This window comes from Haliotis rufescens, unplaced genomic scaffold (genome assembly GCF_023055435.1).
Source record: "Haliotis rufescens isolate VD_foot unplaced genomic scaffold, xgHalRufe1.0.p SCAF_61, whole genome shotgun sequence".
Taxonomy (NCBI): Eukaryota; Metazoa; Mollusca; class Gastropoda; order Lepetellida; family Haliotidae; genus Haliotis; species Haliotis rufescens.
In genome coordinates, this window is record NW_025964346.1 from 4134 (window position 1) to 76222 (window position 72089).

A 72089-nucleotide genomic window follows, 5' to 3' on the forward strand; every position below is an offset into this window, starting at 1 on the left:
CATTGTAAGTACACAGTGTAAGTACACAGTGTAAGTACACAGTGTAAGTACACAGTGTAAGTACACAGTGTAAGTACACAGTGTAAGTACACATTGTAAGTACACAGTGTAAGTACACAGTGTAAGTACACAGTGTAAGTACACAGTGTAAGTAAACATTGTCAATACATGGTGTACGTACTCAGTTTAAGTAAATGTAAGTACACAGTGTAAGTACACAGTGTAAGTACACAGTGTAAGTACACAGTGTAAGTAAACATTGTAAGTACACATTGTAAGTACACAGTGTAAGTACACAGTGTAAGTGCACAGTGTAAGTACACAGTGTAAGTACACAGTGTAAGTACACATTGTAAGTACACATTGTAAGTACACAGTGTAAGTACACAGTGTAAGTACACAGTGTAAGTACACATTGTAAGTACACAGTGTAAGTACACATTGTAAGTACACAGTGTAAGTACACAGTGTAAGTACACAGTGTAAGTACACAGTGTAAGTAAACATTGTCAATACATGGTGTACGTACTCAGTTTAAGTAAATGTAAGTACACAGTGTAAGTAAACGTTATTACACAGTGTAAGTAAACGTAAGTACACAGTGTAAGTACACAGTGTAAGTACACAGTGTAAGTACACAGTGTAAGTAAACATTGTAAGTACACAGTGTAAGTACACAGTGTAAGTACACAGTGTAAGTACACAGTGTAAGTACACAGTGTAAGTAAACATTGTAAGTAAACATTGTAAGTACACATTGTAAGTACACAGTGTAAGTACACAGTGTAAGTACACAGTGTAAGTACACAGTGTAAGTACACAGTGTAAGTAAACATTGTAAGTAAACATTGTAAGTACACATTGTAAGTACACAGTGTAAGTACACAGTGTAAGTAAACATTGTAAGTACACAGTGTAAGTACACAGTGTAAGTACACAGTGTAAGTACATGTTGTAAGTAAACGGTGTGATCACATTGTGTGAATACATGGTACATTTTAAGTGCATAGTGCAAGTACAATGTGTTAGTGAGTGAGTGAGTAAATATTTAACGTCGCATCAGCAATATTTCAGCCATATCGTGACGAGATAAATTTTGACTTTAATCATATACATGTAAACTGTATAAAACCATGTCAGCGAAGGACAGTGAAACAACTAGATTATCACAAATATATGTGTAAAAACTATTCATAACATTACAACAGATAGAATGGGGCTATATATCACCAGCAACTAAAGTGAGGTCAATGTTATGTGAAGTGCACTTGTAACAACTGATAAGACATCGGGTCAACATGACCTCAGTGACAATCATGTTACAGCTGGTATGGTTTGTGTCCGCTAGTGTTTGTTTTGTTTGATTGTTGTTTAACGCCGCACTCAGCAATATTCCAGCTATATGACGGCGGTCTGTAAATAATAGAGTCTGGGCCAGACTATCCAGTGATTGACATCATGAGCATTGATCCAAGCAATTGGGATAAGCTGACCTGCATCAACCAAGTCAGCTAGCCTGACCATCCGATCCCGTTAGTTGCCTCTTACGACAAGCATAGTCGCCTTTTTACGGCACGCATGGGTTGCTGAAGACCTATTCTACCCCGGATCTTCCCGGGTCTCTGTTTAGGTTGAAACCTGATCTATTGATCCCATATATGGCCCTGTCATAGCGACGCAAGTTTTGATTCGGGCTGATTTTGATTCGTTGTGTGGTGCATTTTATATATATTTTCAATGCTTGTTGAATAATGTAGATCACAGCAGCTATAAAACTCACGGGATACGTTCGTGCATGTCGTACTTATTGTTCATCCAAATGAGTCCGACATCATGGGATTATAAAATCACATTAAGTATACTTTTATACAGACAGGCGACTCTAGGTTTGTATTGCTATATATATGGTAACTGCGCAATAAATCGCACAGAACACAGAAGAAAGCGTGGTTTATGTCACGGTTACACATTGTTCTATCATGACGACATTTCTGGATATTTGAACATGCGCTCGCAACGTAATGACGTCGTATATTGGACGAGGTTATTTTGGAGAGGGAAGTCTCTAGTGAGTTGTTCGCCGGAGATGTAGCTGGTCAACGAAGATAAACGCAATGATCGAACCATCGCATCCAAAAGTGGGAGATATATGACAATCGGTGTTAGGAAAACAGGTACAGATAATCGACATTAGGATTGTTGAGTGAAATACCAAACTTAACACACCTGTTCATCAAATAGACTTGTCCGACATTGCCGAGGCAGGATGTTATTCAGGGAGTCATCATTATGAACATTTAGGTAACTATTTTTAAAGTTTGCACATTTTATCAACATCCTCAAAAGACGCTCTACGTAATGTTTATATCTCAAATAAGAAATAAACGACTAGTGGCCGTTGTCTATCGTACCGAAAAAGACTGCAGGGAGAATTAATCACTCGGGACTGCGAACCTCATTGTTTATTCTCCCTGCAGTGTTTTTTTCTTAATGAACATACTCGAATTCTGTGTTAGATGCAGTCACAAAGACGATGTGTTTTCATTTTGCATCACCAATGAAAGGAACATAATTTTTAGCCGGAAATACACTTACTTGTTAATTTCCTTTACGTCACCAATATGTCAGGATCAAGAGCACCGCCAGTGTAATCTGTCGACCCATACAACGTTCTGCGCACTACACTGTAGCACGACGAACCTACTCCACTCAGTAGATAACATGGTCAGTGTAACCTGTCCACCCTCCGACGTTCTGCGCACTACACTGTGGCGCGACCCACCTACTCCACTCAGTAGATAACATGGCCAGTGTAACCTGTCCACCCTCCGACGTTCTGCACACTACACTGTGGCACGACACACCTACTCCACTTAGTAGATAACATGGCCAGTGTAACCTGTCCACCCTCCGACGTTCTGCGCACTACACTGTGGCACGACACACCTACTCCACTCAGTAGATAACATGGTCAGTGTAACCTGTCCACCCTCCGACGTTCTGCGCACTTCACTGTGGCACGACACACCTACTCCACTCAGTAGATAACACTGTCAGTGTAACCTGTCCACCCTCCGACGTTCTGCGCACTTCACTGTGGCACGACACACCTACTCCACTCAGTAGATAACACTGTCAGTGTAACCTGTCCACCCTCCGACGTTCTGCACACTACACTGTGGCACGACACACCTACTCCACTCAGTAGATAACATGGCCAGTGTAACCTGTCCACCCTCCGACGTTCTGCGCACTACACATTTTGGCACGACACACCTACTCGACTCAGTGGATAACAAGGTCAGTGTAACCTGTCCACCCTCCGACGTTCTGCCCACTACACTGTGGCACGACACACCTACTCCACTCAGTAGATAACAAGGTCAGTGTAACCTGTCCACCCTCCGACGTTCTGCACACTACACATTTTGGCACGACACACCTACTCGACTCAGTGGATAACAAGGTCAGTGTAACCTGTCCACCCCACCAACGTACTGCGCACTACACTGTAGCAATGCACACTTCGACCCAGTAGATAACACTGACGTAAGACTTATGTAACCTAGCAATATGCACTGATAACAGTCCCCCTATCTGTACACTGACAAGGGTTCTAGCCAGTAGAGGGCAAAACACCTCATGATGTATGGCCCACTTTTCGAATGTGCTGTATACTTGTTCGTCCCTTTACAGCAACCAGTGGATTCTTCCTAAGTCAAATCGCTTTGCTGTGATATACAAAATACTGTTCTGCAATTATGTACTGAAATTCTGAAACACTCATTCACACACTTCTTAAATCACCTGAACCCACTCGCCCACAATGTATTCACTCACTCGCCCAAACTTACTCACCAAATATCCCTCACTCACCCACAACATGTTACTTACTCACCAAAACTATATTCACTGTCACTAAAACTATTTTCACTCACTCATCCAAACCATATTCACTCTCATTCAAACTATATTCACTTACTCACTCAATTATATTCACACACTCATCTAAACCCTATTCACTCACTCATCTAAACCGTATTCACACACTCATCTAAACCCTATTCACTCACTCATTTAAACCATATTCACTCACTCACTCAAACTATATTCACTAACTCCTTCAAACTATAGTCACTCACTCACTCAACTATACTCTCTCGCTCAACCAATCTATATTCACTCACTCACCCATCTATATTCACTCACTCACTCAACTATACTCACTCGCTCAACCAAACTATATTCACTCGCTCATCAAAACTATATTCACTTACTCATTCAACTCTATTCACTCACTCACCAACTCATATCAAACACACAACGCTCATACACCAGAACTTACCCAGATACATCAATCAACATACCAATATACATTCACATCTACTTGTCATTACTCTACAGGCTATAACATGACATATTTATTGCGAGTTCATCTATACCTAAAAATATATTCACAATACATAATATTTCTAGTCAATCAATCAGAAATGCACTACACTACCAACTTCACACAAACAGTCCTGGTCTCGACACCAAAACCGTAACAGGCACCCATATCCTGGTTTTGACACCAAATCTGTGATAGGCACCTATACCCTGATCTTGACACCAAATCTGTAATAGGCACCCATTTCCTGGTCTTGACTCCAAATATATAATAGGCACCCATATCCTGGTCTTGACACCAAATATGTAATAGGCGTCCATAACCTGGTCTTGACACCAAATATGTAATAGGCGTCCATATCCTGGTCTTGACTCCAAATATATAATAGGCACCCATATCCTGGTCTTGACTCCAAATATGTAATAGGCACCCATATCCTGGCCTTGACACCAAATCTGTAATAGGCACCCATTTCCTGGTCTTGACTCCAAATATATAATAGGCACCCATATCCTGGTCTTGTCACCAAATCTGTAATAGGCACCCATTTCCTGGTCTTGACTCCAAATATATAATAGGCACCCATATCCTGGTCTTGTCACCAAATCTGTAATAGGCACCCATATCCTGGTCTCGTCACCAAATCTGTGATAGGCACCCATATCCTGGTCTTGACACCAAATCTGTAATAGGCACCCATATCCTGGTCTTGACACCAAATCTGTAATAGGCACCCATATCCTGGTCTCTGACCCAATCTGTAATAGGCACCCATATCCTGGTCTCTGCACCAAATCTGTAATAGGCACCCATATACTGGTCTCTGACCCAATCTGTGATAGGCGTCCATATCCTGGTCTTGACACCAAATCTGTAACAGGCAACCATATCCTGGTCTCTGCACCAAATCTGTAATAGGCACCCATATCCTGGTCTCTGACCCAATCTGTGATAGGCGTCCATACTCACCACACACAAACACTAGCTCATATAACATGTCAAAATACTATTAATGGGATATTTGGTGGTGAATATAGGCAGTTTTTATATCTTACCCCAGACCAACCCTATATGAACGCGAGGGTATGCTGACATGGGGATCGAGGGTTGATATGGGGTATGATATGAAAACTGACATATCATAACCTCTTTATCATATACCACATCAAATTGTAAAATGTTTCTATATATCTGCAAGTGAATGCAAAACAATTTCACCTTGTTTGGAAGTCATCATCAAGGGAAAGATTGCTGAGCAGACGAGCAGGCGACACACGAAGGGACGTATCTCGAATTATTTTACCACCCTGGCTGATATCGATCGTCCATTCAAAATGCATTGTTAAGCTATATCAGCCAGGCAGGAGGTTTAATACGGGTCTGGTTAATACACCCCCTGTGATATGACCGTCTCCATGTTGGCTCTATCGCACATGAAAAATGCCTCATATCATTGATATATATCGTAAAGGTATTCATCTATTTTCAGTGGTTTATATATCATACTGGCATGTATAGAACACAATAATAACTTTGAATACTAACCTTTTAATTGCTGGTAGTGTATCCTTTCCAGTGCAGGATGAAGCGGGAGTGAAATACCAGTATGAAGTGGTGAAAACAAAGACATATAAGGAGGACACTAACATTTTAAACCTAACCAATCAGGCAAATACCTAAGCTTAAACTTTGATTGATCAACCAAGATATACCTGCTCACCCTACGTTGCAGTTGACAGACCCCGTGAGGTGAACAAAAGACAAGGGATTTACTGATGACGCCCAACTAACGACACCTAAAGTACCTTACCCAGCCTGAAATGACAAATACAATTGTTTTGAAATCAATGAAAATTTTAAAAGTTTTTCCACAGGCACACATTTTCTGCATTATTTGCTGATCTATTTCTGTGTGCAAACGTATAAGAAAAACGAGGGGATTTGGCCAAGAATTTCAACTTAAGCCTCCGGTATATCTATGATCTGATATCGTTCGATAATGGTCAGATAAGCAATTCCCTTCCACTGCCTTATAATCTAGAAATATTTAAAATCATCGTCATAAAATAACCACTCCCGATTATCCTCCGAAACAGATTCCCAAACGCATAAAAGGCAACGCGAAAGAATAATATATTATGAGAGAAAGAGTGCAAATAGACAGTAGTCTTATAAACAGAGGTGACAAAACCCTTTCCATAATCATATGAAATCTTTGCTAAAAGCAGAATCCATTGTACGATTCCGACAACTTCATAATCACGTCAATGAATCACTTTAAAATAGTTATGTGTGCTCAGGTGTTCGCGAAAAGTTGAGGGTATCCTGCCCTACCAACGGTTCATATCACAAACACATGCAGATGCAAGTCAAGTATTCACCTGATCAAACAAGGAAACATAGCACATCCCATGATTCATTAACACATGCTCATGATATGCTCAGAATCGTACAATCGATTCGGTTTATGCAGAGATTTCTATTAGCAATGTTAAGAGTTTTGTCGCTTTATTTAATTAACTATGTTTAATTCAGTCCTTTTAGTTATCGCAAATAAAGAAAAATGATAACATGCAATCCTGGATTTAAATTGAATAAACAGTCACTCAGTGGGAGACATCAACCGACACAAACCACCACACAACACTATTTGCTTATGAGTTATGAGTTGACGTTGAGTTGAATATATCAACTTCCAAATAACCAAAGTAGAAGTAACAAGGACAGCAACATTTCTCTGAAAGCTTCCTGGTTCCACACGTGATATTCACGCATTACATGTTTTATTTTTACGGCTGTGGTGCAGCCAGGAAACAGAAAGGTGGCAGTCGCGAGCGAAACCTGTGACTCACACTGAGCAGGAACTGCGTCTATCATACAATAACAATGGCTCATACGATGACACTGGGGGTCCACGTGAAGCACAGTTAACGGGATTCTGAACTCAGTCAGAAGGTAGTTTTTATCACGTACCTCTCATTGTAGCTAGCTCTCGCTCCTGATACTAGTGCCAAGGTATGTCATGTGTAAAGGTATGTCATGTCTGTGTTACGTGTGAAGGTATGTCACATTTGTATCATATGTGAAGTATGTCATGTGTGTGTCACGTGTGAAGGTATGTCATGCGTGTGTCATGTGTAAAGGAATCTCATGCGTGTGTCATGTGTAAAGGTATGTCATGTGTGTGTCATGTGTGAAGGTGTGTCATACGTGTATCATGTGTGAAGGTATGTCATGTATGTGTCATGTGTGAAGGTATGTCATGCAGGTAAAATGTGTAAAGGTATCTCATGCGTGTGTCATGTGTAAAGGTATGTCATGTGTGTGTCATGTGTGAAGGTGTGTAATGCGTGTGTCATGTGTGAAGGTATGTCATGTATGTGTCATGTGTGGAGGTGTGTCATGCAGGTAAAATGTGTAAAGGTATCTCATGCGTGTGTCATGTGTAAAGGTATGTCATGTGTGTGTCATGTGTGAAGGTGTGTCATGCGTGTGTCATGTGTAAAGGTATGTCATGTGTGTGTCATGTGTGAAGGTGTGTCATGCGTGTGTCATGTGTGAAGGTATGTCATGTATGTGTCATGTGTAAAGGTATGCCATGTGTGTGTCATGTGTGAAGGTGTGTCATGCGTGTGTCATGTGTAAAGGTATGTCATGTGTGTGTCATGTGTGAAGGTGTGTCATGCGTGTGTCATGTGTGAAGGTATATCATGTATGTGTCATGTGTAAAGGTATGCCATGTATGTGTCACGTGTGAAGGTATGTCATGCAGGTAAAATGTGTAAAGGTATTTCATGCGTGTGTCATGTGTAAAGGTATGTCATGCGTGTGTCATGTGTAAAGGTATGTCATGTGTGTGTCATGTGTGAAGGTCTGTCATGTCTGTGTCATGTGTATGTCATGTATTAATCTGTAAAGGTATGTCGTTGTAAACATATGTCATACGTACGTCATGTGTAAAGGTCTGTCATGCGTGTATAATGTGTAAAAGTAAGAAATGTGTATGTCACGTTTTAAAATGTATGTCATTTGTAAAGGTATGTTATGTGTGTGTTATGTGTAAATGTGTGTCATACATGCGTCATGTACAAAGGTCCCTGTCGTGTGTAAAGGTATGTCATGCTTGTGTCATGTATAAAGATCTGTCATGTGTGTGTTATGTGCAAGGGTAAGTCATGCGTATATCATGTGTAAAGGTCTGTCATACGTGTGCTGTAAAGGTCTGTCATGTGTGTGTCTTGTATAAAGGTATGTCGTATGTGTGTCATGTGCAAAGTTATTTCATGTCTGTGTCATGTGTGAAGGTCTGTCATGTCTGTGTCATGTGTGCCGGTCTGCCATGTGTATCTCATGTGTGATGATCTGTGATGAGTGTGTCATGTGTGAAGGTATGTAATGCTTTTGTCATGTGTAAAGACATTTCATGCATATGTCATGTGAAAAGGTATTTCACGCATATGACATGTGTAAAGGTATATCATGCATATGTCAAGTGTCAAGGTATATCATGGATATGTCATGTGTAAAGGTATGTCATGCATATGTCATTGGTAAAGGTATATCATGCATATGTCATGTGTAAAGGTATATCATGCATATGTCATGTGTCAAGGTATATCATGCATATGTCATGTGTCAAGGTATATCATGCATATGTCATGGGTAAAGGTATATCATGCATATGCCATGAGTAAAGGTATATCATGCATATGCCATGTGTAAAGGTATATCATGCATATGTCATTGGTAAAGGTATATCATGCATATGTCATGTGTAAAGTTATGTCATGCATATATGTTATGGGTAATGTATTGCATGCATATGTCATGTGTAAAGGTATATCATGCATATATAATGGGTAAAGGTATATCATGCATATGTCATGTGTCAAGGTATACCAAGCATATGTCATGTGTAAAAGCATAGCATGCATATGTCTTGCGTAAAGGTATATCATGCATATGACATGTGTAAAGGTATAGTATGGATATGTCATGGGTAAAGGTATATGATGCATATGTCATCTGTAAAGGTATATCATGCATATGTCATTGGTAAGGGTATATCATGCATATGTCATGTGTAAAGTTATGTCATGCATATATGTTATGGGTAATGTATTGCATGCATATGTCATGTGTAAAGGTATATCATGCATATATAATGGGTAAAGGTATATCATGCATATGTCATTTGTAAAGGTATATCATGCATATGTCATGGGTAAAAGTATATCATGCATGTGCATGTGTCAAGGTATACCAAGCATATGTCATGTGTAAAAGCATATCATGCATATGTCTTGTGTAAAGGTATATCATGCATATGTCATGTGTCAAGGTATATCATGGATTTGCCATTGGTAAAGGTATATCATGCATATGTCATGGGTAAAGGTATATCATGCATATGTCATGGGTAAAGGTATATCATGCATATGCCATGTGTGTAAAGGTACATCATGCATATGCCATTGGTAAAGGTATATCATGCATATTTCATGTGTAAAGGTATGTCATGCATTTATGTTATGGGTAATATATTTCATGCATATGTCATGGGTAAAGGTATATCATGCATATGTCATGGGTAAGGGTATATCATGCATATGTCATGTGTAAAGGTATATCATGCATATGTCATGTGTAAAGGTATATCATGCATATGTCATGGGTAAAATTATGTCATGCATATGCATGTTTCAAGGTATACCAAGCATATGTCATGTATAAAGGCGTATCATGCATGTGTCATGTGTCAAGGTATATCATGCATATGTCATGGGTAAAGGTATATCATGCATATGTCATCTGTAAAGTTATATCATGCATTTGTCATGTAGAAAGGTATATCATGCATATGTCATGTGTAAAGGTATAACATGCATATGTCATTGGTAAAGGTATATCATGGATATGTCATGGGTAAAGGTATATCGTGCATATATGTAATGGGTAAAGGTATATCATGGATCTGTCATGTGTAAAGGTATATCATGCATATGTCATGTGTAAAGGTACATGATTCATATGTCATGGGTAAAGGTATATCATGCATATGCCATGTGTTAAGGTTTATCATGCATATGTCATTGGTAAAGGTATATCATGGATATGTCATGTGTAAAGGTATCTCATGCATATATGTTATTGGTAAGGTATTTCATGCATAAGCCATGTGTAAAGGTATATCATGCATATGTCATGTGTAAAGGTATATCGTGCATATGTCATGTGTAAAGGTATATCATGCATAATTCATGGGTAAAGGTATATCATGCATATGTCATGTGTAAAGGCATATCATAGATATGTCATGGGTAAAGGTATATCATGCATCTGTCATGTGTAAAGGTATATCATGCATATTTCATGGGTAAAGGTATATCATGCATATGTCATGTGTAAAGGTATATCATGCATATGCATGTGTAAAGGTATATCATGCATATGTCATGGGTAAAGATATATCATGCATATGTCATTTGTAAAGGTACATGATCCATATGTCATGTGTAAAGGTATATCATGCATATGTCATGTGTAAAGGTATTTCATCGATATGTCATGTGTAATGGTACATGTATGCCATCAAGATTCCAATGAAGTGACAAAGCGATGGTTGATTGATTGTAATAGTCTATAAGGGATTCATTTAGTTATAGAACATCTGTACACACGACCAACAGACGATCCCGTATCGCCAGTATCATGTTGAGTTTGTGTATGTATATACTTCTTTATGTTTCAGACACCAAATGGTTCACTTCCTGTACCTAGCCTTTGCTTGTATGGTTACTGGAACACAAGGTAAATCAGAATTACGTTGCTATACAGTGTATACGTGAATATTCTTACATCCTATGTATTGGTTTTACCTTCACTGTCGTTGTCGAGAAGGTTCAGCCTGGATTATAAACAAAAAATAAGCGAAGAACCCATTTTCATAATCACAAGAAATCACCATAACGCTTTAATGAAACCGGATGTGTTCTTCAACATGAGCGTATCCTGGCCCTCCGGTGTCACTCGTCACAAACACAGGCAAAGACAAGTCAAATGTCCACCTGAAAAACAGATATAGTACATATGTAGTACAAGACAAAGTCCATCCTTGATTGTATGAAGGCATACGGTTAATCTGTGAGCCAGGGATTTGGTGGTACATTTGCTGGATCCATATATATATATATACAATGTACATGTGGATGTTGATGGGGCTTTGGAATCCACTACAAAAGCGGAATGGATGTGTTTTCAGGTGTTAGCGTCAAGCCAATAGTTAATAGTACTGATGCCTTGTCTTGGCAGATTTCTTCCTCACTTAAGATAATGTCCCTGTATGTGGCATTATGTGATATGTCACTTGTACAAGGAGTCTTGGATCAAACAATTAATATAGTGATACACGCAGAGCAGGAATATGCTGTGAGATGTATTGTCAGTGGGAATATCTACACAGGTATCATATAGGGCAGCCAGACTTGGGGTACATCATTCACATGAACCTGTAGTTTAGATGTATTTGAACACCATTGTGTGCTCTGGAATACACTATAAAGGAGAAGTTATTTTCTTTCAGCTGCCAACTGCACTGATATTCAGCATTGTTCAGAGTGTGATGAGAAGACTGGGGATTGTCTCAAGTGTTACCCTGGCTATTGGGACAAACGGTGCAGTATCAAGTGCAGCGACGGTTGTCGACATAATACGTGTGAAATCACAGATGGGGGGATTGAGCGATGTTCTGAAGGCTGTGTTACTGGTTTCCAAGGCACAAACTGCATCATACCATGTGATCCTCCCGTTGATAATTGTACAGAATGTCCTGGTGGGTGTGAGGAAGGATACTGCAAGCTGAATTCCACCTGTGTGTCTGGATGTGTTGACTCCTACTACGGTTCTGGCTGTCGACCTTGCTCCAGCAGATGTAGATCCTGCAACAGGATCACAGGAACATGTGAGGAGTGTCGCCCTCCATACGTTGGTCAGGACTGTGAACATCCCTGCGCAAACTGTTCAGGAAGTTGTGACAGTGAATGCTTGGAGGAGTGTTCATCAATATTTTACGAAATGTTTTGCATTGAACCGTGCAGTGATAATTGTATGTCAATTATTGACACATGTCCACTGAATTGCAGTGATAAGGATACAGTCAACTTTTGTACACCGACTTCTCACAACCAGAGTGGCGAGTGTACACGTGGTTGTGAAGATGGATGGTACGGACCCACGTGTTCATCTCGATGTGACGCTAACTGTTTTAACCACAGGTGCGATGTGACAGGTGCCTGTGTTGAAGGATGTAAGATTGGATATTTCGGGAAAAACTGTACACCGTGTTCTGAGATGTGCCTCAATCACACCTGTCACTCAAACACCGGATCCTGTACAAATGGATGCAGCCAGGGCTGGTATGGGGAAGTGTGTGACCAGACGTGTGCAGTGTGTCGTGATGGGGTGTGTCATCAGAAGACTGGAACATGCATCAAGGGGTGCACTATCAGCGGGTGTGATCCCTCCTGTACAGGCAACTGCTCCATAGAGGAGTGCCGTCAAGCTGCTCCTTGTAACACAGGTAAGCTAATTGTCATGTATCCATCAAAAATGAAAGCAGGTAACATTTTTAAGCGATGTTATGTTGCCATGATGAGGTTCCTTTGTTTTGTTGTGTTAATGTATGCCTTATGTATGATTTGATACGTAACCAGCATGTTGTTTCTGGTTTGACCCGTTTCATGTTGCCCCTTCCGAATGCATGTGGCCAGACAAAAATACTTTTATACACATACACACATTTTGTTACTGTGTATTGATACTGAATTTGATAATCATGCATTCAAGATATGTATATGATATTACTGATGTCCATCGACACACATTTATTACATTTATCCTTTCATGTTATGTTTTCCAAAGCTCTGAAGACAAATGGTATCATTATCAGAATCCTTGGTATCATTATTGGAATCCTTGCAGCAACTGTGTTTTGTATAGCGCTGAGACAGTGTGTGCGTTACCGCAAACGCATTGCCGCACAAGGGTTAGTATTTATATTCTTCAATGTGTACTAAAAGGTGATAGCTATGGGATGAACAGTTGGTACAATTCAACATTGAGGGTATAGCGTCCAACAATAACCATTGAACGTTCACTGAACAGCAAATTATACCAGAAGCTTAACAACAACGCGATCGTACCAACGCAAATGAGATAAACTGAAACTTGCTTCCACTGGGGATATCGCTTGGTAGGATCAAGTGATATCTTATCTACAATGAAATTGCATCACAATGCTCAAATGAGATCATTAATCTCTCTGCCTCTGAAGCTGGTCAGCTGTACCATTTACACTCAATGCACTGGTTATCCAACTTTGTACATGCATACATCTTCTTCTCGTAATACAGCAGAAAACACAAACGAGAATGCACGCTGCCATGTGGCGTGTCACATAACATAAAAAGGTACTATCTATAGTGTATACATGTTTGATATCGCCCAAAGCCTTGTTTGTATTTACAATAATACTGTTTATATAGGCGTCGTCCACTGGAAGCTGTGATGGTCAATGCTACTGGACAGGTGTCACTGCCTACACTGGAGTACCAGGGTCTACACAGATACTATGAACTACACGAGGAAGACATGGACCCGGTGTTTCCCAGGAGAAACCAACTGGAATCTGGGATGGTCACTGATGCTTCACAGGTGCCTACTCATGACTACCAGGTGATACACAGGTACTATGAAATACATGATCATGATGTGGACCCAGAGCTCCCCGGGAGAAACACAAACACCCCAAACAACATGGTGGAGGAGGAGAAGGAGAAGGAGGAAAAGAAAGAGAAGAAGGAGGGGGCGGAGGAGGAGAGCGAACTAGCCACACCCACTCTTGGTGAGTACTTCCCAGTATCCAGTGATTTAGGGGACGAAGAGGAGAGCGAAGTAGCCATACCTGCTCTTGGTGAGTACTTCCCAGTGTCCAGTGATGTAGGGGACGGATCAGAGAGCGAACTAGCCACACCTGCTCTTGTTGAGTACTTCCCTGTTTCAAGTGATGTCAAAGATGAAAAGGATGCTACATCCGGGGCTTCTGCTGAAGACCACTCATCATACATTCGACCAATACGGGATGTGTTTGTTGATGACCCGACAACAGTTGTGACATATCTGTCACCAAGGGAGGATTCACAATAACTTTTCATTCTAAAGTGTTCTACTCAAAGTCAACAGATTTATCAACATTAACGAGTGTACCTCTTTCCGTTTTAGCAAATACCTGTCTTTCTCAGAGTCATGACTATTATCTCACATAGTTTGCGCTACTTCAAACAACTATTGAGAAACGGTTCGTTGTATCGGTGTCGATCTTGTAAAACATACCCTACAAGCAGATGGACTTCCATTGTCCTTCGGCTTGTGGCAATGATCCGAATCTCTGTGGATGTCGAGGAAACGTTGTGCTGATATGGACCTCGATAAACGCCAGATTTTACCTGATTGAAACTATGTCCTCAATGTGTACGGCACAGTAGTTGACAGTCATCAGGGTGTGGTCTAACGTGTCAGGAGACCAATGCAGTCATAGTTTGATGGCACGGGTATGGAGAATCTTGATCCTATGTACAGTACAAACAAGTTACATAGTTACAAGCTTACATATACTTTAATTTTTTTTACTCTTACAATCTTGCAATGGAATCATACATACAGAATAAATGTATCCATGTATATGTTTTCTGTTATTTACTTGTACATTGTGTTTGAAGGAAAGAACATATGGTGTCCGCAGGAAGGCCCTCTAAATTCTTGATAACATGCATGGATAATTATCATTATAAAAACACTATTATTGTTTCCTCCGTATTGAAATCTAAGACAGACATTATTTAGCTGGACATCGTGTGTGTGTCTCCCTGTGTCACATGAGGAGGACACAGCGTCATGTTGACACAAGTTCATGTGTTGAGTCATGTGAGGGCGTGACGATGGCTATGGCCCCTCTCTATCAAAGTCAGAATGGCATTTTGTAGCAGAAACCGTTGCTTTCTTTCTTTACCTGATACGTCTGTACATGTAAAGGGCCCCGAAGTAATACAAAATTAACGTATCGTGTTTATCAGTTTCAACAAAAACAGTAAATGCACTATCCTGTCACTGGATTTTCTTGTTCATCGATCACTTGATTGTCTGGTTTGTTTACATGCTGCCATCACATGCCAGGAGTACTGCTGTGCGGTGTCTGGCATTTATGCAAATAATGTTGGTGAGTGATACCGGTAGGGCAGCACGTGCTTAGTGTTGTCGTGAACACATGGTGTCATCACTGATTGATGCCCTTTACGCCAGTAAGAGTATGTTTCGGTGAATAATGAAGACTGGTTATTCTTTTGCAGTGGCAATTTATATAGAAACATATTGTATTCTGTGAATTATGTTGGTAATAACAGAGTGAGCATGTACATACTGTTCATATATTCACTGGATTGTCTGGTCCAGAATCGATTATTTACAGACCGCCGTCATAGAGCTGGAGTATTGCCAGTAGAGTAGTATTGGAGTAGAAGAAGTTTGGGAACAAGAATGGATTAAAAACCTCCAGCGTCCTGTAGCAAGGGATATGGTCTGTTTCACTGTCATATATCATGTTAGAACAAACTAACCAGATATTGAACCAAATGGACGCCCAGGTGTGCTAAATCTTTGCCACCTTTGTGTTACAATTAAATGTTGAAATCGGTAGACAGTTTACATTAATAGAACATAGGGTCATTATAGATCGCACGTCTTAATGTAGACAGTTGACAATAATATAGCATGTGCTCATTACAGATGAGATGTCTCAATATAAGCAGTTGACAATAATATAGCATGTGCTCATTACAGATAAGATGTCTCAATATAGGCAGTTGACAATAATATAGCATGTGCTCATTACAGATAAGATGTCTCAATATAGGCAGTTGACAATAATATAGCATGTGCTCATTACAGATACAATGTCTCAATATAGGCAGTTGACAATAATATAGCATGTGCTCATTACAGATAAGATGTCTCAATATAGGCAGTTGACAATAATATAGCATGTGCTCATTACAGATAAGATGTCTCAATATAGGCTGCTGACAATAAATAAAATATGATCATTAAAGATTGCATGACTTAATGTGGACAGTTGACAGTTGACAGCAAGTTCGCCACACGAGGTTGTACGACGGGGGCACATGTGTGGGTAGTGTGGGTGTTTGTGTGTGTGTGTGTGTGTGAGGGAGGGGGGGGGGGGGGGGCAGATGGGGTCAGGGCAGGGGGTGTTGTACGACAGGGGGGGCACATGTGTCGGTAGTGGGGAGAGAGAAGGGTTGTTGACAAAGCAGTCAATACAATGTCAGGGAAGGAGAAAGTACAAACTCTGAAATCAGATACACTCGGAATGTCAACTGGCTATTTGTCACAAACAACCGGAAGAACATTGAATGTTTGACTTTGGCTGATAGGTCCTTGACTCCACTGTGCAGGTATAGGGCTAACAGGTCCTTGGCTCCACTGTGTTGGTATAGGGCTGATAGGTCCTTGGCTCCACTGTGTAGGTATAGGGCTAACAGGTCCTTGGCTCCACTGTGTAGGTATAGGGCTAATAGGTCTTTGGCTCCACTGTGTAGGTATACGGCTGATAGGTCCTTCACTCCACTGTGCAGGTATAGGGCTAACAGGTCCTTGGCTCCACTGTGTAGGTATACGGCTGATAGGTCCTTGACTGTACTGTGCAGGTATAGGGCTGATATGTCCTTGGCTCCACTGTGTAGGTATACGGCTGATAGGTCCTTGGCTCCACTGTGTAGGTATAGGGCTAACAGGTCCTTGGCTCCACTGTGCAGGTATAGGGCTGATATGTCCTTGGCTCCACTGTGTAGGTATAGGGCTGATAGGTCCTTGACTCCACTGTGCAGGTATAGGGCTAATAGGTCTTTGGCTCCACTGTGTAGGTATAGGGTTAATAGGTACTTGACTCCACTGTGCAGGTATAGGGCTGATATGTCCTTGGCTCCACTGTGTAGGTATAGGGCTAACAGGTCCTTGGCTCCACTGTGTAGGTATAGGGCTAACAGGTCCTTGGCTCCACTGTGTAGGTATAGGGCTGATAGGTCCTTGACTCCACTGTGCAGGTATAGGGCTGATATGTCATTGGCTCCACTATGTAGGTATAGGGCTAACAGGTCCTTGACTCCACTGTGTAGGTATAGGGCTAACAGGTCCTTGGCTCCACTGTGTAGGTATAGGGCTAACAGGTCCTTGGCTCCACTGTGTAGGTATAGGGCTAACAGGTCCTTGGCTCCACTGTGTAGGTATAGGGCTAATAGGTCCTTGGCTCCACTGTGTAGGTATAGGGCTAATAGGTCCTTGGCTCCACTGTGTGGGTGATACAGAATAATCAAAACAGTAACTGACTTATTTATGCAATAATTTTATGCAGTGAGACTTCTGTAAAACTTCAACTGGTGTGTAAAACCGCTCGTTCGTCCTCCTAGTACGAGTTGGGCATGTTGAGCTCAAGCGTATCCATCTGCACGTGCTCTGTACCGTTACCTACACGTTCACACACGTTCTTATTGTGGTCTTCATCAAACGAGCTGTTATCACTACCGTTATAAAGAGTGTTGTATGAGTCCCTCTCGTGTTCGCGCACGGTGTCAACACCACTATGACATGACGTTTGTGTGATGGATTAGGGTTTGTACTCCAATGGGGTAATGTGACACACAGTGAGCCAGCTCACACATACTGGCCACCCGTGAAGATCCGGGATAGAACAGGTCTTCAGCAACTCATGCTGGCTGTAAAAGGTAACTATGCCTGTAGTAAGAGGCGACAAAACGGATCGGGTGGTCAGGCTGGCTGACTAGGTTGATGCATGTCATCGTAGCCCAGTTGCGTAGATCACTGCTAATGACGGCAATTACGGGATGATCTGGTCCAGACTCGATTATTTAAAGGCCACCGTCATATAATTGTAATATTGCTGAGTGCGGCGTTTAACAACAAACATAACAAGAACAATCTGCATCACATATTTCTGCATGTATGGCCGTAAAATGTTGCATATCCTTGATAACATGTCACGGGTTACTGTTTGTTTGCTTAGCGATTTTGGTCCTACGTTGTTTGTGGTAATCTAAGGGCGTCCGTTCGTACCTATAGTAACCTGAACACTATTCCCTCCTAACCCAACTGTTTTCAAACGAAAAGGACAGCGACCTAATCATGGATGTATTGGATTGCCATTAATCATTTACTAACATATCTCTTTGCCTATTTGTATCTGTTGAGAGACGTTCCCATGCCACTACTGATACACAGCCAAGGCAACTGTGTACCTCCGAGGAACATTTGGGCACAGACATCAGAGGAAGACTGACGCACTTGGGTAGCGTGTAGTTGCAGTTAAAATGTAAGCCAATTATGTAAATTGTTTTAGTTTGATAACCACGTGTTTTACATTGCTGTACCAGTCAAATGAAATATTGCCTTAGTTGTGGACTTGAGTCAAACTGCAGTGGCAGATAAAGGAAAAGGGGTTGGAGCGGGGTGGTCCAGGTTTTCATTTATGGGAATGTGTGTAAATACTGACGGCGTTGCGTGTCTTGCCGTGACGCCCTATCCCTATCAGGGCGCATGATATAACGTTGTACGCCTTGCCGTGTCACTCTGTCCCTATCAGGGCACATGATATAACGTTGTACTCCTTGCCCTGTAGCCCTGTTCCTATCAGGGCACACGATGTAACGTTGTACTTCTTGCCCTGTAGCCCTGTTCCTATCAGGGCACACGATATAACATTGTACTTCTTGCCCTGTAGCCCTGTTCCTATCAGGGCACACGATATAACGTTGTACTCCTTGCCCTGTAGCCCTGTTCCTATCAGGGCACACGATATAACGTTGTACTCCTTGGCGTGTCGCCCTGTTCCTATCAGGGCACACGATATAACGTTGTACTCCTTGCCCTGTAGCCGTGTTCCTATCAGGGCACACGATATAACGTTGTACTCCTTGCCGTGTCGTCCTGTCCCTATCAGGGCACACGATATAACGTTGTTCTCCTTGCCGTGTCGTCCTGTCCCTATCAGGGCACACGATATAACGTTGTGAGCCTTGCCGTGTCGCCCTGTACCTATCAGGCCACATGATATAACGTTGTACGCCTTGCCATGTCGCCCTGTCCCTATCAGGCTACATGATATAACGTTGTACGCCTTGCCGTGTCACTCTGTCCCTATCAGGCCACATGATATAACGTTGTACGCCTTGCCGTGTCGCCCTGTCCCTATCAGGGCACATGATATAACGTTGTACGCCTGCCGTGTCGCCCTGTCCCTATCAGGGCACATGATATAACGTTGTACTCCTTGCCGTGTAGCCCTGTCCCCTGTGTCCCTGGTGTAACTTTGTCGCCAGGTCAAACACGTAACATCCCGTCAAGCGTTACCTGGAAAATGTACACCTGTGTTGCTGTTTTGTCATCAATATTGTAGCTTCATGTATAACATTGTTCCAGACATTTGTGAACGAGGGAGAGAACACATTATGTTGGTATTCCTGGCCACTCTCCTTGTGTTCCCACTCTACGTCGCCGCCCAGATGGAGCAGAGCTTGTTTGACAGACTCCCCGCCATGGACGGCAAGATATTGACGTCCAACGTCGTCATGCCACAGACTAAGCTGGACCTGGGGGCTTGCAGCTTTCATTGTCTGGGGAACCCCAAGTGTAAAGCTTTCTTCCACCACAAGGAAACATCTCTCTGCCAACTCCAGGCTGCCAAGGGTTCTGGGGGCAAGGCGGAGAAAGGGTGGCTGCACTATTACAAGAAGTGAGAGGTGCCCACGTTCAGATCTCCTCGAGGTAATCTGTGCACCATGTATTTGTTTAAAATGAAACCATGCACTTTACAAAAAGAAGGTAAGAGGTAAAGGTGTTTGAAGGAACGGCGAGCGGTGCCGGTGCGGGATTAAAGGCGATTATATGAGTGGAGAGTGGTCCAGGTGCAAGATGAAAGGCGATTTTATGAGTGGAGAGAGGTGCAGGTGCGAGATGAGGGGTGTATACATGAGTGGATAGTACAGAGATACAGAATTATTTTGAGTGGACAAAGTGAAACAATACTCAATTATCTTCTGCTTACGAAAACATATTATGTCTTTTCTTGAAATGTTATGCACATTTAATGAACTATGTTAAGGAGATTGAGTGTCATGTACACATTATTAACAAGTAACCCATGTAATGATGAGCGAATATCAGAATCTCTGCCCAAGTAATGTCCACTAGGCCTGCACACACTACCACCCGATTATTTATTTATTTTTTTAAATGGGCGTTTTAATGAGTGGAGGGTGGTATAGATTTTATACTGAGGGAGTGTGTCATAAGTCTTCTGTGTAATAATGAGCATCTGTAGGAAATTACATGTTTTATTTTTCAGGTTGGGCAACACCAGGTAAAGGAGAGATCCTGGCTTGATTCAGTGACTGGTTTAAATATGCAATATGTTCTGTTCTACCATCCTTGATATATCGATAGTGTTGCCTATAAGTATACATTTCGAATCTTGTTACCGTGATAAGTGTTCTTTCAGATTTAATATGCAGTAAATCATGTAAATTTCATGAAATAAAGCAAAAGACATGCAACGTTTTTCCTGCTTGGTTATACTTGTATTACAGTGCATATATTTCATCATACCTTTTTATATTTTTCACAAATTAAACTTAACCTGGGAAATTCTAAAATTCCAAAGTCGCTAGACCAGTATTTCTCGTTTATATCGCCATTAATCTGCCATGACGGCGACCCGTAAAGATCCGGGGTAGAATAGCTCTTCAGCAACCCATGCTGGCCGTAAAAGGCGACTATGCTTGTCGTAAGAGGCGACTAACGGGATCGGGTGGTCAGGTTCGCTGATTCGGTTGATGCATGCCATCGATCCCAATTTCGTGAAACGGAGCTCATGATATCAATCACTGGATTGTCTGGTCCAGACTCGATTATTTACATAGCTGCAATATTGCTGAGTGCGGCGTAAAACAACAAAACAACCAACCAACCAACCAACGGTTTATTACGTAATCATAGATACAATCAGCGCGGACGTCCGCCCCGGCCCTTGTTCTCTTGATTAATGTTTTGTTACCAGCCGGCGCAGGTTTTGACCATCATCTAAAACTGTAATTAAAATCAACATTTGTTACACAATACTGATACTGTTCTATTACCACCGGACGGAAATTACAACATTAAAGTAATTGTTTATATGATACGAGTAGAGCTGTGGGGGCATGTAATTCCTTGGGTGTTAGTCCTCGGCACACTTGCTTAAATAAACCCTAATGACCTCACAGCTCTTCAAGGGAAGAAACATTTAAATATTCCGATTTTAAGACTAAACGTCTTATGTCATTGTTATCATTATCTTGAAAATGAACCAGTATTGCCATATTGTAACGCTCAATCTACTATTTACAAGTTCTAAATGACTGCTCGTCACAGGAACAACAAAGTTCTGGGCTGATGTTTTATTGGTGATCCTGAATCCTGTAATTATAACACAATGACATGCTATATGGCTTGGTGGTCCGGCATGGTGTGTCTGGGGTTCCTAACACATGCTGACTATGTACTTGTTTTAACTACTATATTCACGCAACCCATTCAACATACCTGTAATTATAACACAATGACATGCTATACGGCTTGGTGGTCCGGCATGGTGTGTCTGGGGTTCCTAACACATGCTGACCATGTACTTGTTTTAACTACTATATTCACGCAACCCATTCAACATACCTGTAATTATAACACAATGACATGCTATATGGCTTGGTGGTCCGGCATGGTGTGTCTGGGGTTCCTAACACATGCTGACCATGTACTTGTTTTAACTACTATATTCACGCAACCCATTCAACATACCTGTAATTATAACACAATGACATGCTATATGGCTTGGTGGTCCGGCATGGTGTGTCTGGGGTTCCTAACACATGCTGACCATGTACTTGTTTTAACTACTATATTCACGCAACCCATTCAACAGACCTGTAATTATAACACAATGACATGCTATACGGCTTGGTGGTCCGGCATGGTGTGTCTGGGGTTCCTAACACATGCTGACCATGTACTTGTTTTAACTACTATATTCACGCAACCCATTCAACATACCTGTAATTATAACACAATGACATGCTATATGGCTAGGTGGTCCGGCATGGTGTGTCTGGGGTTCCTAACACATGCTGACCATGAACTTGTTTTAATTACTATATTCACGCAACCCATTCAACATACCTGTAATTATAACACAATGACATGCTATATGGCTTGGTGGTCCGGCATGGTGTGTCTGGGGTTCCTAACACATTCTGACCATGTACTTGTTTTAACTACTATATTCACGCAACCCATTCAACATACCTGTAATTATAACACAATGACATGCTATATGGCTTGGTGGTCCGGCATGGTGTGTCTTGGGTTCCTAACACATGCTGACCATGTACTTGTTTTAACTACTATATTCACGCAACCCATTCAACATACCTGTAATTATAACACAATGACATGCTATATGACTTGGTGGTCCGGCATGGTGTGTCTGGGGTTCCTAACACATGCTGACCATGTACTTGTTTTAACTACTATATTCACGCAACCCATTCAACATACCTGTAATTATAACACAATGACATGCCATATGGCTTGGTTGTCCGGCATGGTGTGTCTGGGGTTCCTAACACATGCTGACTATGTACTTGTTTTAACTACTATATTCACGCAACCCATTCAACATACCTGTAATTATAACACAATGACATGCTATATGGCTTGGTGGTCCGGCATGGTGTGTCTGGGGTTCCTAACACATGCTGACCATGTACTTGTTTTAACTACTATATTCACGCAACCCATTCAACATACCTGTAATTATAACACAATGACATGCTATATGGCTTGGTGGTCCGGCATGATGTGTCTGGGGTTCCTAACACATGCTGACCATGTACTTGTTTTAACTACTATATTCACGCAACCCATTCAACATACCTGTAATTATAACACAATGACATGCTATACGGCTTGGTGGTCCGGCATGGTGTGTCTGGGGTTCCTAACACATGCTGACCATGAACTTGTTTAAACTATTATATTCACGCAACCCATTCAACATACCTGTAATTATAACACAATGACATGCTATATGGCTTGGTGGTCCGGCATGGTGTGTCTGGGGTTCCTAACACATGCTGACCATGTACTTGTTTTAACTACTATATTCACGCAACCCATTCAACATACCTGTAATTATAACACAATGACATGCTATATGGCTTGGTGGTCCGGCATGGTGTGTCTGGGGTTCCTAACACATGCTGACCATGTACTTGTTTTAACTACTATATTCACGCAACCCATTCAACATACCTGTAATTATAACACAATGACATGCTATACGGCTTGGTGGTCCGGCATGGTGTGTCTGGGGTTCCTAACACATGCTGACCATGTACTTGTTTTAACTACTATATTCACGCAACCCATTCAACATACCTGTAATTATAACACAATGACATGCTATACGGCTTGGTGGTCCGGCATGGTGTGTCTGGGGTTCCTAACACATGCTGACCATGTACTTGTTTTAACTACTATATTCACGCAACCCATTCAACATACCTGTAATTATAACACAATGACATGCTATACGGCTTGGTGGTCCGGCATGGTGTGTCTGGGGTTCCTAACACATGCTGACCATGTACTTGTTTTAACTACTATATTCACGCAACCCATTCAACATACCTGTAATTATAACACAATGACATGCTATATGGCTTGGTGGTCCGGCATGGTGTGTCTGGGGTTCCTAACACATGCTGACCATGTACTTGTTTTAACTACTATATTCACGCAACCCATTCAACATACCTGTAATTATAACACAATGACATGCTATACGGCTTGGTGGTCCGGCATGGTGTGTCTGGGGTTCCTAACACATGCTGACCATGTACTTGTTTTAACTACTATATTCACGCAACCCATTCAACATACCTGTAATTATAACACAATGACATGCTATACGGCTTGGTGGTCCGGCATGGTGTGTCTGGGGTTCCTAACACATGCTGACCATGTACTTGTTTTAACTACTATATTCACGCAACCCATTCAACATACCTGTAATTATAACACAATGACATGCTATATGGCTTGGTGGTCCGGCATGGTGTGTCTGGGGTTCCTAACACATGCTGACCATGTACTTGTTTTAACTACTATATTCACGCAACCCATTCAACATACCTGTAATTATAACACAATGACATGCTATATGGCTTGGTGGTCCGGCATGGTGTGTCTGGGGTTCCTAACACATGCTGACCATGTACTTGTTTTAACTACTATATTCACGCAACCCATTCAACATACCTGTAATTATAACACAATGACATGCTATATGGCTTGGTGGTCCGGCAAGGTGCGTCTGGGGTTCCTAACACATGCTGACCATGTACTTGTTTTAACTAGGGGGCACGGGTGGCCCAGTCGTCTAAGGCGCCGCGATTCGCTGTGCAGAGTTGCGTCCCTTGGCCACGCCAGAAGCCTATGATTGTGGGTTCGAATCCCGGTTCGCCCCGATTATGTTTCTAGGTTTGTCAGCACCATACCCGTGCTCGTGGGTTTCACCGAAGTGGTAAACGTCTGAGACCTGCATCACTTCGGGCTTTCCTCCCACATTAAGCTGACACGCCGCGATATAACTGGAATACTGTTAAAAGCGGCGTTAAACCCAACTCACTCACTCACTCACTAACTTGTTTTAACTACTATATTATTGATATTCATTTCAATAATTAAACAGTTATCTACTATATTATTGATATTCATTTCAATAATTAAACAGTTATCTAATATATTTATGATATTCATTTCAATAATTAAACAGTTATCTACTATATTATTAATATTCATTTCAATAATTAAACAGTTATCTACTATATTATTGATATTCATTTCAATAATTAAACAGTTATCTACTATATTATTGATATTCATTTCAATAATTAAACAGTTATCTACTATATTATTGATATTCATTTCAATAATTAAACAGGACTAATAAAATTCACACAAGAATGAACCTATTTCAATTTAGATAAAAAAAAAGATTAAAAGAGCATTCACACAACCCATTCAACATACCTGTAATTATAACAAAATAACATGCAAAACGGCTTGGTGGTCCGGCATGGTGTGTGCTGGGTTCCTAACACATGCAGTCTATATAGAGGACAGTCATGTGACCTGCCTCTACATCATTTGCAGGGACTGCATGTGCCAGGGCCCAGGATGTACCTCACAGACCACAGTTAAGGTGGCCTTTTCAAGCCAATATTAGATATGGAAACAAGTTGGTGACATAATTAACACATTAGTAAAACTTAACCTGCGACATTTACCGTTTAATATTCAGGCACTGTCCAGTGATATTTTAAGAATAATGCGTCAAAACCAATATTTCTCTCCTATGTTTCGACATCCATGATTATATTCCCCTTCTATGTCTAACATCAACTGTTCAAAATGCCAGATGCATATACAGTCTATATTTTCGTGCAGTAGCGTAGCGTATATTAGCTTAGTCACAAACCGTTCCTAGAGTGAACACAACTGTTTGAAGCAAGATTTATTCTATACGTAGGTCGCTTATTCCATACTTTCCAACAGTCCACCGTTCAAAGGTTACCTTTACCAGCTTTACCTTCCGTGCGAGCTTACAGAATAGGCTATTATAACGCATTCCTATTGTTTAGATTTTATCATCATGAAGTAAGTATTTGAATATATTGTAAATAGCTCCGTCCCTCATACAGCTGTATACGGTACAACACAGCCAATACGCCAATGTCATTACCTAGTCATTTAAATACAGTTATAGTCATCCTCGGTTTATTAGAACAATTTACATTCAAATGCGCACCGTTTGAGAAGACAATTACCGTATTCACTACATTAGCTGTTAGCGTCTAGCTCCGTATATATTCAGGAACTGCGCGTAGTCAACAGCAACATATCCGCCGTGATTCATTACCGTGATCCCCAAACTATCACTACTAAAACTAATAATTACACCAACTAAAACCGAGCTATATCTTCTACCGCGTACATTCGTATCTTTATTTGGATCAAGTATTTACTTTCCGTATTTACCCAAGTTATTATGCTGGATAATTACTACTGAAACTACAAATATTAATGTTTACGTTCTTAAGTAAATGTCATGTTCCTCATCTAAACAGTTTGAGCAGTCTACCGCATATGATCTACATATTTATTTTCATTTTATGTTAATGGCTATACATAGTTAACCGTAATTACCCAAATAGGCGCGACATACCACACATTGAATTGTCATATAGGTTTTACCGTACCGAGGCCTGACAGTTATTTGAATCACCTCAAAGCTGTCTTACTTAGTGTGATCAGTTCATCCGGTACGTTACTTCAAGAACCTTAGTAATAATTAATCACGACATATGCATTACTCCGTACGAGACCATTGTGATAATTGAAACAGTTTCAACTTTTTTTTAAACAATATTTATTTCCACTTGGTTCAGTGAACAGATAAACAGGCAGAGCCTATCTAAATATCTTTCCCCAACAAAATTCAAACAAGCAGCAGTATTGTTATTATACAATAGTATAGACTTCAGTCATATGTGGAAAATCAAAGGTAAAGAGTAGTTAGCGAGATATGTATAAGAGTGCATGTTTAGACAAATATTTTGCTCATAGAGAAACAACGATGTACAGAATCAACGATAGTCAGCAGTATTTCTTTGTCTTGGCTGACGTTACCAAACAGGGCGGTTCGAAGGTCATATCCATTAACATAATAATAGCCTTCAGATCTAATCTCAGTATAATTTGGGCAAGTATATAGGTAATGTAAAAGGCTTTCATTTAAAAACACATGAACATTCAGGATTATCGCTCATAAATCTTTCAAATTTGTGACTGTTTAGATCACTACATCCCATCTTAACTTACAGTGGATTATCTGATTAACTCGTGAACCAATATATTTAAATATGTCAGGGACTTCTGATTTACTACTGTTATACAGATAATGAGATGATGAAGTGGCTTCTCTCAAAGTAGAATCTAGTACCAGGCGGAGAGACTGTGGAAGGTAAATATTATTTTTCAGTTCGGCAATTAGGCTCATAATATTCGTTAGTGTTACGTGATTCATACTGTGGGCGATCCAAGGTTTTTACAGGTACCATATCACATAAATAATTTGGCGCTGTCCCACTTTTCATTTTATTAAAAATGCATAATTTGTGAAAGTGTCATCTTTCAGCCAAGGAGGATAGACCGGTTTCGTTATATTTTTTGTATGACTTGTGCCGCTCACGGCACCACATATTGTCCTTAGTGCATCTAAATGTAACATTTCTAGGGACAATTCTTGACCCTTGGTGTGGGGTGGGGGTGGGGGTGTGGGGTGTGGGGGTGTGTGGGGTGGGGTGGGGGTGGGGGGGTGGGGGGGTGGGTGTGTGTGTGTGTGTGTTTAATCCACATATGATCACAGTCATCAAACAAGGGTAATATGAATGAACAATAGAGCGTATGTAGACTAAACATATTTGCTGTAGGGGAAAAACATTAACGGAAAATCATCAATGACGTCATCTAAGTCTGGAACTGAGGCTTGTTCCACGAAATAATCATTAAGAACATTAGCTTTATCAATATCGTCCTCATGTAGCAATGTTATACCATGTTACCCCCCACCCCCCACCCCCGGCCCCAAAAAAGGAAAAAAAGAATTGGCGACACAAATTCACCCCTAAAGTCAGATTTCAATGAAAATGGACCGTTTTACTCATAATTGTAGGTATACTGCACTTCTGTCCGAGCATTTCACTAGTTTATCAACTGAATGAAAATAACCATGTGAATACTTGTAGAATGATGAAGAAAATAACAGTGACATTACCGTCCTGCCTTCAATTGGCTGAGGCGCTTTCTGAGCACTCTCCGCGGACGTTCGGATGCAATCAACGATGTGTCAACTGCCGCCGGCAGAGGGCGCGGTTTTCAAAATGGCGTTGCAGACTGATTTTAGCAATATTGTTGAACATTGTGTATGTAAAGTATTATTGTTTAGAATAAAGGTACAATTAACTTACCGTTAGTTAGACGGTCACCGATCAGACAACATGTAATCCTACCGACTTATTCAACATTGGAAAATCCAAATATAGACTGTGATTGTGTTGATCCGCCGCTGATTGGGTACAGCCAATTGTCAGTGACACTTGACACGTTCATTAATTCTTCACGGGTCAATTTCTGCAAGTAATATATTCCTTATCGGCTGTATCACTTTAGTATTGGACTCACGCAGCTGGTATTGGCCAGGACTACAGGCACCATGTCCTTATGTTCTGCAGCTTATACCGCCCCAGGTGTTGAGACTGACGGGAATAACAAGGATGTGTACTAGTAGTGGATGTGTATGTTCTGCAGCTTATACCGCCCCAGGTGTTGAGATTGACGGGAGTAACAAGGATGTGCACCAGTAGTGGATGTGTATGTTCTGCAGCTTATACCGCCCCAGGTGTTGAGATTGACGGGAGTAACAAGGATGTGCACCAGTAGTGGATGTGTATGTTCTGCAGCTTATACCGCCCCAGGTGTTGAGATTGACGGGAGTAACAAGGATGTGCACCAGTAGTGGATATGTATGTTCTGCAGCTGTTATACATCAGGTGTTGAGATTGACGGGAGTAACAAGGATGTGCACCAGTAGTGGATGTGTATGTTCTGCAGCTTATACCGCCCCAGGTGTTGAGATTGACGGGAGTAACAAGGATGTGCACCAGTAGTGGATATGTATGTTCTGCAGCTGTTATACATCAGGTGTTGAGACTGACGGGAGTAACAAGGATGTGCACCAGTAGTGGATATGTATGTTCTGCAGCTTATACCGCCCCAGGTGTTGAGACTGACAGGGAGTAACAAGGGTGTGCACCAGTAGTGGATGTGTACGTTCTGCAGCCGTTATACATCAGGTGTTGAGACTGACGTAAGTAACAAGGATGTGCACCAGTAGTGGATGTGTATGTTCTGCAGCTTATACCGCCCCAAGTGTTGAGACTGACGGGAGTAACAAGGATGTGCACCAGTAGTGGATGTGTATGTTCTGCAGCTGTTATACATCAGGTGGTGAGACTGACAGGGAATAACAAGGATGTGCACCAGTAGTGGATGTGTATGTTCTGCAGCTGTTATACATCAGGTGGTGAGACTGACAGGGAATAACAAGGATGTGCACCAGTAGTGGATATGTATGTTCTGCAGCCGTTATACATCAGGTGTTGAGACTGACGGGAGTAACAAGGATGTGCACCAGTAGTGGATGTGTATGTTCTGCAGCTTATACCGCCCCAGGTGTTGAGATTGACGGGAGTAACAAGGATGTGCACCAGTAGTGTATGTGTATGTTCTGCAGCTTATACCGCCCCAGGTGTTGAGATTGACGGGAGTAACAAGGATGTGCACCAGTAGTGGATGTGTATGTTCTGCAGCTTATACCGCCCCAGGTGTTGAGACTGACAGGGAATAACAAGGATGTGCACCAGTAGTGGATGTGTATGTTCTGCAGCTGTTATACATCAGGTGTTGAGACTGACGGGAGTAACAAGGATGTGCATCAGTAGTGGATGTGTATGTTCTGCAGCTGTTATACATCAAGTGTTTAGATTGATGGGAGTAACAAGGATGTGCACCAGTAGTGGATGTGTATGTTCTGCAGCTGTTATACATCAAGTGTTTAGAGTGATGGGAGTAACAAGGATGTGCACCAGTCGTGGATGTGTATGTTCTGCAGCTGTTATACATCAAGTGTTTAGATTGATGAGAAGAACAAGGATGTGCAGCAGTCGTGGATGTGTATGTTCTGCAGGTGTTATACATCAAGTGTTTAGAGTGATGGGAGTAACGAGGATGTGCACCAGTCGTGGATGTGTATGTTCTGCAGGTGTTATACATCAAGTGTTTAGAGTGATGGGAGTAACGAGGATGTGCACCAGTAGTGGATGTGTATATTCTGCAGCTGTTATACATCAAGTGTTTAGATTGATGGGAATGACAAGGATGTGCGCCAGTAGTGGATGTGTATGTTCTGCAGCTGTTATACATCAAGTGTTTAGATTGATGAGAATAACAAGGATGTGCACCAGTAGTGGATGTGTATGTTCTGCAGGTGTTATACATCAAGTGTTTAGAGTGATGGGAGTAACGAGGATGTGCATCAGTAGTGGATGTGTATATTCTGCAGCTGTTATACATCAAGTGTTTAGATTGATGGGAATGACAAGGATGTGCGCCAGTAGTGGATGTGTATGTTCTGCAGCTGTTATACATCAAGTGTTTAGATTGATGAGAATAACAAGGATGTGCACCAGTAGTGGATGTGTATGTTCTGCAGCTGTTATACATCAAGTGTTTAGAGTGATGGGAGTAACGAGGATGTGCACCAGTAGTGGATGTGTATATTCTGCAGCTGTTATACATCAAGTGTTTAGATTGATGGGAATGACAAGGATGTGCGCCAGTAGTGGATGTGTATGTTCTGCAGCTGTTATACATCAAGTGTTTAGATTGATGAGAATAACAAGGATGTGCACCAGTAGTGGATGTGTATGTTCTGCAGCTCTTATACATCAAGTGTTTAGATTGATGGGAATGACAAGGATGTGCGCCAGTAGTGGATGTGTATGTTCTGCAGCTATTATACATCAGGTGTTGAGACTGACGGGAATAACAAGGATGTGCACCAGTGGTGGATGTGTATGTTCTGCAGCTGTTATACATCAGGTGTTGAGATTGACGGGAGTAACAAGGATGTTCACCAGTAGTGGATGTGTATGTTCTGTTATACATCAGGTGTTGAGACTGACGGGAATGACAAGGATGTGCACCAGTAGTGGATGTGTATGTTCTGTTATACACCAGGTGTTGAGACTGACGGGAATAACAAGGATGTGCACCAGTAGTGGATGTGTATGTTCTGCAGCTGTTATACATCAGGTGTTGAGACTGACGGGAATAACAAGGATGTGCACCAGTAGTGGATGTGTATGTTCTGCAGCTGTTATACATCAGGTGGTGAGATTGACGGGAGTAACAAGGATTTGCACCAGTAGTGGATGTGTATGTTCTGCAGGTGTTATACATCAGGTGTTGAGACTGACGGGAGTAACAAGGATGTGCACCAGTAGTGGATGTGTATGTTCTGCAGCTGTTATACGTCAGGTGTTGAGACTGACGGGAATAACAAGGATGTGCACCAGTAGTGGATGTGCATGTTCTGCAGCTATTATACATCAGGTGTTGAGATTGACGGGAGTAACAAGGATGTGCACCAGTAGTTGATGTCCATGTTCTGCAGCTGTTATACACCGGGTGTTGAGATAGCTAGGTACAGACAGGATGTGCAATGCCCAGATGACCACATGTGCAGTGAGTCCGGTAGCTAGGTACAGACAGGATGTGCAATTCCCAGATGTCCACATGTGCAGTGAGGGACGGTAGCTAGGTACAGACAGGATGTGCAATGCCCAGATGACCACATTTGCACTGAGCCCGGCAGCTAGGTACAGACAGGATGTGCAATACCCAGGCGTCCACATGTGCAGTGAATCCGGCAGCTAGGTACAGACAGGATGTGTAATACTCAGATGACCACATGTGCACTGAGCCCGGGCTTGTCGTAAGAGGCGACTAACGTGATTGAGTGGTCAGGCTCGCTGACTTGGTTGATGCATGTCATCGTATCCCAATTGCGTGGATCGATGCTCATGACATCAATCACTGGATTGTCTGTCCCAGACTGGTCTATTAAGAGACCGCCGTCATAAAGCTGGAATATTACTGAGTTCGACCTCAAACAACAAACAAACCACCGAGTGGGGCCGAGGATATAGGAACGGAGTTCGTTCTTCTGCCCGCCGCCCAGAGAAATGAAACTTTTCACACTGATGTTACAGGTCATGATCTCAAATGAGTACGAAAATTGGTGTATTTTATTGTTTTACATACTTCCAGCCAGTGCGTTTCAACTTAGTGCATATTGCGTGCATACTTCGTGCACACTGCGTTCATACTGCGTGCATACTGCGTGAAATTGGGGACACGTTTTCTGAGAAACTACTGAAGTTCCATAGATGTAAGTTTGCACGTCTATCTAAGATATACTTGTGAAGACTGAGTTCGAAAATTGGTTCAACTGATTATTTTTTCCAGAGGAGGGGGCCTTTTGTGGGTATCAATTTCACATTTAATAATTGTTTCTGATGACATAAAGCGACCCTAGTACCCTCTCTTCTTCAGTGAGTGAGTGAGTGATTATGGTTAAACGCCGCTGTTAGCAATATTCCAGCAATATCACGGCGGGGGACACCAGAAATGGGCTTCACACATTGTACCCCTGTCAAGAATCGAACCCGGGTCTTCGTAAGGAATTTTTTGTAAGGAAATATTCGTAAAACACCCCAATAATCACCTTGCTCAAATACAACTTTAGAAAAGAGAGGCGGGCGGCGTCACGTGACTAATTCACAAGAAAATATAAATCAAACAACGCGATGATGCACATTCAGTTCGCGTATCGTTTACTGTCTGTCATTTCTGCCCCAAAATACAATACTCAAACCTACTTGAGCTATATTTCCAAAACTGCATAACAGCATTAGGAATTGTCACTAGTCTGGTAGTCTTTACCAAACTGCCCAATAGTTATGGTATCGTAAGGACTAGTAGAAATTTGACAATTTTAAGGGTTTTGCTATATGCTATCATTATAAGGACTAGTGGAGTAAAACTGTTATTTTCTATTGCTGCATAACCCTGTAAACATCGCGAAATCCACAGTACATACAGTGTTAAGGATCTAGATCGAATTTGGGGAATGTTGTGTTTTGTCAGTTTGCAGACAAGTTAAAATTAGCATTTCTTATTCATTTTGATGAATAAAAAAATTGAGTTCGATGCCCGAGATACTAAATAATGTAATTTGTATAACTGAAACGGTGCGCGTGATCACGTGGCACGTGCTGTTAAGACGATGGCGATAACTGGTAATCGACGTGAAAGTTTAATTTCCACTGTTTTGATTCCCCATCGTACCGTTACAACAGAAATCAAGTGAATCATAATCCTATGATAGAAATAAGTGCATTTGCTAATAGTTTCACCAAATTTTTTTTTATTGGTACAGTAAAATTTGTACAAGGAATAATTCAGCAATCAATGTACCATGGAAATAATGGCGATGACTGATCGGTGAAGGCAGTCAGCGCTAGTTCATGTTATTTTATTTGGTTACACTGTGTGAAGAAATAAGAACGTTGTTACACTTTTGATACAATGCTACGATTTGGAAACTGCGACTGACGGCCAGGCACCATGAGGGATAAACACACGCTCATGATATAGACTGAAGTGTAGAATTGACAGCGATTTCTTATGAACATGGAAAAGGTTTTGGCGCTTTTATTTTTTTAAATTCAAACAGCAATAAAAAGATATGTATATATCTGCCTTTGTCAAGCTATATCTACTACAAAGTCCATGTGTTGTATGCATATGCCGTGAAGCCTGCTTTGTGCCGCCCTGTTTTGGCAGAGAAAACAGCCGGTCACTTTGGTGCACGACCTTGACCGCAATGCCGTGACGTCATCGACAGTGTGACGTCACCGCCATTGTACATTTGGCGCCACGTCAGCTGGGCGAACCTCGGCTCAGTGTGAGGTCACCGAGTGCAGCGAGATGTAAACAAACAGTTTGTTGTCTCTTTCACGATTAATTATAAACTCCTGACACATAATTTACACAGACTAATTGTATTACGAGATGCAGTGTTCACATAATAATCACACATCATCAATATTTACACTCTGTTAAGTGAGGCAACAATTTTCTTACCTGATCATGCGAAGTTCCAAACACAACAAATGACAAAATATCTAAAAATATATTGAACAAGTTTTATTTCTCCTCAAACACAAGAAACATTCTCACTTAATCCTGGAATATATAACTCGACGACGCGCACGGCACACCACGTCACTGTCTGTAACATCATGTCCCCCTCCACCGTCTACACAAACACGACACTGACGTCACTGAGCGCCGCGGGACACGAGCAGTTTCACCACTGGCTCTTCATGCCAGTCTCTCGCCTCGTCCCGTGCTGTCCGCCCCGAGTTGTTCCTGGCGTCGATGTCCACCACGTTCAGAGACAGCACAAACTCCACTGTCTCCACATCTCCGCCCCGACAGGCCCAGTGAAGGATGTTGTTACCGACCACGTCCACCAGTGACACATCAGCCCCTTCACTCACCAGGAGCTCCACCACCTCTCTGCTTCTAAAACGTGCTGCCTCCATCATCGGTGTCCTGCTCCTCTCTCCTCTACTGTTGATGTCCACCACGTTCAGAGACAGCACAAACTTCACTGTCTCCACGTCTCCTCCCCAACAGGCCCAGTGAATGATGTTGTCACCGTCATCGTCCACCAGTGACACATCAGCCCCTTCACTCACCAGGAGCTCCACCACGTCTCTGTGTCCCCTCAGTGCTGCCTCCATCACCGGTGTCCACCTCCTCCTTTCCTTTCTGCTGTTGACGTCGACTCCCGCTGTCAGGAGCCGCTTTACCTCCTCCAGGTCCCCGGTCCCGCTGGCGTAGAAGAGGTCGCGGTCTGCTCGTGATGGAGTCGCTGTAACACCAAGTAAACTCTGTACACATCCAGACATCTTTGTCCTACATCTACTGTGTTCACACCTCGAAGTGTTGACACGTGACAGGAACATCGATACATGATGAACCACTTCCTGTATGGATGGCAACAATATAACGATGAGGGGAGTGGTTTATGTATTGAACTAAGAATAATCTATTCACATGACTTTTGTTTAAGTGCTTTCTTCTACATCCAGTTGTTGTAACACTATTCTGTGTATAGCTGGTGAGTTGTACTGAGCTTTATGAGTTAATAGTCACACACTGTCAGCACCATTACTGTGTCAAATTATTTAGATAATATGATATTTATTTTTACATTGCTTTACATAAGCTTGTTCATTGAATACACTGTATGTATGAAGGGTTAGGAGTGAGCTTTCTGCCTGCTGGGTTCTCCCACCTACCGTGTGAAGCAGTGGAGAGCCGTGGATCCCTCCTGCGCCGGTTCGGGTCACTCGAGGCTGAAACACAGAATATGTTGTTTAGAAAACTATATATAGAGGTCTAGCACATTATTGCCATTCCACAAGTTTTAAGCCCTTCACAACTGGCTTCAAACTCGGATCACTCGAGGCTGAAACAGAATATGGTGGTCAGAAAACTATATACATATAGCATCGGAAAAGCATTATAAATACTGGCCTCAGATAACTTATTGCCATTCGACAAAAAAGTTGCCCCTTAAAATGTTCACTCATGAACATGTTTGTAGCAAAGGTATACATATCAGGTAGACCTAGTTCAGTGATTGGTAAATGGCTATAAATGATTTGTTTGTTTGTTGTTTACTCAGCAATATTTCAGGTATGTGACAGCGGTCAGTAAATAAACGAGGCTGGATCGAGCGACTGACATCATGAGCATCGTTCCAAGCAATTGGAATATGATGACATGCATCAACAAGCGTGTCTGACCCAGAGGAACTCGATGATAGCGTGTAAAACATAATGTATTCGTATAGGAAAAAAATCACACCCCTCTATATACATAGAGACAAGGAGTGACACCCGCCGGTTCTTATTCAATATTTCGCACTCGGTTCGAATCACAGCTCGCTATCGCATGAAATATGAATGTCACTTATTTCAACCTATTGTAACTTGCTGAACAAACCATAGGCTACACAATCGTGATCATCTGTGGTCACCTTACCTCGTATTGATTTTAAAACAACCATCAATTATCAGCTCTATGCTGCGCCGCTGAGGTAAACAAGAAAATGCTGGACAGAAGTTACGGCGTTACACGGGCTTGAACACGGCAAACGTTTCTCATTTCTCTCCTCAGAAATTCAAATTGCAGGCTAAGGTCTGCATTAAGCCTATTGCATCGGTTAACGAAATTTACCTTATCACTGTGCATCTTTATTTTAGTAAATAATAATGTGATTAAATAACGCCTTTCGTAAAACGAATACCTAAACTTTAAATTATATTCGCAAGGGTAATTTGTTATTCATAATAGCAATAGCTATACATTATTGGAACATTTGTGTGAAAAAAATTAAATTCATTTTGTGCAAAGAAATAATAACGTGGACATTAATTGAGGAAGATGAAATAAATCATGGTCTGACTCTAAAGTGAGTGAGTGAGTGAGTGAGGGGGGAGTGAGAGAGAGAGTTCAATCAAAGACCGTATCGATAATTTATAAGCCACATACCAACGAGGACTAATTATACATTGACGTTATGGTGAGTGAGAGAGAGACCGTATCGGAAATATATAAGCCACATGACGGCTAGGACTATGTGGCGATTATACATTGACGTTATGGTTAGTGGGTGAGTGAGTGAGTGAGTGAGTGAGTGAGTGAGAGAATTCAATCTGAGACCGTATCGGAAATATATAAGCCACATAGCGGCGAGGACTAATTATACATTGACGTTATGGTGAGTGAGTGAGTGAGTGAGTGAGTGAGAGAACTCAATCTGAGGCCGTATCGGAAATATATCAGCCACATAACGGCGAGGGAGAATGCTGTTTGGTATTGAGGATACAAATATGTGGTTATGAAGATTTGTTATAGAGGCGAAGTGTTACATCAACGCTGTACTTCATTGTGGTGGTTATGTTAAAGTAAAGTCTGATATGTTGACCTGAAACAATGTTCTTTTTGTGTTACATTGTTTTTGGTGGCGGGAGAGGCGTGGTCAGTACTGGCCAATAACAATAACCCAATAACCCCGGGGCTGTGAACTATGTTAACGTTTCATATAATTCTCTTGATATTTTTTAGAATTTATACGAGTGCTAAAATTGGATTTGTATCTGCACTCGGACGCTGAAAATTAAGTGGATGGGGTGTATACTGTTCTCTGCTCGCACCACCTTTTGTATTCAACGTGATTCATTATGCTAGAGCTACCACATCAACTATTCGGCTGCGACTCTTAATGAATATTAAACTATGTTTCCACCAAACACTTCCATATACATTATTAAACTTTATCTCCAAATGGTTGTTGTCTTTTGGGTTTATTATATTTTATATACCTGCTCCTGATGTTGTCTTATTTTGTATTTCAGAAACGTTTTTAGAGCCAAACCAAAGAAGATTCTGGCAATCAGTACATTCGTAAAGTTTTTAAATATTAAAATATTAGAATTATATCTTGAAGTTTTTTGTTGAAGGGTCACATCACATGACTGGAAGTTGAAGACATAGTGATGATTATTTTGTTTCCTGCAGTACAAGCCTAAAGGGTAACGGTCTCTGCCTACTTGCCATGTGTGTCTTGTTAACAGTTATTTGGTGTTTTAAGTTTTGAACAAAGGCAGCAAAACACCAACTAACTCATGACGTCTTCCGATGCCCTGGTTCGTTTTCAAAACTCTCTTGAAACGTTATAACCAATTGTTTACAGAAAACGTTTTTAAAACATATTATGTACATTTTTTTAAACATACACATTTAAGTGGATAAAACATGTTTTAAAACATTTCCGGAACATTTCGCGAAATCCTTTTTAGGATGTTTTTATAACAATTTAAGACAGCTGGGATTCATCTGACTTTCCACGTCATCATATGACAAACAAACAGAAGCATAATGACTGCACACTTATTCTGATGACTTACATGACAAATTTAAAAGATGCGATCCCTGCGTCAACGAAACTCCTGCTCAGAACCCCCAACACACTGCTATCAGATAACAACCCCAACACACTGCTATCAGTGAACACGCTAAATTGTGAATGGAGATGCCGGGAGTCCGACCTTAACACTATTGTACATATTTAGTATTTTCTTTGATGTGCGAATGAATAAATGCATAACAATTCATTCCAAGCTGTAGTGTACAGTTACAATCGTAGAGTGCAGTTTGAATATCTCTCGGCTATCTTTTCAGCAATTAGATGTGACAGCTACTGCATTGTTAATGTGTACTTACTGTATCCACTTGAGTGTGATCCTGAACCTGTAAAGGGAGATAAAATACATTAGTATTTTCAATTCATTCAAGGTCTGCCGGATCATTTAAGCCAGAAATGTGTATTCGTTGTCATTGTTTCTACTTGTATTATAATAACTGTTACGAAAGAAACATATAATTGCTTACTCAAAGAAATTCAAATCTCTTTACAGCAGGGTGACATATATCGCCTTTGAGGAAAAGGGGTCATTTTTAAAGCTTACTACCCAGCATTTGGAAACAAAGAGTTTTCTGTGAAATATTCCCTTGTTCCCTAAACTGTCAACTCTGAAGTCAATGTACATGTAAAGTCTTTCTACTCACTGTCAACACTGGAGCGAGTAAATGTACATGTCATCTCTATCTACTCACTGTCAACACTGAAGTGAGTCTATGAACATGTGGCCTCTATCTACTCACTGTCAACACTGGAGTGAGTCTATGTACATGTCCCCTCTATCTACTCACTGTCAACACTGGAGTGAGTCTATGTACATGTCACCCCAATCTCCTCACTGTCAACACTGGAGTGAGACAATGAACATGTCATCTCTATCTACTCACTGTCCACACTGGAGTGAGTCAATGTACATGTCACCTCTATCTACTCACTGTCAACACTGGAGTGAGTCAATGTACATGTCACCTCGATCTACTCACTGTCAACACTGAAGTGAGTCTATGAACATGTGGCCTCTATCTCCTCACTGTCAACGCTGGAGTGAGTCTATGTACATGTCGCCTCTATCTACTTACTGTCAACACTGGAGTGAGTCTATGTACATGTCACCTCTATCTACTTACTGTCAACACTGGAGTAATCTATGTACATGTCGCCTCCATCTACTCACTGTCAACAATGGAGTGAGTCAATGTACATGTCACCTCTATCTACTCACTGTCAACACTGGAGTGAGTCTATGTACATGTCACCTCTATCTACTCACTGTCAACACTGGAGTGAGTCAATGTACATGTCACCTCGATCTACTCACTGTCAACACTGGAGTGAGTCAATGTACATGTCAAGTGTATCTACTCACTGTCAACACTGGAGTGAGTCAATGTACATGTCACCTCTATCTACTCACTGTCACCAGTGGAGTGAGTCAATTTACCTGTCACCTCTATCTACTCACTGTCAACACTGGAGTGAGTCAATGTACATGTCACCTCTATCTACTCACTGTCAATACTGGAGTGACTCAATGTACATGCCACCTCTATCTACTAACTGTCAACACTGGAGTGAGTCAATGTACATGTCATCTCTATCTACTCACTGTCAACACTGTAATGAGTCAATGTACATGTCACCTCTATCTACTCACTGTCAACACTGGAGTGAGTCAATGTACATGTCACCTCTATCTACTCACTGTCAACACTGTAATGAGTCAATGTACATGTCATCTCTATCTACTCACTGTCAACACTGTAATGAGTCAATGTACATGTCATCTCTATCTACTCACTGTCAACACTGTAATGAGTCAATGTACATGTCACCTCTATCTACTCACTGTCAACACTGGAGTGTGTCTATGTACATGTCACCTCTATCTACTCACTGTCAACACTGGAGTGTGTCTATGTACATGTCACCTCTATCTACTCACTGTCAACACTGTAGTGAGTCAATGTACATGTCACCTCTATCTACTCACTGTCAACACTGTAATGAGTCAATGTACATGTCATCTCTATCTACTCACTGTCAACACTGTAATGAGTCAATGTACATGTCACCTCTATCTACGCACTGTCAACACTGTAATGAGTCAATGTACATGTCACCTCTATCTACTCACTGTCAACACTGGAGTGTGTCTATGTACATGTCAAGTGTATCTACCTACTTTCACCAGTGGAGTGAGTCTATGTACATGTCACCTCTATCTACTCACTGTCAACACTGTAATGAGTCAATGTACTTGTCACCTCTATCTACTCACTGTCAACACTGGAGTGAGTCAATGTACATGTCACCTCTATCTACTCACTGTCAACACTGGAGTGAGTCAATGTACATGTCACCTCTATCTACTCACTGTCAACACTGTAATGAGTCAATGTACATGTCATCTCTATCTACTCACTGTCAACACTGTAATGAGTCAATGTACATGTCACCTCTATCTACTCACTGTCAACACTGGAGTGTGTCTATGTACATGTCACCTCTATCTACTCACTGTCAACACTGTAGTGAGTCAATGTACATGTCACCTCTATCTACTCACTGTCAACACTGTAATGAGTCAAAGTACATGTCATCTCTATCTACTCACTGTCAACACAGTAATGAGTCAATGTACATGTCATCTCTATCTACTCAATTTCAACACTGTAATGAGTCAATGTACTTGTCACCTCTATCTACTCACTGTCAATACTGGAGTGATTCAATGTACATGCCACCTCTATCTACTAACTGTCAACACTGGAGTGAGTCAATGTACATGCCAGCTCTTTCTACTCACTGTCAACACTAGAGTGAGTCAATGTACATGTCAAGTGTATCTACTAACTGTCAACACTGGAGTAACTCAATGTACATGCCAGCTCTGTCTACTTACTGTCAACACAGGAGTGGGTCACCTCTATCTACACTTTTTACTAATTGTGATCATCACGTATTAAGACATTATTTCCCAAGTGATGCACATTTAGTTTCCATGTTTCAAAAGACAAACGCTGAGTAATTTAGCTTGATAAAATTAACATTACCTAAAACACTCCCGTAAAGTGGAAATGTGACCGTGTCCTCGTACGTTGTCAGATGATGTGAGTGAGATGTGTACTTGGCGTACATATCATGGATATGTGGGTAGTATGTTTCGTCATCGTCCTCCTGTTGGGGATGTAAGCGAGGTGCGCCCTCCTCATCCTTATGTTCAGGATCCGCCATCCCTCCAGGCCGTGTTTCTGTGAACAAATGATGACAAGGGAAACATATGATGAAGATGAGAGGTGTATCACATGTCGGTCACAACACAAGCCACAAAACGGATATGGAGCTCCACCAGGGTCCCAGCCCAGACTGGCATATTTGGAGACGAAGAAGCTAGCAAAGCGGCCAATCAGGTTTCAACTAAAACACATTATTAACCTCCAACCTCGGCCTATAAAACTATAAACATATCAGTGTGCATCACTGCTTATGTCATGCGGGCCATCCTATCCCCAGACCAGAATATATTGAAATAGAGATGATGCGTTAAACTGTTCGCAGTCTTGAAGACATACGAGATGTAAGGAACATAACATGTTGTATATGTTACTGAAACGTGGCTACACGCTAGGAATAAAAACCTTTCCATTTCTTTCTTTTATTCGGATCATTTATTCATTCATTTTATGAATGATTTCATCAATCGATATCCATGCTCATCGAACGCATTTCACCTCCTCTCCTGTGGACGTCATCGTCATCTGTACACGTCATCATAATCTACAAACTCAACCATAAAATAAACCATAACCTCTCTCCTCGCCAGTACCGCCGTTTGCAGTCACGACCCCAGCCATCCCGGCTTTTTCTACAACAAGCCTATTTGTTTTCTGTATTTGTTTTGGTTCAACTTCTTCACCATAGGTAATTATGTCCTTCCTCCTCCTTAGCACATCATTATGTTCTACCCCAAACAAGGTCCTCCTTCTCCATTTTAATACCGTCCCAACCCATTTACTCTCACAAAGCACAATCACCAACAAACTCCCCCAACACACAGCCTAAAACCAACAGAAATAATAAAACAAACCACAAAACATTTAAATCCACCTCACTACCCACCAACATAACCTTCGGCGCTCTAAATTATAAATTCATCCGCCTCAGAAAAAGAGAATCCAATGCTTCACACCCAATAAGGAAGCTTTAGACCATAGTTGACATTTAGAACAAGAGTGAGTGAGTTCGGTTTAACGCCGCTTTTAACAGTACTTCAGTTATATACCGGCGTGTCAGATTATTGTTGCAGGAAAGACCGAAATAAAGCAGGTCTCAGACGTTTCCCACTTCGAATTTAGAACAAGACATCAGAACAGCACATGCACACTTTGGCCATATTTAAGGATGTCAGCAACGCTTTCGACATGGTTTGGAACAAAGGCAACATAGAACAATTGGAAAATAAAGCCATAAATGGGCGTATACTACATTTCATCCACTCTTTTCTAGCGGACTGAAAGAAAACAGTTAAATCACATAAGACCCTATCTAACACCTTACCATTACAAAATGGCGCCCTGCAAGGTAGCATGCTGTCGCCGACCCTTTTTTATTTCATGATTGATATTTTTTCCAAATTCCGTCAACAGCAAAATTTGCAGTTGACATTTATCTCTGGAACTCCTCCACCTCAATAAACAAACACAAACTAAAACCCAATCTGCATTTATTATCATCCAAAACTGGTCTATCAAATGGGGATTTCAAATCAATACCCCCCAAAAATTGGCTTATTATTTTGAAAAAGAAAAAACACTTTTACGACAAATTTTACACCCAAACTAAACTGACATAACGAAGAAACCATTTTCCAAAAAAAGAAGCAAGTTACATTTAGCCTACACCTAACATGGACACCCCATATTCATAACCTGGTCAAGTCATGCCAAAAACATATTTTACATCTTGGCCACCGACTAGGGTGCTGACAAACACACCCTCATAAATATATACAAAACACGTATACAAGGTATTACACTGACTCACATACTCTCATACTTTTAGCCCTATCCAATATCAATATTAATAAACAAAACTATTCAGTATCAAGCCTTCAAAATAGCCCTGGCTACAACGACTGCTACCCCACATTATTACCAATGACAGGCATCACATCAACTCAATACAGAAGATAACAAATCAGCCTAAACTATTGGACTTGGGCCCAACACAACCCCATCTATAATACTCTCACAACCAAATAAAACAATACAAGAAAATCTACAATTCAAAATTCAAAACAAATAAAAACAAAGCTCCTTATCGAACACGCTAACACAACATCCTCCACATCTACAACCTCAAAAACTGACAACATGCCCCTCTACTGAAACAAACCGCCACCTTACATATATACCTCACTACACATCATGCTACAAGCTCAGCCCAACATAGGCAAAACAGACAGAAAACAACACTAATACTTAACCAGATCGAATCAAACTGGCCAACACATACCTACATATATACTGATGGATCTCAAGATATGAACAAGAACACAGACATAGGTATCAATGCAGACCAACCAATTACAATAACCAATTATCACCATTAAAGCCGTAATAATTCCAATACAGCAGCACTTCATCAAGCAAACTATCTAAATCAAACTTTCTTATAATTTCAGACTCTCTTGGCTCTTTAAAACACATTCTTAACAAATGATCAAATACCTGACCTTACTTAATCAATAACATCACCCATCTTACATCAGTATTACGATCACTCAATAAAAATTCTAAATGCATCTATTTAAAATCTCTTTTCACTAAATCTATAAATCAGTGCTACAACTGTAGCCTTTTGCCCCATCATGATGACATTTCCAGGATTAGTTGTGGCCATAGAAAAGTAAATTATGCACTTTTTAAACAAAACATACCAAAAATGGTAAATGCAGCCACTGTAACTCCCCTGAGAATCTGAATCGTGTTGTAACTACTGTCCCTTCTTCTGCAGCTCTCACTCTACTATACCAATATATCCCAATCCACAACGAAAATAACATATCTTATCTCTTCAGTCCAAACAACCCACGGGCAGTCTTCAATTCATTAGATGTTGAACGCCCACTTCTGGAGCTCCAATTTCGTGGACGGGGGCAGGTGAGTTTAATATAAAAAAAAACATGTGTAATAGGGAAAAATAAAAAAAAAGTGTGAGATGGATTGCCCTTGAACTTGATGCAGTTGTCGGAGGACATGAACATGCTGTTATGGGAAATTTTGTAGAAGACGTTGTTGCAGACAGCCTGCGTAAAGAATGTCATTCTCGATCCGAAATTGTAAACGTTCTTTTAGTGTTTAATGAGAAGACTTTATTGGGCATCATGATCGCAATTCAGCGCGCTGATGTCTTTTACGATTAAGTTTTAGCCAAGTTTTTTTTTTATTTCGTAAGCATTTTTATTCACAGATCAGATCAACATATGCACATTATGCTTCACAATCAGCCCACATTTCTTAAGAAGCAAAACACACTGGGTAATAAAGTCTCTCAAGCAAGAGATAACATGCGATTTATGCTATCTTCTCACTGTCAACACTGTAGTGTGTCAATGCACATGTCACCTCTATCTACTCACTGTCAACACTGTAATGAGTCAATGTACATGTCATCTCTATCTACTCACTGTCAACACTGTAATGAGTCAATGTACATGTCACCTCTATCTACTAACTGTCAACACTGGAGTGTGTCTGTGTACATGTCACCTCTATCTACTCACTGTCAACACTGGAGTGAGTCAATGTACATGTCACCTCTATCTACTCACTGTCAACACTGTAATGAGTCAATGTACATGTCACCTCTATCTACTCACTGTCAACACTGAAGTGAGTCAATGTACATGTCACCTCTATCTACTCACTGTCAACACTGGAGTGAGTCTATGTACATGTCACCTCTATCTACTCACTGTCAACACTGGAGTGTGTCAATGTACATGTCACCTCTATCTACTCACTGTCAACACTGGAGTGAGTCAATGTACATGTCACCTCTATCTACTCACTGTCAACACTGGAGTGAGTCAATGTACAGGTCACCTCTATCTACTCACTGTCAACACTGTAATGAGTCAATGTACATGTCACCTCTATCTACTCACTGCCAACACTGTAATGAGTCAATGTACATGTCACCTCTATCTACTCACTGTCAACACTGGAGTGAGTCTATGTACATGTCACCTCTATCTACTCACTGTCAACACTGTAATGAGTCAATGTACATGTCACCTCTATCTACTCACTGTCAACTCTGTAATGAGTCAATGTACATGTCGCCTCTATCTACTCACTGTCAACACTGTAATGAGTCAATGCACATGTCATCTCTATCTACTCACTGTCATCACTGTAATGTGTCAATGTACATGTCACCTCTATCTACTCACTGTCAACACTGGAGTGAGTCAATGTACATGTCACCTCTATCTACTCACTGTAAACACTGGAGTGTGTCTATGTACATGTCACCTCTATCTACTCACTGTCAACACTGTAGTGTGTCAATGTACATGTCACCTCTATCTACTCACTGTCAACACTGTAATGAGTCAATGTACATGTCACCTCTATCTACTCACTGTCAACACTTGAGTGAGTCTATGTACATGTCACCTCTATCTACCCACTGTTAACACTGGAGTGAGTCAATGTACATGTTACCTCTATCTACTCACTGTTAACACTGGAGTGAGTCAATATACATGTCACCTCTATCTTCTCACTGTCAACACTAGAATGAATCTATGCACATGTCATCTCTATCGACTCACTGTCAACACTGGAGTGACTCAAAGCATATGTCACATCCATCTATTCACTGTCAACACTGGAGTGTGTAAATGTACATGTCACCTCTATCTAGTCACTGTCAACACTGTAATGAGTCAATGTACATGTCACCTCTATCTACTCACTATCAACACTGGAGTGAGTCAATGTACATGTCACCTCTATCTACTCACTGTCAACACTGTAATGAGTCAATGTACATGTCACCTCTATCTACTCACTGTCAACACTGGAGTGAGTCTATGTACATGTCACCTCTATCTACTCACTGTCAACACTGTAATGAGTCAATGTACATGTCGCTTCTATCTACTCACTGTCAACACAGTAGTGTGTCAATGTACATGTCACCTCCATCTATTCACTGTCAACACTGGAGTGAGTCAATGTACATGTCACCTCTATCTACTCACTGTCAACACTGGGAGAGTCAATGAACATGTCACCTCTATCTACTCACTGTCATAACTGTAGTGTGTCAATGTACATGCCATCTCTATCTACTCACTGTCAACACTGTAATGAGTCAATGTACATGTCACCTCTATCTACTCACTGTTAACACTGGAGTGAGTCAATGTACATGTCACCTCTGTCTACTCACTGTCAACACTGTAATGAGTCAAAGTACATGTCATCTCTTTCTACTCACTGTCAACACTGTAATGAGTCAAAGTCAGGTCATCTCTTTCTACTCACTGTCAACACTGTAGTGTGTCAATGTACATGTCACCTCTTTCTACTCACTGTCAACACTGTAGTGTGTCAATGTACATGTCACCTCTATCTACTCACTGTCAACACTGTAATGAGTCAAAGTACATGTCATCTCTTTCTACTCACTGTCAACACTGTAATGAGTCAATGTACAGGTCACCTCTATCTACTCACTGTCAACACTGTAATGAGTCAATGTACATGTCACCTATATCTACTCACTGTCAACACTGTAATGAGTCAATGTACATGTCGCCTCTATCTACTCACTGTCAACACTGTAGTGTGTCAATGTACATGTCACCTCTATCTACTCACTGTCATAACTGTAGTGTGTCAATGTACATGCCATCTCTATCTACTCACTGTCAACACTGTAATGAGTCAATGTACATGTCACCTCTATCTACTCACTGTTAACACTGGAGTGAGTCAATGTACATGTCACCTCTATCTACTCACTGTCAACACTGTAATGAGTCAATGTACATGTCACCTCTATCTACTCACTGTCAACACTGTAATGAGTCAATGTACATGTCATCTCTGTCTACTCACTGTCAACACTGTAATGAGTCAATGTACATGTCACCTCTATCTACTCACTGTCAACACTGTAGTGTGTCAATGTACATGTCACCTCTATCTACTCACTGTCAACACTGTAATGAGTCAATGTACATGTCACCTATATCTACTCACTGTCAACACTGTAATGAGTCAATGTACATGTCACCTCTATCTACTCACTGTCAACACTGGAGTGAGTCAATGTACAGGTCACCTCTATCTACTCACTGTCAACACTGTAATGAGTCAATGTACATGTCACCTATATCTACTCACTGTCAACACTGTAATGAGTTAATGTACATGTCGCCTCTATCTACTCACTGTCAACACTGTAGTGTGTCATTGTACATGTCACCTCTATCTACTCACTGTCAACACTGTAGTGTGTCAATGTACATGCCATCTCTATCTACTCACTGTCAACACTGTAATGAGTCAATGTACATGTCACGTCTATCTACTCACTGTCAACACTGGAGTGAGTCTATGTACATGTCACCTCTATCTACTCACTGTCAACACTGTAATGAGTCAATGTACATGTCACCTCTATCTACTCACTGTCAACACTGTAATGAGTCAATGTACATGTCATCTCTATCTACTCACTGTCAACACTGGAGTGTGTCAATGTACATGTCAGCTCTATCTACTCACTGTCAACACTGTAATAAGTCAATGTACATGTCATCTCTATCTACTCACTGTCAACACTGGAGTGTGTCAATGTACATGTCACCTATGTCTACTCACTGTCAACACTGTAATGAATCAATGTACATGTCATCTCTATCTACTCACTGTCAACACTGTAATGAGTCAATGTACATGTCATCTCTATCTACTCACTGTCAACACTGTAATGAGTCAATGTACATGTCACCTCTATCTACTCACTGTCAACACTGGAGTGAGTCAATGTACAGGTCACCTCTATCTACTCACTGTCAACACTGTAATGAGTCAATGTACATGTCTCCTCTATCTACTCACTGTCAACACTGTAATGAGTCAATGTACATGTCTCCTCTATCTACTCACTGTCAACACTGGAGTGAGTCAATGTACATGTCATCTCTATTTACTCACTGTCAACACTGTAGTGTGTCAATGTACATGTCACCTCTATCTACTCATTTTCAACACTGGTGTGAGTCAATGTACATGTCATCTCTATCTACTCACTGTCAACACTGTAATGAGTCAATGTACATGTCATCTCTATCTACTCACTGTCAACACTGTAATGAGTCAATGTACAGGTCACCTCTATCTACTCACTGTCAACACTGTAATGAGTCAATGAACATGTCACCTCTATCTACTCACTGTCAACACTGGAGTGAGTCAATGTACATGTCATCTCTATCTACGCACTGTCAACACTGTAATGAGTCAATGTACATGTCATCTCTATCTACTCACTGTCAACACTGGAGTGTGTCAATGTACATGTCACCTATGTCTACTCACTGTCAACACTCGAGTGAGTCTATGTACATGTCACCTCTATCTACTCACTGTCAACACTAGAGTGAGTGAATGTACAAGTCGCCTGTATCTACTCACTGCCAACACTGGAGTGAGTCAATGTACATGTCACCTCTACTTACTCAATTTCAACACTGTAATGAGTGAATGTACATGTCACCTCTATCTACTCACTGTTGACACTGGAGTGAGTCAATGTACATGTCACCTCTATCTATTCACTGTTGACACTGGAGTGAGTCAATGTACATGTCACCTCTATCTGCTCAATGTCAACACTGGAGTGAGTCAATGTACATGTCATCTCTATCTACTTACTGTTGACACTGGAGTGAGTCTATGTACATGTCACCTCTATCTGCTCACTGTCAACACTGGAGTGAGTCAATGTACATGTCACCTCTATCTATTCACTGTTGACACTGGAGTGAGTCAATGTACATGTCACCTCTATCTGCTCAATGTCAACACTGGAGTGAGTCAATGTACATGTCATCTCTATCTACTTACTGTTGACACTGGAGTGAGTCTATGTACATGTCACCTCTATCTGCTCACTGTCAACACTGGAGTGAGTCAACGTACATGTCATCTCTATCTACTCACTGTTGACACTGGAGTGAGTCAATGTACATGTCACCTCTATCTACTCACTGCCATCACTGGAGTGAGTCAATGTACATGTCACCTCTATCTACTTACTGTCAACACAATAGTCAGTAAATGTATATGTCACCTCTATCTATTTACTGTCAACACTTGAGTAAGTCTATGACTTTGTCACCTCTGTGTACTCACTGTCAACACTGGAGAGAGTCAATGTACATGTCACCTCTATCTACAAACACTAGAGTAAAACATTGTACAGGTCACCTCTATCTACTTACTGTCAAGACTGGAATATCTCAATCAACTTGTCACCTATATCTACTTACTGTCAACACTGGAGTGAGTCAATGTACATGTTACCTCTATCTACTCACTGTCAACACTAGAGTGAGTCAATGTACATGTCATCGCTATCTACTGACTGTCAGCACAACAGTGAGTCAATGTACATGTCACCTCTATCTACTTACTGTCAACACTTGAGTGAATCAATGTACATGTCGTCTCTATCTACTCACTGTCAACACTGGAGTGTGTCAATGTACATGTCAGCTCTATCTACTCACTGTCAACACTGTAATAAGTCAATGTACATGTCATCTCTATCTACTCACTGTCAACACTGGAGTGTGTCAATGTACATGTCACCTATGTGTACTCACTGTCAACACTGTAATGAATCAATGTACATGTCATCTCTATCTACTCACTGTCAACACTGTAATGAGTCAATGTACATGTCATCTCTATCTACTCACTGTCAACACTGTAATGAGTCAATGTACATGTCACCTCTATCTACTCACTGTCAACACTGGAGTGAGTCAATGTACAGGTCACCTCTATCTACTCACTGTCAACACTGTAATGAGTCAATGTACATGTCTCCTCTATCTACTCACTGTCAACACTGTAATGAGTCAATGTACATGTCTCCTCTATCTACTCACTGTCAACACTGGAGTGAGTCAATGTACATGTCATCTCTATTTACTCACTGTCAACACTGTAGTGTGTCAATGTACATGTCACCTCTATCTACTCATTTTCAACACTGGTGTGAGTCAATGTACATGTCATCTCTATCTACTCACTGTCAACACTGTAATGAGTCAATGTACATGTCATCTCTATCTACTCACTGTCAACACTGTAATGAGTCAATGTACAGGTCACCTCTATCTACTCACTGTCAACACTGTAATGAGTCAATGAACATGTCACCTCTATCTACTCACTGTCAACACTGGAGTGAGTCAATGTACATGTCATCTCTATCTACGCACTGTCAACACTGTAATGAGTCAATGTACATGTCATCTCTATCTACTCACTGTCAACACTGGAGTGTGTCAATGTACATGTCACCTATGTCTACTCACTGTCAACACTCGAGTGAGTCTATGTACATGTCACCTCTATCTACTCACTGTCAACACTAGAGTGAGTGAATGTACAAGTCGCCTGTATCTACTCACTGCCAACACTGGAGTGAGTCAATGTACATGTCACCTCTACTTACTCAATTTCAACACTGTAATGAGTGAATGTACATGTCACCTCTATCTACTCACTGTTGACACTGGAGTGAGTCAATGTACATGTCACCTCTATCTATTCACTGTTGACACTGGAGTGAGTCAATGTACATGTCACCTCTATCTGCTCAATGTCAACACTGGAGTGAGTCAATGTACATGTCATCTCTATCTACTTACTGTTGACACTGGAGTGAGTCTATGTACATGTCACCTCTATCTGCTCACTGTCAACACTGGAGTGAGTCAATGTACATGTCACCTCTATCTATTCACTGTTGACACTGGAGTGAGTCAATGTACATGTCACCTCTATCTGCTCAATGTCAACACTGGAGTGAGTCAATGTACATGTCATCTCTATCTACTTACTGTTGACACTGGAGTGAGTCTATGTACATGTCACCTCTATCTGCTCACTGTCAACACTGGAGTGAGTCAACGTACATGTCATCTCTATCTACTCACTGTTGACACTGGAGTGAGTCAATGTACATGTCACCTCTATCTACTTACTGTCAACACAATAGTCAGTAAATGTATATGTCACCTCTATCTATTTACTGTCAACACTTGAGTAAGTCTATGACTTTGTCACCTCTGTGTACTCACTGTCAACACTGGAGAGAGTCAATGTACATGTCACCTCTATCTACAAACACTAGAGTAAAACATTGTACAGGTCACCTCTATCTACTTACTGTCAAGACTGGAATATCTGAATCAACTTGTCACCTATATCTACTTACTGTCAACACTGGAGTGAGTCAATGTACATGTTACCTCTATCTACTCACTGTCAACACTAGAGTGAGTCAATGTACATGTCATCGCTATCTACTGACTGTCAGCACAACAGTGAGTCAATGTACATGTCACCTCTATCTACTTACTGTCAACACTTGAGTGAATCAATGTACATGTCGTCTCTTTCTACTAACTGTAGAGTGAGTAAGTGATCATGTCACCTCTATCTACTCACTGTCAACACTGGAGGGCGTCTATGTACATTTCACCTCTATCTACGTACTGTCAACACAATAGTGACTCCATGTACACCTCACCTCTATCTTCAAACACTAGAGTGAGTCATTGTACATGCCACCTCTATCTACGTATACTCACTGTCAACACTGGAGTAAGTCAATGTAAAAGTCACCAATATCTACTAACTGTCAACACAAAAGTGAGTCAATGTACATGTCACCTCTATCTACTTACTGTCAACTTAATAGTGTGCCAATGTACATGTCACCTCTATCTACTTAATGTCAACACAATAGTGAGTCAAATGTACATGCCACCTCTATCTTCCAACTTTAGAGTGATACAGCTAAGTGAAGACATCAACATCATGAAGCAAAACTAATACCTGAACTGTCCACACTGCGAAGCTCTTGTTGATTCAACTCATTCAGCTGATGGGTAATCTGGATACGTTTTACTCCAGGGTCAATGTCATGGATAAACTCTCGAAGCATGTCTTCAACCACTTTGTAGTTCCTTAACATTTCCATTGCTTCTTCCCTTGTGGGATGCTCAAAGACAAAGATCAAGCTTCCGTCTTTGACTTTCGTCAGTGTTTTTAAGAACTCCTTCATCTTACAAAGTTTTCAGATGAAATCACTTGTAAGTCGAAACAAAGGTTTCACTGGATCAGTAATGCAAGTCCACGCAATTTCAAATCTGCCTTTCACATCATGGAATTCAACACAGATCTCTTTTACTACTGCTTCATTTACTATCATTGAAAAACACATAATTTGGATTTAGTTTCGGATGACCTTGGTGTGGTTAGTTGATATATAAGAAGAATGCATTGTGATTACGAGCACAGTGGTATCTCTCATTTCATCACTCATTTAATCCGCATGAATATTAGTGCCACATTTCTTGCAGATCAAATAGGTTTCTTCTTCTGAAAGGTTGCCCACTAAAACTTCTAAGTACAGTATCCAGTGGCTATGATCTGCAGGAAATCGGTCTTTAGACCTGTTTGACAGGGACATGTTCGAAAGGGGGCTTGCTGTAAGACCCATTGAAATAGTGAACACAAGACAGAAGACATCTATCATTGTATATGATTCATATGGTTCGTGGTATAGAGACTCACCTCTTGTTGTTATTTTGTGCACACCCATGCGACCTTCGAGTGTTACCTCTCCGTTTTGCACGGTAACTACCAGGGAAATAGTGAATTAGCTGACAAATATGATGAAGCAATATTATTTTTACATTGATCTGATGATGATATCATTTTTAAAGATCTGATATGTTATAACATCAAAAAGGTTTGGAAAAATAACGACAATATATATCCAAATCAAATGTGTCAATAAAACATTTCACATAGTGGTGTAACTCTACCACACTATATATGAATACCTGTATACATGCCACACATATATAGACATTTTACAAATACTCACCTTTTCCATGAGAACTTGAGATACACAGGCCAGCATTTCCACCATCAACAATAAATGTGTTCCCTTATAAAATAAGCACCCATTACTAGTATTCATTCCACCAGTTTTATACAAGGTGTATAATTAACTGTCAACAAAGTAATGTAGCAAAATTCTCAAAGATCAGATTGTATTGGTTGAGAATTCAATAATCACAGGTTGTATTATAATCTCTGTACAGTTTATGAATATTAAATGTTATTAGCCCAATGTAAGAAATACATGCGACACTTACTAGAATACAGTTACGTCATAATTTATATACAGTCCAAAGACTGATCAAGACACAAATTATTTCAAATAGTTCGACGGAGAAGACTTAATCTACGGTTTCAAATAATTTAAACTGGCGTTTCATACCTTGTACATGTATTATACAGGCACAAGAGACGCTTCTCTTCAATTACTTATTGAGATATATTGTACATCAAACGACAAAGAGTTATTATATCAGTAGGTTTCACTAAGGTAAGGTTAATATGTTCAATGTAATGTCACATTGTAAACTTCTACCGGCAGGCAAACATTCCTTAATACTTTGGTTCATGGTTCTTGCATGGTCCTACGCAGAAGCAAAGTAAATGGCTTACCAATGTGCTGTTGTTGTATGTGTTGCTCTCCTACAGCAATTGCTGTTCCAACCTTGGCACCAGTTGTTGCCCCAGTCACATGTGTAACAGCTAGATGCAAAATACTCATGAATGAAATGCCGATAATAAACCCTGCAAACACGAAAACGTCGTTTTTTTTCGTATGTGGTTAAACGACTAAAAATTCATTAAAGTTGATTAATAGGTGAGCGTCCAGAAAAGGTCCGGAATAGCGTCGAGTTTTTCAAACGCAGAATGGATGGAACGATGCATTTTTGCTCCGCCTTGTACATTGTACAACTGTTAACGGCAAATCAGATGGCGCTGGTCCCCCGACGCAGTGCAGCGAGAATTGCTGATAGGTCAATTTAAGGATAAATATGTAACCTGTTAATGGAATTCAGACAAGCGGCAAGAAGTCAAACTTAACCATGTTACCAAGTTTATTGGGATAACATATCCCTCCGCTATGAACAGGTACCTCTATTGGGGAATGGGTTGTGTTTTATTTGGTGATAACTGTTAAGAGTTGTTTTAATGGGAAGTTTACAAGATATACAGCTTTTCCATTGGACGAAAGGTCGGTCAAATGACCGCGAAATTGAAGTTCAAGAGCGTATTAACGACACATTTTGACGTGCATACGTTTTTCGTGAGACGTATTCTTGAAATGACGTAAACACTGACGGCGCGGATGACTTCCACATTCCATGGGGTTTCCAAAAGCAAGCTCAGACGTTCATACAGTTTGCCCCTCACTCTAAGAAGGTTCATACTCCAATGAACTCACACAAAGTGGAATTCGCGTTTTGAATACTTATTTAATTGTACAAAAGGGCAACGATGCGACAACACCACAATTTTCACGGTTTCGTTGTCGCATTGTCGCCCCATCATAAATGTGTGAAAAAGGCGTTAAGTTTAGTTAATGTTAGGAAGCCGTGACCAACTTAGTTGCAGTTCTACCTGATACGTCTTGAATGGAAAACACAAGTCCGTCCCCGGGTCCATAGCGTTTATTGTGAGGTCTTCTCTACATGTGCTTAGTGTTCATGCAACTCCAAGTTCTAAACTGTCCCGCTCGCGCTGGTTTACTAGACTACAGTCAAGTCTCGTTAATCCGATGCTTTCTTGACCCGTTCATCCGACAGTCTCGAATTTCCACCGAATTACCGAAATCATCAATCAGTCTCGTTCATCCGACACAGTGATCAGCGTACTCCGTGGCCATCTGCCCGCGAATACACAAGCCCCTTCTAAAAGTCTCATATTCTTGGTAAGAAACCACTTTGTACCTCACCCACAACCCACATGCCCCTGTTGCAGCGGTCATCCGTGAGATCTTACACTTGACCGTATGAGACAACGGACGAGTCCACGCCTGACCTGTGACCTCGTGGCCCACATGAGGTAAGTGTTTGCCCAGGGCCGACCTCGCGACACACTGTATACTGCATGTCATATACAGTATAGTACATGGGATATATACGTAATTGCGGAAAGGGTATTACTTTCAGGATTCAAAATTCAAGTTGCATTTATTTCTTCGCCAATATAATAAAAACCAGACTCTCCAATTCACACCAGTTTACTCAGGTGAGAGACAACAATACCAAAACTGGGATTACAGTAGAAACGAAATGCAAATTACCCGAAAAGAATACAAACGAAATGCGATTCAACTACGATAAAGAAAAAAAAGAAAAAGAAACATAGTGGCGCGACCACTTTCTCCTCTTTCTGTATTGTCAATGTTGATCACTAGAAGTGTATAGTTGTGATTTGATGAATTCTTTATTCTCTAGACATTCGAGAGCGAACCAGACTGCAACATTATTCACAATGAATATACTCAGAATATCTACTCCAATAAAAAAAAGCACCCCACAGTTTATTATGTAACTTATAGCGAGACAACTTGGAGAGTTAATTACATTGTCTACTCACAATGCTAAGCAGGTGCACGAAATAACAGGAAGAGTCATGCGTTATATAACATCATAAACGTGGTGGATGAAATCCACCTTCCAGCAAATTGTAGGAGTAGGGCAGATTCAGCTGTGCAGGCAATTGAATAGTAGCGTTAACCAGTGGCATTTAAGACGTTTTTACATTTAAGAACATATGTAATACTCATGGTCGTTCGGACGGAAGCGCAACAGATATGAACGATATCGATAGGTTTGTGCGAGGAACAAGGATTACCATATATTTGTGACACAAGATCTACATGTATACTGTATTTTTCAGTGAGTATTTGTACGTGGGCCTATGGCCTTTATACTGAAAAATAAAGAATTGAATTGAAATAAAGAATTAAATTGAGTTGACACAAGATCATATTTCTTCGTCAGCAACATCTCACATATCCTGTGGTATCGTGTTTGCTTAGAATATAGAACAATGACTTCAAACACATTACACTATGCAGTCATTTTGTCGTCTTGTTCTAAACATTCCTTCACTGAAATAGGATTGCTACGCAGTATTTAATTAACTTGTTACGTTGATTCGAGACCAGAGAACATGTTATGTATCGATACCGGTTGTTTATTAATGTTCACTAAAGGTGGGAGGGCTACAATTGACAAGGATCTCTAGGCTACAGGTCATACTTATATGTTTCTCATGTCGTTGTGTTTAGTTATACGTGTGCGCCTGCACTAATGAAGTAAGTGAATGTTAAGAAGATGAGATAGCATGTACCTGTATCATCCATCACACAAAACAATGTAGGTATGGTTTGACACTGTTTTAGAACGTTTTGTAAAACGGATAGGACAAAACAAGCCAGTGCTGGCTTCTGCTGCTGCCCTTCCGAAGATCTGAATAAAAAGGTTATCATACTCATTGCCACATATTACGTTCTAAAATAGGAACATTTACAACGCGGGATTGTTTGCTCATTTATTATGTACCACACCATATATTTAAGGAGTGTAGGACATTTCCCCCACACCGACAGTCCCCTTCTCGGACAATATCCCGTACTGACATTTCCTCCCATTGAATAAATTAATAATTTATATTACAGTTTGACAATCTATTATAATATAAACATGAAAAGTCATCATCACATGCCAAGTTCACTACATGTCACCAGCTGGAAGTGACATGGGAAATAGATTTTACTCTTTGTTCAGCTGTCCTTCATTTAAAGACACATTTGACAACAAAAAGCACGAACTGGTTGAGTGACCTCCTTTCATCAGGTTGAAAGGATTACCCACAGAGAAAGAAAGGATTAGAAATCGACATGCCATTACGTATTCACTACCAACGTCCTCTAATATTAAACTGATACCCTTGTTATCCCCTAATGAGATCTTGTATACTTTGTCACACCCGGTAATTGTTAAGATCACAAATCCTATCTACAGCCAGGCAATCTATACATGTTTCCAATACACTGTTATAATTAGTGGTGAATGCTAGAAAACACATCCTGGAAGATATCCTGAGACGCCTCCAAATGTCCACTTCATAATACTTACAAAAAGTGATATTCTACAGTAATAACATTTGAAGGCTAATCCACAAATACCATCGCATTAATTGTTACGGAGTGGTGACCAGCATTCCTCAATGCAAAAATTGCAAAAATCAAATTGCCGAGGATAGAATGCACCTTAAAGCGAGCTGCAATCTTCTTTCTGATATAAGATATTCGTTGAGGAGATATTCATAATTATAAAAATTATTATCGAAATAAATCAACTAAATTATCTTTTTTAAAGTCTTAAATATTCTAGAATATGTCCCTAACTTACGTTAAGCATCCGACAATTATAGTTATAATTCACCCAATATGCTGCTGATAAGACAATAATATTTGAATGCACCCCGGATTTAATCGGAGCATATGCTAACGTTGTATAGAGGTCTGACGTAAATTGACTATCGCCTGTCTGTAAAGTGTGACCATCATGACGCCCTTATTTATTGCCACTGTCTTACTTAAACCATTCGAGTGACTCCGGTTTTCATTTCGTGTGACGGTGAGGCATTAAAACATTCTTACACCCCTCACGTACTTTGATGCGTCTCGATAAACATATCAATACAAAGCTCATGACCTATCAGAACTAACAGACGGGCGCGAAACTTTAGTGACAATACCCTAATTACTTCATGATATGCATGACGATGACTGAGCGGCGACAGTCGGTTCAAATGTGTGCCTTTGTTGTCTAAGCGTACGCTTATAACACCTGGTCGTGTTTAAAGAACAGTTAACATTTTAGATATAATGGAGGGTTTACTACCGAACGTTACGTAACCACACAATCCTTCCGACTCCCAAACAACCAATCAATATTCACGGCAGAACTAATGGGCATGGCCTCAGCCCTCCATAATCAAGAATCCACGGTAATGAAAACGCCGATAAAGCAGCTGAACTATCCCTCAAAATCCCAGAAATAAGCTTAAACTTACCCATCTCAAAATCAGAAATTAAAAGTGTAAACAAGCAAAATATCACACAAAAATGACATAACCTATATCTAAACTCAAAAAGCCAAATCCAAAAAGTGCTCAGCAAACCACTAACCAAACCCAAAATTCTCCATCCATCAAAAAAAATCGGCAGAGTAATCACTAAACTCCAAACAGGACACACCAACCTAAATAACCAATTAAAAAAACCCAAAAAAACACACTACAGGTAACTGCCCACACTGCAAACAACCAGAAACCCCAGAACACGCACTCATCCACTGCACACACTACCTAACACATCGAACCGCATTACAAACCACCCTCAATCTCAACAAGGCTCTCACTCCAGAAGCAATACTAAACCCACAAAATAAACTAGAAAACTTCAAGGCCTTAGGCGTATTCTTAATAAAAACGGAACTAATAAAACGCATCTAAAAACACAATAACCTACCAAATCAAAATCACATTAACAAACAAACATCCACCATACCCAGCTCCCTTAGTTCTCCTCCCTAACCCCATCGGCATCTATTCCAAATCTCAAAATTCCCAAATTCTATATAAGCAACCCCTAAACCCTCTTGGGTTGCACAGACCACTTTCGCCCCTTTCGGAAACGCATTAAATGGCCGGGCCCGTGTGCGAAATACGCATCAGTCGGAAAGCGCACGTTAAATCTCTAAAGTAAGTAAGTAAGTAGGTACCGAACGTAACGGTTGTCACAAGCATGATGATCAAATCAAGGATACATAAGCGATGGTCCTGAAGCGATAATTCAAATACGAATGTACATATGTTGCTCTTTCTAAATAAGTTCATTTACATTTATAAGCAAACATAATTTGACACAGTGTCATGATATTGCTGAATGGTTGCTTGGCCACCCATAGCAGGTGTTGGGTGGTCTGCAGGGCGTTATCAGGCGCCCTATTTTTTCTTCTTAGGTGTCAGGCGACCCCCGGCATTCAGCTGCATGATCAGGGTTTCTGTAGCTTTTTGTTCCGTCTATTAATGCGTGTCTGGTCGGACCCCGCTTACTTTTATTAGAATGCCAGCCTTCGACCTGGTTGGTTGTTTGGGATCTTGTTGAGCTGAAAGCTCTGCTCACCATCTTGAGCTTCGCTCACTTGCCTGTGAGACGCCCCCTATAATCCTCTATTGTTTTACCAATCAACACGCTTCATTGGCTATCGTTTTACAAAAACGCTTTTCGCAATAGAGTGATTTGGTTTTCTTTTGACACTGTTTCTGGTAAATATACCCTGGATAGAGAAGATATTGGCGACATGGGTTCCAAGCATCGTTTGATATTTGTAAACAATTCAATTCATTAAATTGAGCTCGAACATATGTTTAAGAAAGTAAGAGAGGTTCTGATTACTCGCGAGTGTGTTATCGGATATGTCGACAGATGGATTCAAACTTCAAATGGTATATTTCGAAATTCAAGCGTCTATACTGACTGCACTAACACCCGCCAACAATGTTAGTGAAATATTTAATATGCTACAGTTTCATAATAAAAGCGACACAATCCTTTCCATATTCAAAAGAAAATCTCTGCTAAAAGCATTCCGACTGTATCGTGAGCATGTGTTTATAAATCACTATCAAATAGTGATGGTATCGGGCGTTCGTGAAACGTTTATTCCATGTAAGTGGAAAATAATACAACACAATCGTCTTGCCTCCTACCATCCCAGATAATATTTCCACCGGGCCCCTTTCAAGGATGTTCTTTTAAACACATACATGCGTATCTAAAGAAAGAAGTCTGTGTATTGCTTTAATAATAAATATTGCATATATTTAAGGCAAAGCATTAAACTGACACTTTTGCTACGTACACGTGTCACAAAATGAACCCGTTAGACCACTTCAGGAAGCTCATCGGATGTCGTTATTTGAAAATACCCCTGGTGGTTATAGTTTATAATAAGAAAAGTATCCCTGCAGTGAAAGCACTTTCGGATTTTGGATTGCGTGGGTAAACTACTCCCTAGTTGTCATCCATGTTTTCTGGTATAACCCTAAACTTGTGTATTTGTCGTCATTCAATTGATGCTCAGTTAATTTATTACAGGTATAATTACTGGAGGCCCCACTCAGATTACCTGATAAAGGTTCCCACTAGGCATTTCGTATGTCTGGGGTATTTATTCAATTCAAATCCAGGTTTAAACCGAATCCCGGTTTGAAGTGAGATGAAATGTATGTCATATAATATGCACGTTTCAGCCCAGCAAGAGGAGTGATCACCATCATACCGCGCCATCAAAGGATCAGCAGAAATTACGTTGATTGAATAATCACTGTTATTTTGCACAGTGGATTTGTCAAAAGTAAGCGTTTACATGTGTATGTTTACTAAAGCAGACGGAATACCCCAATATCTGGGCGTGAAGTGCCGATGTGAAAACAACATACTTTGTTCAAAGCCGATATAACGTTGATTGATTGCTCATTGTTATCTAACTCAATGGATTTTTTTAAAGAACCGTGGACATTATGAAAACAGTTGTCACGTGGGCTTTCTCAGCTGACCTTTGAGACTTGACACCTATGTGAAACAACTGAAACAAACTAAGTGATCAGTTGAGAAACCAAACACGGGTTATAATATCCCGAAACGATAAATATATTTTGAAATATTTGTTTGTTACAGAGACACGTGACATCCAATAAGTTTCTTTGTACAGCTGCTGTGGAATATTGTTCCTTTATGTGAATATTTACGGTTGCATTCCTCGAACAAGGCAGCTGACTAAAAATATACATATAACTTTGGTAGGTTGTAATTATGATATTTGCATTTTGTTTTCATTCATTTGCTGTAGCATTGAACAGAATCATTCTTGTTCCTCTACGTCTTGGTTGAGAAGTTCTTCGATGCGCGATAGACGTTGTTTTTCACAAGTCTTTTCCTTTGTATGCGTGTATATGTTACAGTCAATGTGTAAAATATGATTCACTCAGGCAATTTATAGATTTATAGATTAATTATGCTGGGATTAGAATCCAAACAATATAGAAATGTACTTTTAATATCCTTACATTTTCAGTCACTTGGTGATGATATTAAACATAAAAATGTTTGGATTTCGTCATCATAATAATACAGATGGGCATATTTTCAGTCAATTTGTGAAATAACTGAATATTTAGGCATTTAATAAATTTCCTAAGTGAAACGTTTGCACATTTTGATTGTAAAAAAATAAACACCATAAAATAAGCAATGGGCAGGTGAAATATTTTATTTGTGTTTGAAGTCAAAATAGTGTAAACGAAAATCACACAATTACCAAGCAAGTGACTTATCAAAACACCGTCACCATTAATGATGCTACCCACAAAGATACCTACATTTCCTTATTATTTCCAAAACTGTATTTCATTTTGTTGATAAATGTGACCATACGCCCTTTTACTGTCAATAAAAGTGACAACTGCGCTTACGAATGGCGCAGCACAGGCCGCGAACTAGTCTAGATCTCTGCTATATCATCCGGGTACTCACGGGGAAAAACAATAACAAAGGCAACAACTCTCGGGGAATTGCTTTAGGTAATTGCCCATTTAACAGTATTCAAGTTATATCACGGCGTGTCAGCTTAATGTGGGAAGAAAGCCCAAAGTGATGCAGGTCTCAGACGTTCACCATTTCGGTGAACCCCACGAGCACGGGTATGGTGCTGACAAACCTAGAAACTTAATTGGGGCGAACCGGGTTTCGAACCCACAATCATAGGTTTCTGGCGTGCCCAAGGGACGCAACTATGCACAGCGAATCGCAACGCCTAAGACGACTGGGCCACCCGTGCCCCCCACTGAAATCAAAATCGGGGCACCATGTTATAAATCCTGAAGACGCTCAAATAGCAGTTCATGGAAGATTTACATTCTCTCATCAATTCTAAGAAATGTACTTGAAGAAAAAAATTTGATTAAAATTTCCCAATCAAATCTAGTTATAATCAGCCTGATAAGTCTATGTAAATACATACATGTATATTCTAGTGTCTTCCTCTAAAACACGAAACCAGCTCTTCCCTAAGTTTATTTCAGAAGCTTCGTATAAAGTTGTGTTATTTCAATGTGGTAACTGTACATGTATGTCTTTGACTTGCAAATACCTGACTTGCATTTGCATGTGTTTGTGGTGGATACGCTCTAACCTGATTCATGAGTATGATTCATTAACACATGCTTATGATATGGTCGGAATGGAATCGAAAAGAAGTAAATTATGGAAATGGTTTTGTTTATTTTGTTTCCAATAAAAAGCGTTTTCTTTTACAATGTTAATAGTCGTCCACACATCAAGAACTGTGTAATACAAATACCTAACGACGTAATATTTGTGAAGGACTTCGTTTACCATAGGAAATCTTTAATAACCAGACTATTTCACATTATATTCAGAATGAAACTTATCACGAAACATTATGGGATACTAGACATGCACAAGACATTAGTTGGTTATTAGGTTTCCTGACGGTCATTTTGGCCGACACATGATAGTGTTTGATTCTGTTCTATCTTATTTGTTGCCGTGAAAATCACCTCAGCTAATGTGTGTACGAGTATTTGTGATTGGAGTCATGACCACAAGATCACCTTACATTTGAAGTCTAAATAAAGTATAGATATCGGTATTGGTAAAAGGAAAAGAAGCTTTACACTATGATCTTAAATAATGCAGAGTAGCATGCCATTGAAAACGTAACTCAAAATCAGTCAAGGAAAAAAGTAATACAATATATTGTACCGTACATTTAGCACAACTGTCACAAGATAGCGTGACTATTCTGTCTCGAAAGTGTCGCGATAGTGGCGTGAAAGTGGCGTGAAAGTGGCGCCATAGTGGCGTGAAAGTGGCGTGGAAGTGCCGCGATCTTGTAAAATGTTATCGCGAAAATGGCGCGAAAGTGTCTCGAAAGTGGCGCAATAGTTTCGCGTTAATGGCTCAAAGGGGGCGCGATAATTCCGCGTTAGTGCCGCAATAGTGGCGAGAAAATTTCGCGAAAATAGGGGAAGTTACTTATGAAATGTAGTGTACGTACATTATTACAGTGAACATGTAAATGATCATGCCCTTAGTAATATCAAATACTAATAAATTATTGTGGGATGAATTTAACTGGATCAATGGTAACATGTGATATTAATATTACATCAATTTCTTTTCTTGTTTGTCTATCCATGTCTACCAAATAAAAAATAAAAAATATTATTATAAAGAAGCACAGAACGATTCTTTATTTTCAGGCTAAACTTTCCCAATCATTGTAGACTTGAGTTGGTCTCAATGTTTACTTTATTCGGTCTCCTCGCATTAGTAAGACAGCCCAGTTGTGAGACACCTTAAAACAACAATGTCATACCTGGTTGCACCAGTTAATCAGGTAATTAACCCCTATCATGAAAATAGACTTGTCTTATTATAGACAACAGAAATACCTCAAGATGCTTGATACCCTCTTTTACTTTATTTCATTCACCATTTGAATTCACCCATCCTTTAATAAATCCATTGTTTTAACATATTCGCCACTTAGAGTTCAGTTAAAGTTGATATCACAGTTCACATCACAGTTCACATCGAGGTTGTCACACTGACACAACCTTAAACTATCTTCAGAAGTTTGCCAACAGCATCCAAGAACTGGAGTGGTGTCTTGACACCCTGGGATAGCTGATCCTTCAGTCTGGAAAGTCGATTGTCAATCTCCTTGTACACACGCTTTCTTGCTGGTGGAGCTGCACCTAGGTCTAACTGAAATAGCTTGGTCTTCTCAGATTTCTCAATCGTCTTGATGATCTCGATGAACCTGTAGAGATTAGGATGACAATGATTCAGTGATGCATTGAGGCAACTGTGGAAACCCTCCAGGTTGTTGTTGGTCCTTGGGCCGAATGTCTGGTGATGGTTCCACAGCGAAAGAGGGAGTGTGGCTTCATTTCATAATCCACCCAGTTTGTGACTATGTACACAATAACAAGGCCAGTTTGCTGAATATTCGAAACAGAGTGAGTTGGTACTACATATGTAAATGGTTCTATTTTTATGACTGCAGCAGTCCATTATGAAAACAAATTGTTTTAACGCCGTTCTCAGCAGTATTCCAGTGATATATGACAGGGTCTGCTGTGTAAGAAATACAACATGCAGTATACAGTGTGTCGCGAGCCGCGTGCTGGGCTGGAGCACACATTTCCTACCCCTCTCCCTTCGGCACACACCTCATTGGGGATGTAATATGACAGGGTCTGCTGTGTAAGAAATACAACATGCAGTATACAGTGTGTCGCGAGCCGCGTGCTGGGCTGGAGCACACATTTCCTACCCCTCTCCCTTCGGCACACACCTCATTGGGGATGTAACGAGGTCACAGGTCAGGCGTGCACTGATCAGTTGTCTGATACGTAAAGAGTAAGATCTTCTGGAAGACCACTGCACTAGAGGTACGTGGATTGTTGTTGAGGTACTGTGCGTTTGGAACTGGGAGTTAAACACTAAGCACTTACAGAGGAGAGCTCGCAACAAAACGTTGTGGGCCAGCGGACGGACTTGTGTTTTCGATTCAAGACCAATATTATTCATACGGCAACAATGCGACAAATAGCCAAAATGCTGCGTTGTCAATTTGTAGCACTTTGGTTAATTATCACATGTTTTGCTTGTTTTTGTAAGGTCTTCAATGCGACATTGCGACAAAACGACAGCGCGACAATATCCCTTCCAAGATTCCACAGTGATCTGTGCAAATAAAACTGAGTTACGAAATAGAAGTCTAACCTGCCAATTAAGATAAAGGGTAAAAATGAGCTATTGCATGTATGACATGCATTACCTGTAGGAACATATAATTTATACCCGTCCATGTTTTTGACGGACAATATAATTTACATACACGGTAATAGTGAGGACGGGCATCATTGTGTGTTTCCGTGCTTTGCTCAGGTGAACAATTGACTTGTCATTGCACATGTTTGTGATGGGTGGCACCTGTGTGGCAGAAAACGATCACCTTTTCGCGAACACCCGTTTGATGGCCTGAACCACTTCGGATTTCTATCCCACATTAGACTGATACGCCATGATATTTATAGAATACTAAACTCGCTTTCGTGTAATGCATGAGAGCGAGTTTAGTGTTTTATTTATTACTTGCCATTTACATAGTTTTTAGAATTATACAGTTGAGTGTGAATAGGCTGACACCTACACGATCCACAGCATAATCCATCTGAGTTTAACAGAATGATACTTCAAACACGTCAAAAGTTGAAACCTATGAATTTAACATCATTCAACGGTCCACCTTTAGAATTCAGGCGTCTGTTCCACAAAGTTATCGTAGCACTAAGGTTATTGCAACTCACATTCTTTAAATAAGACTAACGATTGTCGTTGCGTTACAATACAATCGCCTTTAGGAACGGGCCCGGCTTGCCCTTATCTGGCCTACACCTTATATCGCCTGCACCTTACTTACTTACTTGCTTTGGAGATTTAACGTGCGCTTTCCGACTGATGCGTATTTCGCACACGGGCCCGGCCAGGCCATTTAATGTGTTTCCGAAAGGGGCGAAGGTGGTCTGTGCAACCCAAGAGGGGGGTTTTAGGGGTTGCTTATATAGAATTTGGGAATTTTGAGATTTGGAATAGATGCCGATGGGATTGGGGAGGAGAACTAAGGGAGCTGGGTATGGTGGATGTTTGTTTGGTTATGTGACTTTGATTTGGTACATTGTAGGTTTTTGTGTTTTTAGATGCGTTTTATTAGTTCCGTTTTGATTAAGAATACGCCTAAGGCCTTGACGTTTTCTAGTTTATTTTGTGGGTTTAGTATTGCTTCTAGAGTTAGAAGCCTTGTTTAGAATGAGGGTGGTTTTTAATGCGGTTCGATGTGTTAGGTAGTGTGTGCAGTGGATGAGTGCGTGTTCTGGGGTTTCTAGTTGTTTGCAGTGTGGGCAGTTACCTGTAGTGTGTTTTTAAAATTTTTTTAGGTGGTTATTTAGGTTGGTGTGTCCTGTTTGGAGTTTAGTGATTACTCTGTCGAATTTTTTTGATGGATGGAGAATTTTTGGTTTGGTTAGTGGTTTGCTGAGCACTTTTTTGATTTGGCTATTTGAGTTTAGATATAGGTTATGCCATTTTTTTGTGAGTTTTTGCTTGTTTACACTTTTAATTTCTGATTTTGAGATGGGTAAGTTTAAGCTTATTTCTGGGATTTTGAGGGATAGTTTAGCTGCTTTATCGGCGTTTTCGTTACCGTATATTCCTACGTGGGCGGGTATCCACAAGAAGGTTATTTGTTTGCCTGTCTTAGTTAGGTCGTTGGAGCTTTTAAGTATTTGATTTATTAATTTAGGTCGGTTTTTGGTATTTTTGTTTTGGAGGGCTTGCAGTCCACTTAGGGAGTCGGTAAGTATTAGGATATTTTTGTGTTTTTTGGATTCTTGATTATGGAGGGCTGAGGCCATGCCCATTAGTTCTGCCGTGAATATTGATTGGTTGTTTGGGAGTCGGAAGGATCGTGTGGTTTTAGTTGGTTGTGTGGTATGGACTCCGAAACCTGTGTGTTTGGAGGTCGGATCTGAGGATCCGTCCGTGTAAATGTGACACCAATTTGGCCAATTTTCGTGTATGTATGCTAGTGTGGTAGTTTTAGCTATGTTTGGGTCGGTTTGTTTATTTATTTGGCTAGCTAGTGTTGTGTCTATTTTGGGTATGTTAAGTTTAGGGGTGAAGATATTTGATTGTTTGCAGTTTTGTTTAAGATTTTTAATTTGGTGTTCATTTAGGTAGTTTGTTATTCTTTGGGATATTGGGGTAAGTAAGGGGTGTTTGCGAGCTAGAGCTTGGTTTTTGGAGCTGATGTTTTGGTTTATTAAGTTTTGGACGAGAGGGTTTGATTGGGACGCGGCCCAGAAATTTAAGCTTAGCTGTTCCCTGCGTAGACTTAGTGGGATTTCTCCTGTTAAGGCCTGAAGTGAGCTGTAGGAGGTGCCATGTTGGGTGCGTGTAATTAGTTTGAGAGCCTGATATTGTATTGAGTCAAGTTTTTTAGATAGAGAGTTGTTTAGGGTGTTGTATATGGCGCAGCCGTAGTCTAGTTTTGATCTAATTAGTGATATGTAGAGAGAGAGGAGGGTATCTTTGGATGCTCCCCAGTTAGAGCCAGTTAGGCATCTTAGGGTGTTTAGGTCTTTACTGCATTTAGTTGTTAGGTTTTGGATGTGAGCATCCCAGGTGAGATGTTCATCGAAAATAAGTCCTAAGAATTTGGTTTGTTTTTGAAATTTGATTGTTTGATTGTTTAGCTGGAGGATTGGGGAGGCGGGTTTCATGTTTTTATGTTTGAATTCTATTCCTGTTTTTTTTTTCTGAGTTAAGGGAGAAGCCCCATTTGTCAGCCCATTGTTGTATTTTATTAAGAGATTTTTGGAGTAGATCTTGGACCATGTTCATGCTTTTAGTGTGGATCCAGATGGCTCCATCATCCGCGAATTTTGATGTGTTTACTTTGGGGGATAGGCCCTCGAATAGATCGTTTATCATTATATTGAAGAGAGTGGGGCTGAGAATACTGCCCTGTGGAGTACCATTTTCTAGGGGACATTGGTCCGATAGAGTTTGGTCTATACCCACGGTTATTTTACGATTGTTTAGGAAGTCCTGGATGTAGTTTATTATCTGACCTTTGAGTCCTATTTTTTAAAGTTTTTGTATTAGCTTTAGAGAAGTCTAAGAAGATGCCTGTGGTATATTGTTTATTTAGTTGCCCTGTCTTAATATCTTGTTCTAGTCGGGCGAGGTTATCTAGGGTTGAGCGGCCAGGAGTGAAACCGCTTTGATCTGGGTTTATGATGTTATTTTGGGTTAAGTAATGTTGTAATCTATTTTTAGCCATTGATTCCATTACTTTACATAAGTTTGAAGTTAGGGATATTGGCCTATATGAGTTAGCTTGATTAGCTGGTTTATTAGGTTTAGGGATTGGTATGACTAGGGCCTGTTTCCAGGGAGTAGGAACCTGTCCGTTTAGGTAGATGAGATTGTATAGTTTGAGAAGTGCCTGGAGTAGTTTTAGGGGGAGTTTTTTAATTATTTGGTAAGAAGTTAGGTCTTATCCTGGGGCTGTGCCCTTTTTCCTGTTTGGGATTACGTAGAGGAGCTCCTCCATTGTGTAAGGTTGATTTATTTCTAGATTGTTATTGTTTGGTTCTTTTGTGGGTTTGTTTTCTGTTTTAAGTTTATCTTGGAATTTTTTACTGAAGTTGGTGTTACTGCTCACGGCCGAAAAGTGGTTGGCGAGATTATTTGCTTTTTGGGCGGGGTTGGTTGAGTTGTCAATGTTAGGTTTTTTTTATGTCGTTTTAAGCCTCTGATGGCGTGGATTTTGCGCCAGACCATTCTAGCATCTGTACGGTTATTTATACCTTTGCAGAATTTTTTCCAGTCTCTCCTTTTTGCTATTTGGACTAGTTTTTGAACCTGGTTGTTTAGTTCGTGGGCTATGTTTAAATATTTGTAGTCGCGTTTTGCTGTATTGAAGGCTGATTTACGTTTTCGTCTAGTCTGTTCTATTTCCTCATTCCACCATGGTACCGTCGGTTTGCCTGTCTTAGATGTTTTGAAGGGGATGGAGGTTTTGGCTGCGTTTATTATATAGTCTGTTAGGTTTTTACCATAGGTTTCTGGATCATTATTTTCTATTTCGTTTAAGTTAGCTTCGTTGCAGATATCTTGGAATTGGTCCCAGTTAGCTTTATTGTAATGGAATTTTGGTTCTTGGTTTTCTGTTTGGATTGGTAGGTTTGTATTTCCTATGGTTATGTTTATGGGGAAGTGGTCACTACCTAGCGGGACGTCGTGCACTTCCCATTGAGTACTTTGGGCTAGATCTGCGGTGCATATGGTAAGGTCGATAGCCGACATTTTTTGGTTTATCTTATCGTACCTCGTGGGTTGGTTGCTATTAAGGAGTACTAGGTCGTTTCTATCCATTCGGAGATTAATTTGCCATGATTATCTATTTTATCATCTATGCTCCATGTAGGATGGTGAGCGTTAAAGTCTCCTAGGAATATAGTAGATTTATCGCTTATTTGGAGTAGTTTGTTTAGATCCTCAGGTTGGACTTTTTGTTCCGCCCAGTGTTAAATATTTATGATGTTTATGTTTCGGTTATTTAATGTGATTTTAATGCCATTGGCTTCTAGGTTTGGCGTGTCTATTTTTATTTCTTCATAATTTATATCTTCCCTGATAAATATGATTAGTCCTCCTGCGGCTCTTCTTGTTTTCGGTTTAGCTCTGTCAGTTCTAACTGAGTTGTAGTAAGGTAGTGTGAATTTGGATTTTGTTGAGAATTTGGTTTCCTGTATACAAGCAATGTGAGGGCCTTTATTTAGTTTAAATTTAGTTTTTAGTTCATGGCCGTGGGAGGTGAGTCCGTTGGCGTTCCACTGAAAAATATTTAGTCCTTCGGATATTGGGTTCGGGTGATTGGTGATTTATTTTTTATTTTTTATTTTATTCAGTGAGTTCTTTTAGATGGAGGTTAAAGAGGAAGAAGGGAAGATTGGTTAATTTTAGATTGAAGGCTACTTTGTGGAAGGATTTCATGCTAGCTTTTGGTGAGTTTTGACTATGCATGTATGCTAGGAGTAAGGTGAGGTTATTTAGGTTTTGGATGTTGGTTGGTTGGGGAGTTTGGTTTGTTTTAGTTGGAGTAGTGTCTATTGTTTCCTCAGTAATGGAGAAATCTTCGTCATCGGTTAGATTAGGTTTAGCTGATTGAGTTTCCATGGGGGAGTCATGTGATGTGGAGGATTGTGAAGGTGTTTGTGGGATGGGTGTAGCTGATGATTTCTTAGTGTTTGTGTTTTGTTGTTGTGCTTGCTTGTGGGAGAGTGTTGTTACCATATGGGCTGTAGGGTGCTTGGATGAGGGTCGTGGGAACCCCAGCTCCTTAACATAGCACGCACTCATTTCCTCTCACTACCCACGCCCACCACTCAAACACACCCTTTGACCCAACTCCTAAAAACAACAAACACCTAATCGCCCCTTCTCCTAAACACAACGCACGCTCTTGCCTACTCACCACCCACGCCCACCACTCACCTATTTAAACTCCACTCCTTCGACTAAATATCTCCTAATCCCAGCTTTCCGCTTGTCTCATCACACCCCAGCTCTCTAGCAACAAAATACTTTAGTGCTCAGGCACCATCTAAAAGAACTCTCCAAATAAAATAAAAACTAAATCACCAATCACACGAACCCAATAATGGATGGACTAAATATTTTTCAGTGGAACGCCAACGGACTCACCTCCCACGGCCATGAACTAAAAACTAAATTTAAACTAAATAAAGGCCCTCACATTGCTTGTATACAGGAAACCAAATTCTCAACAAAATCCAAATTCACACTACCTTACTACAACTCAGTTAGAACTGACAGAGCTAAACCGAAAACAAGAAGAGCCGCAGGAGGACTAATCATGTTTATCAGGGAAGATATAAATTACGAAGAAATAACAATAGACACGCCAAACCTAGAAGCCAATGGCATTTAAATCACATTAAATAACCGAAACATAAACATCATAAATATTTACCACTGGGCGGAACAAGAAGTCCAACATGAGGATCTAAACAAACTACTCCAAATAAGCGATAAATCTACTATATTCCTAGGAGACTTTAACGCTCACCATCCTACATGGAGCATAGATGATAAAATAGATAATCATGGCAAATTAATCTCCGCATGGATAGAAACAAACGACCTAGTACTCCTTAATAGCAACCAACCCACGAAGTACGATAAGATAAACCAAAAAATGTCGGCTATCGACCTAACCATATGCACCACAGATCTAGCCCAAAGTACTCAATGGGAAGTGCACGACGTCCCGCTAGGTAGTGACCACTTCCCCATAAACATAACCATAGGAAATACAAACGTACCAATCCAAACAGAAAACCAAGAACCAAAATTCCATTACAATAAAGCTTACTGGGACCAATTCTAAAATATCTGCAACGAAGCTAACATAAACGAAATAGAAAATAATGATCCAGAAACCTATTGTAAACCTAACAGACTATATAATAAACGCAGCCAAAACCTCTATCCCCTTCAAAACATCTAAGACAGGCAAACCGACGGTACCATGGTGGATTGAGGATATAGAACAGACTAGATGAAAACGTAAATCAGCCTTCAATAAAGCAAAACGCGACTGCAAATATTTAAACATAGCCAACAAACTAAACAACCAGGTTCAAAAACTAGTCCAAATAGCCAAAAGTAGAGACTGGAAAAGATTCTGCGAAGGTATAAATGACCATACAGATGCCAGAATGGTCTGGCGCAAAATCCACGCCATTAGAGGCTTAAACG

At 40.6% G+C, this 72089-nt stretch overlaps 2 protein-coding genes and 1 long non-coding RNA gene across 5 annotated transcripts; 2 read left to right on the forward strand and 1 right to left on the reverse strand.

The window, feature by feature from the left end:
• Positions 1-7290: 7290 nt before the first annotated feature.
• Positions 7291-15127, forward strand: LOC124129342 (multiple epidermal growth factor-like domains protein 6). The gene is made up of 5 exons (XM_048386853.1): positions 7291-7405; positions 11142-11200; positions 11973-12968; positions 13310-13433; positions 13933-15127. The coding sequence occupies exons 2-5, from the start codon at positions 11149-11151 to the stop codon at positions 14591-14593; spliced, it is 1833 nt and encodes a 610-aa protein (XP_048242810.1). The 5' UTR covers positions 7291-7405; positions 11142-11148; the 3' UTR covers positions 14594-15127.
• A 3629-nt stretch (positions 15128-18756) lies between these two features.
• Positions 18757-21003, forward strand: LOC124119964. Its single transcript, XR_007218836.1, has 3 exons — positions 18757-18845; positions 19952-20296; positions 20877-21003. It is a non-coding gene; the product is annotated as an uncharacterized LOC124119964 (long non-coding RNA).
• Positions 21004-34511: 13508 nt separating this feature from the next.
• Positions 34512-38923, reverse strand: LOC124124297 (serine/threonine-protein phosphatase 6 regulatory ankyrin repeat subunit C-like). 3 transcript variants are annotated; one of them, XR_007218834.1, is made up of 4 exons: positions 38675-38923; positions 35683-35852; positions 35092-35252; positions 34512-34890 (listed from the first exon to the last, which is right to left on the reverse strand). XR_007218834.1 is itself a non-coding variant. In XM_048386858.1 (3 exons), exons 2-3 carry the CDS (start codon positions 35119-35121, stop codon positions 34654-34656), a joined length of 267 nt encoding a protein of 88 aa, XP_048242815.1. In that variant the 5' UTR covers positions 35122-35234; positions 35683-35791; the 3' UTR covers positions 34512-34653. The 3 variants fall into 3 exon arrangements, 2 of the variants coding, with proteins under 2 accessions (XP_048242815.1, XP_048242814.1); XM_048386858.1 differs by lacking the exon at positions 38675-38923 and having other exon boundaries at positions 34512-34755; positions 34957-35234; positions 35683-35791; XM_048386857.1 differs by lacking the exon at positions 38675-38923 and having other exon boundaries at positions 34512-34755; positions 34957-35252; positions 35683-35791.
• Positions 38924-72089: the final 33166 nt, after the last annotated feature.

Excerpts from the sequence above, each read along its gene's own strand:
- LOC124129342 (XM_048386853.1), top strand. The coding sequence starts at position 11,149 with ATGGTTCACTTCCTGTACCTAGCCTTTGCTTGTATGGTTACTGGAACA. Across the intron at positions 12,969-13,309 it reads AGCTGCTCCTTGTAACACAG|CTCTGAAGACAAATGGTATC; the intron begins GTAAGCTAATTG and ends TGTTTTCCAAAG. Across the intron at positions 13,434-13,932 it reads AAACGCATTGCCGCACAAGG|GCGTCGTCCACTGGAAGCTG; the intron begins GTTAGTATTTAT and ends CTGTTTATATAG.
- LOC124124297 (XM_048386858.1), bottom strand. The coding sequence starts at position 35,121 with ATGGAGGCAGCACTGAGGGGACACAGAGACGTGGTGGAGCTCCTGGTG. Across the intron at positions 34,756-34,956 it reads TGTCTCTGAACGTGGTGGAC|ATCGACGCCAGGAACAACTC; the intron begins ATCAACAGTAGA and ends AACGTGGTGGAC.